This window comes from Macrobrachium nipponense, chromosome 41 (genome assembly GCF_015104395.2).
Source record: "Macrobrachium nipponense isolate FS-2020 chromosome 41, ASM1510439v2, whole genome shotgun sequence".
Lineage (NCBI taxonomy): Eukaryota > Metazoa > Arthropoda > Malacostraca > Decapoda > Palaemonidae > Macrobrachium > Macrobrachium nipponense.
In genome coordinates this window covers 16330561-16402649 of record NC_061102.1, presented here as the reverse complement: position 1 = coordinate 16402649, position 72089 = coordinate 16330561, and the positions used below count along the sequence as shown (strand labels likewise).

General features: G+C 39.0%; 1 protein-coding gene across 1 annotated transcript; it reads right to left on the bottom strand.

The window, feature by feature from the left end:
- Positions 1 to 19089: 19089 nt before the first annotated feature.
- Positions 19090 to 66056, bottom strand: LOC135212538 (E3 ubiquitin-protein ligase arih1-like). Its single transcript, XM_064246066.1, has 9 exons — positions 65701 to 66056; positions 61199 to 61348; positions 53456 to 53521; positions 52590 to 52805; positions 49826 to 50047; positions 49493 to 49623; positions 29352 to 29556; positions 28580 to 28806; positions 19090 to 26613 (listed from the first exon to the last, which is right to left on the bottom strand). The coding sequence occupies exons 1-9, from the start codon at positions 65920 to 65922 to the stop codon at positions 26529 to 26531; spliced, it is 1524 nt and encodes a 507-aa protein (XP_064102136.1). The 5' UTR covers positions 65923 to 66056; the 3' UTR covers positions 19090 to 26528.
- Positions 66057 to 72089: the final 6033 nt, after the last annotated feature.

The window sequence follows — 72089 nt, the reverse complement described above, 5'->3', positions numbered from 1 at the left end:
CCAAAAGGAAGAAAAAGGACAAGGAATGAAGTGTCATGGAAGAAAAACAGTGTTAAGTTATTGCAGGACGCCGGCCAAGAATATGTTTCTCGGCGTACATGCAAACTTGTACCTGCACGTAGTATAGGCCAACCGTGTCGTGATGGTTGCTTTAGCATGCTTGGTAGGCCTATAGCAGAGGCTTTATTCAATGGGTTTTATGGTATGGGAGATTATGATAAGCAAACTGCTTACATTTAGTCGTTGGTTACGACCAACCCAGTGAAAAGACGTCGTGTTTTGATTGCAGAGAAGCCCTCACGTAAAGAGAAAACGTTTGCTTATAGTGTCAAGTATGATAATGTTACGCATTGAGTTTGTAAGCAAGGCTTTCTTTCTATTTTTGCCATTAGTGATAAGCGAGTGATTACCGGATTGCAAAAGAAAAACAATAGTAGTGAGTGCAGTAGTATTATTTTTCTATAATTTTTTTGTGTTTGATTATTATTATGATATTGGTGATGATTAGTTTAATGGCTAAACATTATAATGATGTTTGTTTGTTTATATGGTGTTTTTACGTTGCATGGAACCAGTGGTTATTCAGCAACGGGACCAACGACTTTTCGTGACTTCCGAACCATGATGGAATGTTATCATGGTCAACATCATTATTACTAATATTACTGTATTATCATTATTATTTGCTATTATCATTAATAATATTATTATCAATACTCCTATTATTATTATTATTATTATTATTATTATTATTATTATTATTATATTATTAATTATTAATTATTATTATTATTATCATTATTATTATTATTATTATTATTATTATTATTAGTATAACATCCATGATTGTTATACCACGAAAGTATTTTCATGGTGAGTACACATTTTATTATCATTATTATTATTATTATCAACATTATTAACCAATATTGCTGTATTACCATTATTATTGATATTATTTTTATATTATACTTTTTAAATATTATTATTATTATTATTATTATTATTATTATTATTATTATTATTATTGCATCTATTGCTGTTATAACACGAATATAATAACACTTTATTATCCTTTTACACATTTAGTTATGTTTAAGCGCTGGTTATGAATAAAATATACACAAATGTGAGGGGTTAGGCGTACATTTTGAATGCTAGCGCACAAGCGCACCCCACAATTTTTTTTTATTTTCACAAAAAATTTATAAAGGGTAGGGCTTTCATATGAAACTTAGTTTAAATCAATATCTTTCTTAGAAGCAGAGTAATGAATGCTAGACTTTGAGGGCAATTTACTCATTTTTTAAAAAGTGGCGTTTACCACCTTGTGGTTTTGAGGTCCTCATATAGTACTGTGGCAACCTCTGGTGCGGCGTAAAAACCCATAAGTTCAATACCTTATATATATGCAAAATATGGGTCATGCAATGCATAATGGGTTGAAATGGGTTATGCAATGCATAATAGGTTGAATACTTGCATATACTACTGTGGCAACCTCTGGCGTTGCGTAAAAACCTTAAGTTCAGTGCCTCATACAGTACATGCAAAATATTTGATCCTGGTGTGGCAGGAGGGAAGATTCCATCTCTCTTGGCTAGCTGATGGAGCTGAGAATGGGGAAGGGTCCATCCATGGCAAAAATAAAACCCCATTCGATGACACTCCGTTGGCGAGGATGCCCCAGTGGTGAGATCGCTTGTGATCGCTAAAGGCCCATAGTTATATATATTTTTATATGTATATATATAAATCATTCGAGCTACAAATGTACTTGAATATCTAATTCGCTCTACCTCAGAATTGATATATTTTCATATATGTACCGAAGGGGAATTTTTAGTCGATAATAATTTCGTCCCCTCATGGGATCGAACCACCGTCCAGTGGACAGGAACAAAATCAGGATGGACAGTGACGTTATCAAGTCGGCCAACAGAGAGGCCATAAGTTTATATCGATACTGACCTTACAAATCACCGTCGAACTCGGTGTTTTCGTAATTAGAATTGATATGAAACCCCCTCTACCATGTTAGCCAATTCTGAGGTAGAGCGAATTAGATATTAAAGGACATTTGTAGCTCGAATGATATATATGAATCACGGTGATGTGATAATTATTCATAACAAGGCTACGTGGGTCAAACGTTCAAATTGGTTAACATGGTAGAGGGGGTTTCATATCGATTCTAATTATGAAAACATCGAGTTCGACGGTGATTTATAAGGTCAGAATCAACATAAACTTATAGCCTCTCTGTTGGCCGACTTGATAACGTCACTGTCCATCCTGATTTTGTTCCCGTCCATTGGACGCTGGTTCGATCCTGTAAGGGGACGGAATTATTATCGACTAATAATTCCCCTTCGGTACATACGTATATGAAAATATATCAGTTCCGAGGTAGTGCGAATTAGATATTAAAGGACATTTGTAGCTCGAATGATATATATGAATCACGGTGATGTGATAATTATGTATATATATAATATACATACATAAATATATTGTAGGAAGCCCACTAAAATTCGGAAAAAATTGAAAGTTTTTATTTAAGCTTTCGGAGAGTACATTCTCTCCCTCTTTCAGAAAGAGAAATAAAAGTTACATAAACTGAAAACAACGGTCAAGGTAAAAGAAATAACATACAAGCATATGGTTGTATCAGAATAACTGCCCTACGGTGGTTTGCCAATCTTGTTTAACAACTTAGCTACACTAACTACATGCTTTGTCTTAATTGCATTACAGAAAAGGTCCAGTTTAAAATTACTCTTATATATATTCATAGCGTCAACATTTTGGATTAAAATAGATTCTAAAAGTTTTCTTTTTTCAGTGTTATTAACAACCTTTATGTTTTTCATTTTGTCTAGGTTAACCATATGATTTTTACTTTGTCTATGTTGAAACAGGGCGTTGTTTTCATCACCTTTCCTTAATGAGTCACGATGTTGTCTTTTTCCTTCTGTCAAAATCAATCGTTTCACCTATATAAGTTTTATTACACTCTTGACAGGGAATTTCGTAAATGCATCCTTGTGTTTTGTCTACATTTTTAACATTATTTGTTAGGTACTTTTTAATAGTGTTTGTATTCTTATATACTGGGACAATGTTGCAAAATTTCAAATATTCGTTTAAAAGTCCAGGGTTTGCTTTGGTTTGTGGTAAGACTAAAACACTATTATTATTACCTGGGAAGCTCCTTTTCTCCCTTGCTACATAATATATTCTACGTGCCTTAAAATGCTACCCTTTGAATAAAATTTTGTATTGTAACCAAGTACAGTGAAAACATTTTTGATATGATTGATTTCATTATCTAAAAATTCAACATCACGAAAGTTTTATACGCTCTCAAGATATATTGAATAACACCTATTTTGACATCGTCTGAATGGAAAGAAAAAGCATGGATATATGACTCTGCATGGGTCGGTTTTCTATATACTGCATATTTAATCCTATTATCTTCTGAACGACATAATAAAGTGTCTAAGAAAGGTAACCTGTTATTATTCTCATTTTCTACTTTAAATTTGATACACTGCTGTAAGTTATTCAGTTGAGTTAGTAAATCTTCAACATTAATAAAATCTGGAATCAAAGCAAAAATGTCGTCAACATAGCGAAACCAAACAATTGGAAAGTTAAAAATGGTGGGTAAAACTTCAGTTTCAAAACATTCCATAAACAAATTTGCTAAAACGGGTGATAACGGCGAACCCATGGGCAAGCCGAAAATCTGTGAGTAAAATTTACTATTACATCCAAAGTGACACTGTTCAATACAAATATTTATCAGATCAATAAATACACTTTTTGGTACAGGTAGATCAATATTAAGAATATCAATTTTGCGTTCTAAACCGTATGCATTCATCTACAGGTACTTTGGTGAAAAGGGACTCCACGTCAAAACTAACCATCCTCTTTCCTTCTAACGACAGGTGCCGAGTCTTTTCAATAAAATCTGTAGTGTCCTTTAAGTGAGAGTTTGATATAGTACCCAAACACTTTGATAAATGCTTAGCTAACCAATTAGCCAGATTGTAGGTCACTGAATCAATTGTTGAGGTAATTGGCCGCATAGGGACTTCCGGTTTGTGAATCTTAGGCAGACCATACATCGAAGGAAGTGTCGGGAGGTAAGACTGAAACTTCTTAAACAGGTCCGGAAAGTCTTTCCCTAGAAGAGATTTGAGTTTCTTGTTAAAATCCTGCTGCCATCTTTTCAATGGGTCGGAGATTAGAGTCTTGTAGGTGTTCCCATCACTTAAAAGTTGATTCATTTTGCTATCATATTGTACACGATCGAGTATGACAATGTTTCCTCCTTTGTCGGCTTTTGTTATTATTATTTCCTTATTTTTCTTGAGGTCTTCTAAGGCGTTCATTAACCTCTTTGGGAGTCCTTTGTTAAAACTTATACTTTCCATGATTGTTCCTAAAACAAATCCCTTTATTGTTGACGTTTCTGTATGAATGTTTACATTCTTCTTCTCGAACTTAGCGAAATTGGTCAGTAGCTCAAGTAAACATTCGTGTGTAGGGGGCATGGCGAAAGACAATCCAAAATCAAGCACGCACTTCTGATCACTGGATAACTGGAACGACGACAAATTTTGCACTTTTACTTGTGAACTATATTTAAACCAAGGGCTATTCATGAAAATTAAATTCATTTTCATGAATAGCCCTTGGTTTAAATATAGTTCACAAGAAAAAGTGCAAAATTTTATTCAAAGGGCGCATTTTAAGGCACGTAGAATATATTATGTAGCAAGGGAGAAAAGGAGCTTCCTAGGTAATAATAATAGTGTTTTAGTCTTACCACAAACCAAAGCAAACCCTGGACTTTTAAACGAATATTTGAAATTTTGCAACATTGTCCCAGTATATAAGAATACAAACACTATTAAAAAGTACCTAACAAATAATGTTAAAAATGTAGACAAAACACAAGGATGCATTTACGAAATTCCCTGTCAAGAGTGTAATAAAACTTATATAGGTGAAACGATTGATTTTGACAGAAGAAAAAGACAACATCGTGACTCATTAAGGAAAGGTGATGAAAACAACGCCCTGTTTCAACATAGACAAAGTAAAAATCATATGGTTAACCTAGACAAAATGAAAAACATAAAGGTTGTTAATAACACTGAAAAAAGAAAACTTTTAGAATCTATTTTAATCCAAAATGTTGACGCTATGAATATATATAAGAGTAATTTTAAACTGGACCTTTTCTGTAATGCAATTATGACAAAGCATGTAGTTAGTGTAGCTAAGTTGTTAAACAAGATTGGCAAACCACCGTAGGGCAGTTATTCTGATACAACCATATGCTTGTATGTTATTTCTTTTACCTTGACCGTTGTTTTCAGTTTATGTAACTTTTATTTCTCTTTCTGAAAGAGGGAGAGAATGTACTCTCCGAAAGCTTAAATAAAAAACTTTCAATTTTTTCCGAATTTTAGTGGGCTTCCTACAACATATTAGAACACGGATACAGTGTTTAACTTTGCTACATAAATATATGTAACTATGTATATATACTTTATATATATATATATATATATATATATATATGTATATATGTATATATATGTATATATATGTATATATATATATATATATATATATATATATATATATATATATATATATTATATATATATTGTATGGCTGACTGTCTGAGTGAGTGTGTGTGTGAATGTGTACTAGAAATGGCTGTCCAGCTGTGTATCTACAATACGTATATGTGTGTGTATATACTTTATATATATATATATATATATATATATATATATATATATATATATATATATATGTTACAGTCAATATCTAAATCCAGACAATTTGAAAAGTGAGTGTTTTTTTCAGGCAGTTTGTGAATTGCCTGGTTCACCCAGTCAGTTTATAGATCAGCTAAAAATCGCAGACAATTTACAAAGTGACTAAAATTTTGATAGATTTTCTTGGCATATTGACTGAAATGATCCTGCTACGGGTTACAAATCCCCAACCCCGCCCGGCCGAGGAACGAACCCAGGTCCTTGTGTGTGTGTGTGTGTGTGTGTGTTTAACTAGCTGCTACCCTCTCAGTGTGAGCTCAGAGCTCATTATTTCCTTAAGATATTGACTTATGTGAAGTAATGAACTGACAGAAAAACAAACCGTGTTCTTGAGTAAAATTTTATTTTCTAAAACCTATGTAACGATATATCAAAATTAAAAATAAAGTATAAAATGTGACATTTTTAAATATTATACCAGTTTTTATTCTTACAATTCAAGCCAGATTGGCACCGACTATTGCACTTGTAACCTTCTTTGTAACTTTTACAGCGATTTGTTGACACTGCTTCTTGCATACAGTACAGTTGCACTTAGCATAATCTTGACCACCAAACCTAGATGATTGCTGTACTGCTGACGTAGTCCTATCTCCTTGTCTGCACTCACTTCACCAATACTATACAGTTGCTGGCTACAAATATCAAATTGGCTCTCCTACTGTAGCGCCCCATGAGTATTCCATCTCTCATGCCAAGTCGATACATGTCATTTTCGTTACGATCTAAGATAACACCGATAACATTTCGTGGATCACCTTTTCCTCGATCAACTAACGGGATGAGAATTGTCACGTTATCTCCTGGATTACGTGGGACATGTTCTACAAGACTACGTTGGACCACGCCCTCAGCTTGAGCTAACTGACCAGCTGCTGCTCTGGACCATTGAAGTGCTATGTCTTCTTGGAGCTTATGAAGTTTTCCTTGAGGATTCTGGCCATAGGGTGGACTGTCTGGATAGGCAGAGCCCTCTGATTAATAACAAAACAAAACGTTTAATAAATGGTGATAGACTTGCCGTGTGGTTTGGAACTTAACCAAATTAGTTATTGGTTACCTTTTATAATTTTGTCTGCCGACTGTACATCTCTCGGGGTGATAATAAATTTCCCCTTCAGGTTCGGTCGTGCTTGAAGTTTTGCATTTGGGTACTTTTTTTCAAGGGCTAAAACAGCTGCATAAGATGTCTAGTCTTGTTGGGATACTACTCTGAAGTTGGGAAGTGCCTGAGACGTCGTGGTAGGTGCTTCAGAAGTCGAGGGGTTAGAAAGGTTGATGATACTTGTAAGGGCTTTTTTCCGTTTCTTTTGGACTTTCTGAAAGCCTTGGTCATCAAGGGAGGGCGGGTCCACCTGCTTGGGGCCAGGAGACGTCGGCCGCTTCTCTGCCATCGTCGTAAGATGATCCTCGAAAGCCTTTGTAGACTACCGACAAAGTGAGCCGCTAAAATTCGAATATAATAATGAGAATTATGGCGCAAGGATGACGTAACGTGTCACGTCGTGGTTCGTTCATGATCAGACTTTTTGAATCACACGCACGCACACACACACACACACACTGTTGCGGGTTCGTTCATGATCAAACTTTTTGAATCACACCAACACACACACACACACACACCCTCCTGCCTCAATAAAAAAAATAAAAAAACGTCTAACTAAGCTTATGTACCAAAGGCATCTGGCATTCACTGGTGGGGGGGGGGTTCACTTTTTAGAGTAATAAGGTTTAATACTTCTTAACTTCATTTATCGAGGAGAAAGAGAGAGAGTGGGGCGGGCGACAGGCACTACTTCACAGGTCATACCAGTTCGTGGGTTACCTATCCAGATATACAATACATTAATTACTACTGCGAGTTGATAATCAGTCTGTTCTTGATCAGAGCAACGACATTTTTAAGTACATCTTTAGCTGATTATCTGCCATATTAAAAAATAAAACTTCTGATTGTTGGTTGTGAATAGAAGTAAATGAGAAAATTAAACGTAAAAAAACCGCATGAGAATGAACGAATCTTAAAATCGGAAATGAAATAAACCAGGCAATGAAATGATAAGCAAAAATATAAAAACATAAAAACAAAAACTCTGGTATTATCTACAGAAAAAAAAGAGAAAAAACAAAAAACCACGCAATGACCAACCGACGACTCAATAAATAATATTCTCAAGTGATGCCGAGGAAAATAGAAACTATATTCAGATGTTCGATTCCGACTTGTAATAAATGAAAATATTCTCGAGAGATTCCTGTTTGGGGGGAAAATGGGACGTTCGTTATTATCACGGAGACCAGGTTATTAAAGATGTGTGAGCGCAAGAAATGAGTTTTTACTCCTAGAAAAGGATTCTTTTTATTTTTTAATTTTTTAATTTCTTTGGCTGGGATCGTAAGACTTTCTGGTTCGTTATTAAGAAAATTTGGATCATGCCAAGATCAGCAATCCACAATTTTTCAAGACAATAAATTATATCACTTCGATTTATTCTGATTCCAGATGTGAAGTGAATAAATTATTATTTTCTTTATGAGAAAAGGGAATTTTCATCATACACCATTTGTCATTATATTACTTTCCGTTATTTTTGCTTACTCGGGGAGTAAGCCTACAAACTATTTTGTTGTTGTTGTTCATGTTGTGGTGGTAGGAAAGGTCTACAGAGGAGCTTAAAAAGGTCTGAAAAAGGCGTTTTGCGTTGTGTTAAAGATTCATGAATTTTAGGATAGGATATTTATGATTTATTTATTGGAATGAAAATGTAAAAATTAAATAATGCGCATGTTAAACAGTACATAAAAATTATTTCTCATAAAAATATAGAGTATTTATTTTAATTTTCATTGATAAAACAAGGCTCTATTGGACCGTAGATTTTAGGACGTTCTAATTTATGTAAAAAATTAGGAATATAATGTTTACAACTTATGCATGAGGGGAAAAAATCTGGCGCGCGCCCCCGAGTGAACTGGAAGTCGGATCACGCACTGCTTTTCTTTCTGCTCAACTTTTAATACCTCGGTTATTTTTGTGTCATTTGATATAAAGAGTCCGCGCAGTGACCCGAGGGACGCTAACTTTTATCTGAATGAGTTAGAAATGAAATATCTCTAAGTTATCTACTTTTTTCTCTCTCTCTCTTCAACTACTTGATCACTTCACAAACTTTTTCGTATTATTTTTATATATCCATCCGACAGCGGCTCTAGATGTCGGGACTTCTGACCTAAAAACATCATTGACCGATAAAAACGTGGGAGTAATCACGGGGAGAGAGAGAGAGAGAGAGAGAGAATCCTGTTACATAACTGTACAAATATTCAATTCTGCAAATAATTCTCTACATAAAACCTGTACGATTGTCTTTTTCTATCTGATTCACTTTTTAAAGATTTAATCTTGAATATTTTCGTACAGCTACATAACTGTAGATTTGTTTCTCCATTTCAAGGCTCATGTTAATATGAGCACTTTTTCATTTATAATCATATATATTTTTTACTAATAATCATCTTCGCGTATAAACTGGGATGGTTCAGTGAACGAGGGAAAACGAGATTTGTTGAGTTGAATATAGAATTTAGGCCAAAGGCCAAGAAGCACTGGGACCCATGAGGTCATTCAGCGCTGAAATGGAAACTGGCAGTAAAAGGTTAGAAAGGTGTAACGGTAGGAAAACCTCGCAGTAGTTACACAATGAATCAAGTGTTAAGAGAGGGTGGAAAGTAAGATTAAGAAAGAGAATATGAAAGGAGGTACAGTAAAAGAAACGGAAGTGGTTGGAACTAAGGGCCGAAGGCACGCTGCAAAGAACCTCAAGTAATACCTACAATGCACGGCATGAGGTCCACCAGTGGCACTGCTCCCCTACGGGGGAAACTGGTTGTTCTTTTTGCTTAATCATTTATTCCTTTCAATCCTTCTTGTTTCCAGCAAGGATGACCATTAATCTTCATTAATGTGCCCTTCATGTTTCCTATCACCCAGACTGAGACTGACAGCCAATTTCAAACTTGGTTCATAAGGACCTGAAATTCAAAGTAAAAAAATATTATACTTTTTCTTACAAAAAAAAAAAAAAAAAAAAAAAAAAAAGTCAGAATCCATGCCAGGACTTTTACATTATGTTATGAGTTAAAATTTTTTATTAATATAAGTTGGTGTTTTAAAAGTGAAAAAAATAGTATACTTTTTTCTTACACAAAACCGGTCAGAATCCATTAGACGACTTTTGCATTATATCATAAGTTAAAATTTTGATTTAATATAATTCGGTGTTTGAAAGTTATGATATGCTAAATTAATTCAGGACTAAAATGCCACGGTGGAATAGCTTACAAATCATAGGAGATGAAACCATGGAATTAAACATTAAAAATCTTCCTATCTGCTGTTGCCTCACCGATGTCTAACCAGATTTCAGATGACATAAGAATCTTACTTTAGAGACTTAAGGGGCGAGGTTTGGGGGTGTGGGGTTGGTGGGGGAGGAGGAGTTGATCCACTTGTGGCAGCAGAGCGCTTAGCCTCCCCACCCCACCCCCGCCCCCAACACCACATCTCCACCTTACAGGAACTGTGATGTTGCGTGCCAGTGAAAATCTACAGCTGTTTGAGCAAGGCCTGAACTCCGGAATGACGCAAGTGCGAGTTGCTGACTACACCACTGAGGTGCCACGATCCTAGATGAGTTTTTATAAATTCTCAACTTAGGTTTTGAATGTGTCGAAACTTTCTCCGTGAAAGTGAATTGAATTAGGATATGATAAAGACTTCCAAGGAAAGTACAATTCCCGAGGAGTTCTACAGTGCTAGTAATAATAATTAATAAATATGACGAATAAAGAATAACAATAATTAATGAATAGTTATGATGAATAAGGAAGCTTGCAATAAAAGTTTGAAACTGTCGCAAACGACAAGGTTCGTTTATTGCCTTTCGTCGTAACTCGCAGTTAGTACTGCACAAGCAATAATTGCTCACAAACAACGCCATCCCGTTTACAGATACACACAAACACACTCGCGCACATACACACAATGACTGCAAATTAACAGCAAATTTATGAATCTGTTTTCACTGCCAAACTGGATTGTTAAGTAGTGCTCGAAAGATATTAGCTTCAGTCGATTTCTTATTATTTCTTTATATCAAAGTGCAGGGCAACTCCCAAACGAAAATGGATATAGTATATTTACTTTATATATGTAGTAGGGGGGAAGGTATGATAATGCGTGCTACCTTGGCTTGTTATTTAGGCGTCACCTACTCCGGGGTGCTAGTACTAAACACGACGGAGGCTCCTTAGGACGCCGTGTTTAGTACTAACCCCTTGTAATAAAAATATACACCAATTACTATGCTACGTCGTCGACAAGTTATATTGTATGGCAACTCCCAAACGATAATGAATATATATTTTGCTTTAAATAGTAGGGGGGAAGGAATGATAATGGATGTTGCCTTGGCTTGTTATCTACGCGTCACCGAGGTGCTAGTACTATACTATAAACACGACGGAGGCTCCTGAGGACGCCGTGTTTAGTAGTAATAGCCCCTCACGGATCAAAGTATTATATACATCCATTTCTATATTGTGTGGTCAACGAATTATATTAAATAAACCATATCCGTCTGCGGCCGTCTGCTTTACATCTACCGTACGGCGTTTAGTACTAGCACGGACCGTGAGTACTAGCATCCCAGAGTAGTAGGTGACGCGTAGATACTAAGCCAAAGTAGCACCAGAAGAGAACGAAGCTTTAGAACGTATTGACGACTCCCTGATTACAATTCCTGATCTTAAACGACCGAGTTCAGCCATGGAGTCATATAAATATGTCCTAAAAACTGGATAAAGGAGAAGGGCTGAGCGGAATGTCATCACCTTATTTACAGATAGAACAATCGATACCGGAACTTGCAACAGATATTTCTGGGTCAGGCTCAAGCGAGTGTGTCACAATGAGGCCGCGGAGACAGAAAAAAAAAAAGTTACTACACAAACTAGAGTATATTCCCTCTGGGTTTATTTATTTATTCATTTATTTTTATTCTGTTAAGGCAAATATGAGTCAGGCAAATGAACGCTTATTGTGACTGGCCGTGTTCAACCCAGGTCCAGCCTCTTGCACCACTGAACCCTAGGCCTAGAAAATTAAGCAGTATGGAGGTTCCTTTGTCCTGGCTTCGAGTGTAAGTGTAATTCCACGATCCTCTTTTATATTACAATATGTTTTTACTGTTTGGGAGCGCTAGTAATAATATACTTAATTTCACTTACAATATTCGTAACAAAACATGTCCTTTTACATTTTAAATCCAGAGTTATTTTAACAAAAATTTGATGAGTACTGGTGGCTCTTATGGAACAATGTATGGTTTACCCAAGGTGCATAAGGACGGTCCCTATTAGACTAATTCTTGCTTCCTACGAAACCCCTAATTATAAAATGGCTAAGTTTTTAGTGCCCTTATTAAAAGAAATTTCTATGAATAATTATTCAGTCAAAAATTCGAAACAATTTAGGGACAACGTTCTTATGCAGGATTCTGATTTATTATGGTAAGCTTGGACGTATTTTTTTTTTCCAATGTCCCTGTGGAAGAGACAATACAAATAATCTTAGACAAAATTTTTACCCAACGAGATATTTTATTTCACGGTTTTAATTATGATGATGTTAAGTAAATATTGCAACTGGCAGTGCAGGACACTGCCTTTATTTTTTAATAAAACAACTTACTCTCAGGTTGAAGGTATGGCCATGGCCAGTCCTCTTGGCCCAGTTTTTTCTAACATCTTTATGTGCCATCTAGAGGAACAACTGCTGGACAACTGTCCCCTCTCTTTTCTGCCGTTATTTTACAAACGATACGTAGACGGCACCTTCTTTCTTTTTAGAAATAAAGAGCAAGCCGACCAGTTTCTTGAATACGCCAATCTGGCCCATCCCAACATTAAGTTCAAGATTGATTAAGAAGAAAACAATAAACTTGCATTTTTGGATATACTTGTGTCCCGTAACGAGCAGGGCTTCTATACTTCTATTTTTAGAAAGCAAACATTAACTGGCTTAGGTAAAAAATTTTATAGCAGTTGTCCTTTTAATTTTAAATTGAATTCCTCAAATACGCTCTTCCACAGGGCCTATACTTTATCCTCCCCTTGGTTTGGTTTCCACCAAGAAATCTCATTTCTCCAGAAGTATTTTTTTTTTTTTAGAAAATTTACCCATCCAAGCTTTTTTTAAAACAATTGTATAATTTTTTAAATCGTAAGTTTGTTCCTGTTTTTAATATTCCTACTGTACCCAAGTGGGCATTTTACTTCAGTATCCCTTTTATTCATGATAAGTTCTTCTATTCACCGACACCTTCCGGCAGTTAACAGTAGTTATACTCAAGAACCCGTTAACCATTGCTTCTTTTTTTTAAACAAAGACAATAGTTCCGGAAACCGTATAATAAATATTCTATAATATAAGAAATATAGCGAATTGAATACTTCCTATAAGTAGCCTAGATGGTTGTGAGAGGTGGAGCCAAGAGGCCCATCACACTCAAATACCGGTAATTCAACAAAGTTATGCCATAAATACAAATCTGTAGTACTACTATGAGATTCAGGGCCTCTGCAACACGGTTTTTTCGCAATAACTTTTTATCTATGCATTTCATAAATATAACGCTTATTCAGAATACATATTATATCAACACATAAATTTTGAGTGTATTCTTCACTACGTAGGTTGAATAAATTTGGTACTTATATTGTAAAAGTGACCTTTTTTGAAGACGGGCCAACTTACTCAGAGAAAAGGTTTCGAACGCACTCGTTACGTAACTTATGACATCATTTCTTCCCTCTTTCTCAATAGATGATTGGCTATACGTAACGAAGGCTAAACCTCTGGCAACAATGACATACAAATTTAAATACAAGCAAAGCAGTACACCTTTATGAACTCTGGAACCTCCCCACTGATAATTGCCATAATGAACAATCCAACAAAATATGTTAATAAATACAAAAACACATCGATTATTAGTCTAACTCCCAAAATAAGTTCCAAAGAAATTACAGTCTACTTTATAGGTCACAATCAGATTGACAAGATGTAGGGAATAGTTGGTAATTACCAAAAACATAGTAGACAAGCTTGATTTGATAACTGCTATATCCAATGTCAAGCAAATTTTATTTATTGGCTATCTACCTATTTACTGAAAAAAAAAATCCGGTACCGTATATTGGCTTTAAACCTTCACCAATAATTATCGTCATAATGGTGACTTCATGAGGCTCCACCCACTTTCGCCTCGTTATAATTCAGGATAACACTGAAGGCTACGCATTGTTGGATTAGAAAATTTAACGTCTGGCTATAAAAACTAATTTCTCGAGTAGTTGTAAGAAGTGCTAAATGATCCTCAAGGATCCCAGCAGTTGGCCTAAACGTTTAATTCATGTATATTACTGCTATACTGTTGCGGCACTACTGCTACAGTAGCATTACTACGCTAGCACTGATATCCCACCCACATCTATGTATCGTTCCGCCATTCATAAAGTCTTTGGGTTTCAGAGCCGATGGCATTTCTGTCTGGTGGATGGGCGGGGCAACATTTAGTCAAAAGGTGTTTGTTTTTCTACTCTTGGCTCGTAATCATTGGCCATGGCGTCGGCTAAATCATTTTTACTCTATAAACATTAAAACTATCGGGTTTAGGTTATTAATAATGCTGACAAAATTTGTGTGGTTGTAAAATATACATATGTCAACTTTCAGCTACATCCGATGCTTTGACAAGGAACAAAGTCCTAAAAACCGTGTTACAGAGACCCTGAATCTCATAGTAGATTAGCATATCCAGTAATATGTTCTAAGCATAGATTAATTAATAAAATAATATCCTTGCAAAGTAGATGCTTTGATGACTTATACAACCCACAGCTACAAAACCTGGTGTGTAACATCTTTGTGAACAGATTCGAATATCATTGGTAATACAGGTAATTATAGCCCAGTCAATCTGGGGCACAAATAGATACAACATAGCAAAAGTTGGTAGAGTAGCCATTTACGGTTTTGTGATCCCTGGCCACATCCAAATAGCATATCAATCATCTACCATTATTTAAATAGTCAATCCAGGCGATACAAGACGGAGGACAGAATGAGAGAGAGAGAGAGAGAGAGAGAGAGAGAGAGAGAGAGAGAGAGAGAGAGAGAGAGAGAGATGCGTGCTTATAGTATAATTAAAAAGGATATCTTCGTCTGAATAATATTAATATGAATAGTCAGTTCCAACAATATTTAAGGCAATTTTTATTTAGAAAATGTGATAACGATTAAAAACAATACGATGTGATAAGATTTCATAATCATTTTCCAAAAAATATATGGTAACATGTTTCTTAAAAAAGAAGGTCTTAAGTATATCTCAGATTAATAACTAAACAGGAATGAAAGCTCTCTCTCTCTCTCTCTCTCTGCCCATATATATTTAGTTCAATATTGCATTTCTTTGCGTGATTACCGTAATTTCCCTCCTCCTCCCTTTCGAACCATTCTAACTATGTACTGGTTGTTTGAAGTGGGCCACTTTCAGGGCAAGAAGGGCATGATCTCACCGAGCCAGGCCTGGCGGGGCGAAACCGCTTTTGTAACTGGCTGTACATACAGGCAGTCCCCAGTTATTGGAGGACGTGGTTAATGGCAATCCGGTTTTATGGTGCTTGTCTAGTACCATAAAATCGGTGATTTATGGCGTCATAACACGCAGAATTCCAGTTATCAGAGCCATAAGGTGCCAGTACGTAATAGTTATGACGCCGTAACACACTTAAAGGATATTCCATTAACCGGTTATTGGCGCCATTAACTATACTCTGTTTTTTTTTTCATCTGTCCATCCGCCTGTGGTATTTTTGTATGGTAACACTGCGTCCTGGGCTTTAGATAGTTACGCTATTTGTAAGTTTTAGGTAAATAAAAGGATATTTGGGTGTACATTTGCAACTGAAAAGTGTTTTAATAATTTACTGTATGCGAATTACACCGTTAATATTCGAAATAGGATATTATTATAATCGTTGAATGTAAGCTAATGTGACTATCTAAAGCCCGGGACGCAGTGTTACCATACAAAAACACCACAGGCGAATGGACAGATGGAAAAAAAAACAAGAGTATAGATATCATCACCATAAATCACCAAGTTTTGGTTAATGGCGGCTTTTGCATGTCGGCACCCTGCCAAGATGTCTTTTTGTAAATTTGCTCATAAATATACCAAGGGCTTGCCGTTGGCTTTAGTTCTTATCTTTTATGATAGTATGTCTGTTATAGATGCAATTTTGCAAAGAAATATTAGAAAAAACATAAAATAAAAAAAATTTATTGCATCTTCGTTCTGTATAAATTTACATTAAATATTTTACAGCAAATATGCTCAGAATTTACTAATTTTATTTCTTACTTGTTTTGTTATTATGTGAACTACATATAATTATAATTTCACAAAGTAAAATAAATTTATTATAAAAATCATGTATAACTTATAAAATTTACGATTGTGTTGTAAGAAGCTCCACAAGGGGTTGTAAATAGTTACTTTCAACTTCTCGCATGGAAGGTAAGGAAAATTTTTATAATTTTATTTCTAAAAATTTTCACCTTGTGCATTTGCATATCTTCCTCTTTCCATCGAGGTATTTTTTTCATAAATTTTTCATAAATTGGCTGGCTGGGGTGCTGCATATTAATTTATTACCCTGTCCATTAAGGGTTAAAGCCCCAAGAACAGTCACTCTGGACTGACGTTCCCAAGAGACGGAGATTTCGACACCAAAATAATAAACAGCTCCACCTACAAAGATTGATTACCCAATCCAATAGTGTAAAGGCAAACCCTAATTTTAGTTCATTACTGTCTAATATGTAGCCAAGCCCTTAAAGATGCTACAGCTCCACAAATTAGGGTATCACTGTAAGTGAATACCCTTACAAAAGGCCAAGCTGAGCAAAAAGCAGGTCTTCGCGTCCAAAACCTCTTCATGAACTGGTAGATGATTCTAACTCAGGCAGAGTTGAGGTACTTTGAAAGTTATGAAGAATGGACACTCAAAACTACTTGTCCTTCAGTTCTCACGAAAGTAAGAAGTTCCCCGTCTCTTTGGTTGGCAATCAAATATAAACATCAAAATGACAATACCAAGGCATATCTGAAGAAGAGAAATTTGTTCGGTGTTTAAAGGACGGACACTGTTAAAAACATCGTTCTGCTCCCTGCACCCACAAGTTAGATGCTACCCTCCCTATCTTCCCCTCTTTTCAAGACCTGGCACACCAGAGGGAGAGAGTAAAAAGGGTAACAATCTATTTTCTTCAAGGGAAAAGGATAGATTTCAAGTCTGCCCAATCCCAAACAATTCTGAAGTGAGAAGTGACTTTTAATCGAATCTTGCTTGAGGAAAGAAAAGACAAATATCTGATGTGGAGAACTAAGTCCTTTCATGGTATGGGCACTTAAAACTCCCAGGGAGGAGCATCCTACACTTCAACTCCAGTCACCCTTAGTTGCTGTTTCATACAAGACAAGATGATCAATAAACTGTTAGCCAAACAACCATAGATTAAACCGCAAATATTATTGCAGTGAATGGAAACCATTCTGACATAACCTCTAAGAATGAGAGACCAGTTAACACCCCACAGCCTGGTTAAAATACTGCCAAGGACACCTCTGGTGTGAAAATGGGTGAGGAAGAAGTCTACAATTCACAAGAGACAAAGGTACTTCCCAACCTATAGAGCAGGGAATTAACCTCTATAAACACCATACACTAACTGCGCCTATGGCGGTGAGCCCAGGAAGCTCCTCTGGAGTATACCTGAACGTCAAGTTCCCTATATGAGACCAGGGTCATGAAGTAATAGTTGCCTACCTAGGATATTTTTTACATGACAAGCACAAGGCACTCGAAGCCACTCCATCATGGCCTGCAAGAAATCCAGGAAAACGATATTGTCCGGTCCCATCCAGTCCTTGGCGGCCTATATTGCTCTTCATCCAAGATACTATTCTGTACCAAACCAGATGAGTCCCTCATTGGAGAATATACAAGCTGAGATAGTCACTACCAGAACTTTGCTCTGACTTAAAGGCTGCCAACACTCCCACACCTCTCCTACTTACCACATGGATAACCATGCCCACCTAGGGTAGAAGAGGTCAAAGAACTGTCACTGGACAAGGATTAATTGGACCACAAACTCTGCTGCAGTGCAAACATCTTGAGCATAGGAACAATGCAGGTTCATTCCAAAAACCTGAGGAAGGCTCAGAAGGATAACCTTCCCCACCACCAGCACAAAACCAACCTGTAGGTTAGTAAGCAACTAGCAAATGGGCCTTGAGAACTCTAAGCTGAGCAGGTCATGCAAACCTCTCTCACCACTGAAGCCAATTAAGACTTCTTACAAGAGGTCTAGACTTCCTTATCTCAATGCTGCTGAACTGCATAGGAAGAGAGAGCAGGGCTGAGCAGGAGGTGGAGGCAAAAGACAGAAGGAAATGAAGAAAAGGAACTTTTACAGCTCTCCTATTCTTCCCACCACTCTCCTTGTTTGCCTCACACCACAAGGCTAGTCTAGTCAGGGACCTAAGACGTAACACAGCAGGACTACTGTAACCATGAGTCTACTTCATGAGTTTGTGACTGTCTTACAGACACCTCTAATGCAATATTATTGGTAATGTGTATATAAATCAGGAACCCTTCATCAGAAGCTGCTATGTTCCCGGCAAAAATTATTACAAGGTTGATCATGAACTGCGATGTAGATGCTCTAGTTAGCTCTCCATTGAGGCAAGAACAAACAAAATGCACTGAAAAAATACCACAAGCACTTTCAGCCACGAAAAGGCACTAGTACATAAGAAAGCACTCAAGATTGATAAATCACAAAATGGCAAAGGTTCACAAAAAGGAATCGAGCAGCACACAAAATTACTGAATGCAAGGAGCATGTCTGAAACCTATAGCTGCCAGGATACCGAGTAAAGTCGTCTGAGTGAGAAAGGGCAACCTCAGAGCTGTGGATAGGCAGGGGTCGACTGTAGTACAAGTTTTTAGGAATAAACCCTTCAAACCAGCCTTAGGGATGTTTGGAGTTTAATCCAGTACTAATGAAACACAAAAAGAAAAGAAATTATTTTATTATAACACCTTGAATATTAATACAAGAATACAGTAGAAAAAAAAATTGCAGATGGCTGAACTTGAACAAAGGCCGGATCACCCAAAGATAAAAACTGATGCTAATTTTTTCACTATGAACTTGCACACCACTGTGGAATAAAGACGTAACCATATAGGTTAAAGACAAAACTACACTGATTCAGATCACATTTAACAAGACACTTGAATGTAACACCACGCAATTTGGTAAACGAAGTTTTTTAATGAAACATAAAACCTGTGGTTCACCAAACTAAATACAGTACCATCAAACCTTATTTCTACTAGAAGTTGCACCAGAAAAAAAAAGTGTAAATGACCAATGCAGTAACTACATTAGCTGTAGTTGCAACATTTAAGATAACTATTATACAATTAAAACACTGATTTACATTCATCCCCTGCAATCTTCCCTTATATAGAAAAGACAATAATCATTCAAGAGATTACACTTCAACAACACTGACCTTTTTCACACTTGAATGTTCACACTGCTGAAAAACACCCATGCTTTGCAACTACCAAAGATACATTTAACCACCTCACAAATGGTACAATATATCAAAGTCTCAAACAAAATTATATCACATCTAAAAAGTTAAAAAGAGCCATCATGATTACGTCCTTATATCCAGACTAATTATCAGGACTAGTATCAGTTTCAATGTAGACAGCAGCCATACTTGGTTACAGCTCAGTCATTCAGACTGAAACATTTCTTAGAAATTCCTTGGATAGGCACTTGCAGTGGCAAGAACATTGTTTAAGATCACTGAATTTTGAGTGAGACATCAAACTAATATTTTTCCCTTTTTTACCATTAGCTAAGGTTTAATAGATTTTGAATAAGGACCTATTATCACTGCATATACTTATTGCATGATTTAAACTTTATGTTTGTGACCACAAGACTACATCCAGGGAACCTCTGATGAACGGCACTATTAGTGCGGCCCTGAGTTGTTAATCGATGGAGAGACTGCAACCCTTAATACAATAATAATAATAACAATGCTGATGATAATTTTCTGTAATAACAAAATTAAAATGAATGCAGTTAAGATGCCTTATCATACTATCACACTTCCTTATTTCAGGTGAACCAGCCTTTTTGCTTTTCAATAACATCTAGTAACATAATTAACCAGAGAAATGTATATAAATATATAAATGTATCAGTACATATTAGCATCTCCAAGAAAAACCACATCTTCATCAAAAGTCTATCAATTACATCTAATATGATATGCAACTACAAATTCCCTTTATGATGGAACAAAGTATTCTAACACTGGAAATAACCAGAATGGCAAGTGTTGAACTAAATAATAATCATAACAATTATAATTTAACCATTTAGCCATTCTGTTTAGCCATACCACTTTTAACAATCTCGAATCTCCCAAGTATGGCAAAATGTGAACACCTATAGGTCCTGGCATAATTATAAAAAACAAAAATTTTGCTCATTTGGATCAGTCCTTTGGTAAGTCAATAAAAAGTAATTCCTTTCTCTTATTAATCCATACTAAAGAGATGTCACCACACACCTGTAATCAGACTCAAAATGCTGAAAGTAAGTGAATATCCACACCACACATTTCCAGCACTTATCATGAGTAAACTACACTACAGATAGTAAATTTCAGAAATGACAAAATTAGGTTATGTATTACTGTAAAAGAAAATATTAAAAAAAATTACCGCAATTCTTTCTAATAATGTAATAATGATACAGAAATACATGTCAATCTGATTACTTCATGAAAAGTGTCTTTCGGGATAACATAATTGCCCAATTGTAAACATCCAATATTCAAATTATATCCATTTTACCTTTTCTAAAGGCCTGTCCAGACGAGCAGACGGGATCGCCGGGGAGTGCAGTAGGTGGGCAAATTCTGCCTTGCTTACCAGTGAATGTTGTCCACACGGCAGAGCTGACGAATGGGTGGGTGTGCCCGGAGACTCGTACGAAAAACAATGTGGCTAGTACTGCTTAGAAAAAGAAACTTGTGCTGCGTAACAATCTGCATATGTATAAAGAAAAAGACGAGTATGTGGTGCAAAGACTGGCTAAATAGATGTTTACAGGATCCATGAAATAATAGTACATAACTACAATATGGCTATGAACATGATAATATAAACTATGTGAGAATGAGCATAAGCACATTCATGGCCATTGATTCCGAACAAAACTAGCAAAAGTAAAGCTATACATCCAAAAACAAGATACAAACACGACACAGCAAAACGAGAGAGAGAGAGAGAGAGAGAGAGAGAGAGAGAGAGAGAGAGAGAGAGAGAGAGAGAGCGCTACTAAGAATAGTTCAGTTGTGTCAATATAGAGAGCCACGACTGCATATGCATGTATGAGTGTATGTATTTATATAATCCAAATTTTTGTAATTCAGTTAAACATGTATAGTACATATATGTATATGTTTTTATAGTACAAAGTATGTATACGTATGTACTTTGTATTTATATATTAATATTAATAAGGCATTTGCTTATGTTAACTTGTTTATTTTTGCAAGATCATGTTACCTAATCTATTGGATTTTCTTTATTTACTTTTATACTAAATGCCAAGTCATGCTCTAGTTAAAAAGATCAATGATAAAACAGTCCTTTTATTTTTCATTTTATGGGTTCCCTATGATAACGTAAGTCTGGCAATCATACCGGCCCATCTGGACATACCTCAACAGTGTACATAAGAACACTTAGATTTTTGTTTAACAAAAATTCTCATGTATTACGTTACTCAAATTACGGAAAAACATATTCGATAGCTGCTGTATCAAAGTACCTCCCATTATCAGAGATGCTAGAATAATAGTGGTCAATGTAATTACTTAATTCCCAGTATCCCAGTACAGAATAGGTGATGATATATCATTTGCTAAAAATGTTTTCAATGCCTTTAATATTCAGATCATATGAAGTACTAATGTCAGGCATGAAGTTAAAAACTCATCTTGAGTGGCAAGCTGCACAGCAAAACCAATTTGAAAGGGTGTTCATATTTTCAGTCTTCAATACAACTAAAGAAGTAAATTGGTTTATCGAGGCCAGAGTCACATTTCTGGTCTCGTAGAATGTGCCCAAGGGATTTGTTCTTCTGAGGTGAAAAAAAAAAATTGGACAGCCAAGTCAAGAACGTAGGCAATATACTGGAACCACAATGGCACCCCAAAGATCCTTCAGTACCATTTACAACGTGTCACATGGTTAATCCATACAAAAGTATGCTTGTTTCAAATCAGGGTTAATCCATACAAAAGCAAGCTTGTTTCAAATTAATCATTCAAGCCATTTAACAAAATCATAGCATAACACAAATTAACAGATCATTTGTTAATTCTGTGTCCAATAAAGTGAGATACTAATTTGCTCTTTAGTCACACAAACATAATTTGTCCTATTCACAAGGTAACCTAATTTCAAATCAGGAATAATGTGTCTTCAAATAAGGGCATAGAAAAAAAGACAACATGAAATATTTCTGACCTTGATAAGGTTAGTTAGACTAAATTTTATATTTTATCAAGTTGAAAATGGGAATGATTAAAGGGATACAAAGAACGGAAGGAAAAATAATTCAAACATCTTTCAGTGAATTATTCAAATTAGGATTTTTAATGAAAACTTGAATATGGGAGAATATTACCAAATTTTAAAGGATTGAAAATGAATTAAATGAACTGTATCCATCAACATTAAATAAACCATGTATTAAAGTTATGGATACTAGAAATGATAAAATAAATTCCCACAGTTCCTTCTGCTTCTTTCAAAGATATAGTAGTCTGAACATCTACAATACTGTTAAAATACTATACTACGCACTACAATGGAGATGGTAATTACGTTTTTTGCTAAGTTCCTTCACCCTATGCTGCAATGCTTTCTGACTTATTTTTCATCTATACATTTTGATCTCTTCCCACCTAGTGGTCAAACTTCTTAAACTTCTCCCAGCTCCAATTTTCACCACTTAATAAAGAGGAAGTTCTTCTCGGGAACCATAGGAGTGGAAATGTGACACAGTGGTTCTATTAAACTAATTTAAAATAATTACAATATGTATTAAAAAAAAATACTTGTTTTAGACATCAAATATATATATATACACAATATTACATCTAGTTTCTGCTGATCCATAAAATATATTAATACATTCTCAAATATCAACATAATATTTACCTTTATCATCTAAAATATAAACAATCTTACATTTAAACATTAGCAGACAAAGGAAACAGGTGGAATTAATGTTTTTCCTACATTTAAGGAAATTGAATAACTGTTAACAACCAAATCTTAAGATTTTTCACAAGAAAACTCAATAGTTGCTTCACCAACTAAGTTATAAAAAATTTTATAACAAAAAAATGAGCATGAAAAAATTAGATTTTCAATGACTACCATTTTACTACTGCATTTCAATGCCCATCAAATTTCACATAACCAAGTCTTCATGTCTGTTTTGCCCTTTTTTTTTATTTTATTTATTTTTATTTTTTTTGTAAGATCTGCCGCCAAATTAAGCACTTATTTCCATCCTACTGGAAAGCAACTCTAAAACCCTTCTACATCATACATGTAAATATGAATAAAAACTACTGATGGAGATGTGGTGTTCCTGGCTTACGCTCTTGCTTCAAAACCGACTGTATACAATTCTCATCGTTTCGCAATCTTTGAAAACCAACAAACTGCATGGCACCTAAAACTCATCCGGCATTAATTTAGGCTGCGAGCAAAATATAATAGCTGATGTTTGCATTTTGGCAATGTTTGCATGTCTGCATTAACCCCTTGCATGCACCATGGAAGGGAATCCAGTGTACTACACGGTACTAATTCGGAGATTAGCAAAAGAGGATGCTTTAGTCAGTCAACGGAAGAATCAACAGGTATGCAAAATTTATAGTTATTTGGTTAAAGAGAGAGACAGAGAGAGACTCGTACTTCAAAAATAACATTAAATTAATTTACTTTCCATTTAACAAAGTCATCCTATTTGCTTATCCCATTTCCATTATTCTATACAGTCTATATACATGTTTCAGATAAGGCATATATCTAAGTAACACAATGTACAGGCTGTTGCACTGATGAGCCAATGTTGTCAAAACACAATCCCCTCTCCTGATTGCAATCACAATCTCATTCCTCTTTCCTCTGAGGAGCACAAGTAGTTCTTTACTAGTTCACTCTCCTTGTTCTTACTCTTTATGGTTATTATCTTTGTCATTCCTTTGGCAACCCTCAAACACCTACAATACTGGCCATCATGCTTGCAATATCACAGGTTTTTCAGTTAGATTCGAAAGTGATGGAAGTTACAACTTTTCATGTCTTCGAAAGCAGTTAACAGAAAAAATGGACAAGAAATAAAATGTGTACACTGTTATGGTCCATTAAAGGTTGTACCAGACATCATTTATCAATAAAATTGCTAGTTTAATTAACTAGATACCACTGATATAGCAAAGCTTCCTTTTGTGTCTCACTAAAATTAAAAATAATGAAAAAGGGTCCCTACCATAAAAATAAGATTCACAGTTATCTTAGACTGGGTGAAATATATGTGAAAAGCTGAATTAACCCTTGTTAAGATTTATTTATAAAAAAAAATAAAGCAGTATAGTTTGAACCACTATCAACAATAAAATGTTTTATCCTAGAAATGACTTAGAATGATGAAAAACCTCGCCTGGCTTTTTTTCTCCAATCTCAATCTCACATACATCTTAGCTGCACAGAAACTACCTGATTCTTTAACACCATGACTTATGGGTGAGCAAATTTCCTTCCAGTTAGATGGAATATTATAAAAAAAACCATTATCATTGTCTAGAACAACAGAGTGAAGTAAACTAAGAAAATGTAAATGTACTTCCATCACCATCTGAATTCAGCCAAATAAACCTTTCATCATTACTCCAGACCTTTCACTGACAACATAATATAAAGCCATTTACCAGTTCTGCCTAAGTTGGTTGCATTTTAGCTTGGTAATCTGAATCACCTACATAAAAATAAAATCATAGGCAACTCAGCAAGGATGAAACCCATCAACACTAGCTTTATTTACTACTTTCATACATCAGATCATACTATGCGAATGATATCCATTCTATTTATATAACTCAACCCCATACTGTATATCATAACTTTTTCCAGAAATTTCCAGTATACATAAAAAAAATAAAAAAAAAACAAAAAAAAGTTATTTGCAGTTCTGGTGGTTGACTGGATTCATCCATAATACAGTATCTAGTAATATAATACAATGTTCTTTGAAGCAAAGGAAAAGAAAAACGAATGAGAGACCAAAGATTCCACATTCTTTTACACTGCCTTGCATTATAAACTTCAAAGTACGTATTTTCCTTTTAAAATAAGCTTCAGAATTGTATGGCTTTTGAAGATGTTTCATGGAATAAATTTCAAGTTACCAAGTTAACGTCCAATCTCTCCTAAAATGTTGTACCTATCTATGTACTTTGAATGTGGATGCCAAATGCAATTTTCAGTACCACCCTTTCATTTCCATAGGGCTGTCTAATTCACTGGTTAAAAGTTGGCAATAAAACGAGAACACTTTATGCTTAAATGACTTCAATGTCACAGTGTGCAACAGTGTCTATGCAGTAAATGCATTTCCCCAAACACTATGGGGAAAATCTTTCCAGAACTATACTGAAAGATAGAATATTTGTTTTGCCACATATACAACTGCTTGCAATCAGACCAGCTTGTTAAAGGCCAAATATTCACATTTTCCACTAAAACCACAAATAGCATAAAGAGCAGGATTCATTCTGGACACATTAACTTCTGGAAATGTATTCTGTATAATTCTCGTCAGTTCTATTAAAAATATTTCAAGTTAAATGAATATAGCATTCAGCTTCTGCTGACCACAAAAAGGCATTATGCTGAACACGGAAGCAAGTACAGTATGTCTTTCCAAAAGCATAATTTTAATCCCTAACTTCAACTTGTCTAAACTTCCTTTGGAAAAAGAACTAACAAGGTTCACCATTATATGTTAAACTTTTAGGATTCAATCGTGCTCATTAATGCATAGACTTTGAATGGTAATCCAATGTGGTGACCAGGATGTAAGGATGGAAGGGATAGCTAATCAAGCTTTGCCAATGCAATGCAAGAAATGCTTGGCATTTCCCAGCACCACATAATTATAACAACACATACTGAAGTAAGCCATTTCTCTTTTCAAATTGGTCTCTTGCATAACTAACACAGCCCTGTGTCATGACATCCTTGCCTCTGGTGGCAATATTTCAGTCTACATCACATCATATAACAATTCAATGACTGATGAAAACTATAAATACTTTAATTCATCTTTCTTAACTAGATTTCAGTGTAATCCCACCAGTCCTTCTCATATCCTTCATGTACATGTTCAAGTAATTTTCTACGTCGTTGATCACAGTACCTGGAAATAAAAACACGTTTGACAGCTTTAGGTACATATGAAGAATTTACCTGTGCAAAGTGTCAACAATAGTTTTTCCTTGCAATCCTAAAACCACCATTCCTTAAAGGTTAACAATATGAAATAACCAAGTTATAATGTAATAGCTAGTCACTTCAAAAAATTAAGTTTAAAATGACAAATTTTTAATTAATTTGTAGTCTTCATAGCTAACAAACCCTCAGTCTTAACAATAGTAGAAATCTGGTACAGCTGAAAACCAGTTAAAAATATTAAAAAATTGTACACGAAAGGAATCTATCGCATCTGGCATCTAAAGCGCAGATGAGGTGGAAGCTGGTCAGCGACCATGCTTGAACCCCGTGATGCATTTCATCTTTCTTTGCTCTCCTCCTCCAAAGCCAGTTTTTTTTCACTAAGCCTGCAATTCCTTTCCTCCATCAGATCTAAGTGGCAATTGCATCAACGCTTGTGTCCCGGCCTTTCAGGGTTTCCATGCTCACACTTCCTAGCTTCCACTTTGAATGAACCCCCTACAACTTGCAGTAGGTGTCATTCTAATTTTTGTAATATAACCAATCCATGCCTGGAGTGTTGCTCCTGGCCTCTTTTCCCATTTCATGTCTGCATGCCTTCCGGCAGTGGGTCCCCTAGCAGTCCTCCCCTCCTGGCCTCCACTACTTTGGGTCGCATGTGCTGCCACCAGCAGGACACTATCACTGCGCCTCATCCTGTGTCACCTTTTCCCTTTCCATCAGTGAGTCCATTGACTCTGGCACAGAGTCCGATGCACCCTGTGACATCACTCCCAGCGTCATCTCTCCCTGTGACATCAGTACTAGTGATGTTACATCCCACCTGTTGCCATGAGGTCACATCCCATTATCTTAGCATAGTTTTTTCATATAAATCCATCAATCTCATACAAGTCCCAACCCTAACAATCTTTTCTTAAACAAGCAGAAGAAGGATGGCAGTGTCGTAATGCATGTGCCCAACCAATTATATCATTATCAAAATGACAACTGAGGTGGGAGGAGGGCCAAGCAGCTTAATATTCCAAGACCATTTACATATACCTGTAGGATTCAAGATTGTGTAGCACAAGTCACTTGTAATTGTTTAGTACTTTCTGGGTTGGAGCATGAGGATACTTGCCAATTATGTAATACATAAGAGACTAGCAAATCCAAACGTCTTCATTTCTAGGATACTAACATGAATAATAGAGAGAAGTTACGAAGTAGATGATGACGACTCCCAACACACTTCCCAAAGGTAAAACCTAACCTTCCACTGATGCCTCTTCAAACTCATACAAATTCAACAAAATGATATTTAAACCCCTCCGTTAAATCCTACTAGATATGGATTGGTACTGCCAATATCTGCACTTGAAACAACAGACACATCCACGTATTAAAGCAACATGATTGAAGAAGGTTCTGATTTTGCAGAATGGCACTCAATTACTGCACTTTACAATCTGTTAATTATAAGTCTTCAGGGCATACTAAGGCCTACTTTTTGCACTGACTTGTTGAGAAAGCTGGGCATAGCCACCCCTAGAGCTGGATAGCCCTTATTAGATCAAATAGATCCTTCTTGCTGCTTGTGAAAAAAGCAAAAGAAAGGATGGTAAAGGGTGCTGTGGAACTGTACTCACAACTGTAGTTTGGGTTTCTACTTTTTCATACAAATCCATTAATCATGTCTCCCCCTCCTACCAGACATATCTCACTACCTCTCACAGCTTCCATAAAAATAAAGATGTCAATTAATAAATACCTGAGGTCCAGGGGCACTTGTGCACTAACACTATCCTCTTCTGTCTGACAAAAATGTCATGATCCTGGGAGAATCTCAGGAACACAAATAAATAAATGATAAATGGGTTTTAATGAAAAACACTTGCATTACAACCACACAAATGAGTAAAACAAAATGAACAGGATTACCAGCTTACCTATATTTATCCTGGACTTTCTGCTTAATATCAGCTAGATTCTCCTGGGTAATGTCTCGTTCCAAATACTCACTAAGTGTTTCTGTTGCACTTTCCACATCTTTCTGGTTGTCCTCAAAAATAACTGATTGGTTATTTTTTCGAAGATAGTATGCAAATACATAGGTAAACATTAAAGTCTGCCTGCATTCACACAGAATATCCACAGCTTTCTTTAAAAACTGAACCTGAAAAATAAAAACTTTTATAATATGTAATACTATTCTCCTCAGTATTTTTATCAATAACTAGTGTTATTTCTAAAATAAAGTGACATTTTACACAAGTTTTACATAAACTTTATTGATAATACTTTACACTGGTAATTTTCCAATCAAGATGCCAATGTGTCCACTTTCATGCTGATTAAACAAAACACTCCACATGTGAGGAATGAGTTATGAAAATTTAATTTTTACTTTTCTAGTAACTTTGGTGGCTTATCAAAACTATATATATATGGAAATCTACAGTATACCCTAAAAAAATATATGGGTTTTTGTACTGTAATTCGTATAAAATAAAGAAATACAGCTGTGACCATAAATTCAAAAGAATGAGGGGAACATACATCATTGAACCTGTTAAACTTGCAAATATTTGTACAAAATATTCAAGGAAAACAATATAGACTACACAATACTACTTTTCTGGCCAACAATATATTTCTCTCTCTCTCTCACACACGCAAAGAATAACTTCCTCTATGACATGAAGTGAACAACAGTCTTACCTCAATCCAAGACATGTTATGCTGCTGCATTTCCTCCATCTTTTCTTTGACAGCAGAATACAGCTTGTTTTCAAACTTCAAAGACTGCATGTGGTTCATGTATCGGTTGCAATAAAAAAGGTAACGCTGTAAAGCAGCTCTTGATTTTTCTTGAGCATCACGTGCTTGTTTAGCCTCAAACTCGTCGTATCGATTGCAAGAGTACCTAATAAAGAAATTGGATTTACTAAGTGACCATGAAAAAATTCTACAAAACAGAATGGAGGCATATTTTTCGGCCTCTATTTGTTTAAAGTATATTCTCATCTTACTTTACGTAACTGATGCTCCTAAATATTCAAATGGCTTATCAATGGTTCTTCATACATATTTATTAACAAAAAACATTTTTTTTTTTTTCAAAATCAATGTTACAAGTTTACTAAAACCAAAATTAACTTTTACACTGTACTGATAATAAGCCCACACTCTTGGTCCTCACAAATCCTAAACATAATACCCGTATGAGCCTCAAGGATCCTAACATCCAATGAAACAAAAAGCTTCATCTTTCATCTTTGATAGAATTAGCTTCCAGGAAAATGGGATTACGAGGGAAGACTTTGATCATAAATAATCACTTGTTAAAAATTAATTCTGCTTCTAAAAACTACATCTGCTTCACCATAAACCCATAATTCATAACTGGCACAAACTGCAATTTGGGTGGGAATAAATTAAGCTGCTAACCAATGTGAGAGCTCTGGGCACTGAGACAAGCAACCAAATCCATGGCTTAGAAAAGAAACTGGGGATTGTATTGGGAGACAAAAAACCATGATTTTTAAGATGCATCCCTATTAACTGTGTGTGTGTGTGTTATCCAAGCAAAACAACAAATCGACTGCAAATAACACAACAATGAAGGAGGTAACATCTACATCATCAGCAGCACTCTTGGCACTAAGACTACAAGTATAGTGCTTGGGAATGGAATGGAATGGAATATGGGATTTAGGCCATAGACCAAGCATTGGAACCGCCCAGCTTGGGAATCAAATCTCTTCATATCAGACATTCAGTGTGCAAAAGGTGAGGTTTCTAGTCAAGTCTGGACATGTAAACATGCCAAGGTTTAAAAGCAAAGATGAGAAAGAAGCCTAAGAAAGGCAACGAGATCATATTTTCTTTAATCTTACCCTTGAATCTAACATAAACCAGTATACATACAAATATCAAACAGCAGAACTTCTGCTATATATAACTGACAAATTAACAATGGATGCAAAGGATAATACATTAAAGAAAATAAAGATTAATGCACTGAGCTTCACAATTACCGTATATACTCGCATAACATGCAATCTCGCATATCATGCGACCCCCAAATTTTCACCCTCAAAAATTATTTTATTACGTATCTCACGTATCATGCGAGTTAAATTTACGAGACTAAATTTAACAATAGGCTAACCTCTTTTCCTCCTCTTATCTATTCCATTTTTTAGTTAGGCTAACCCCTTTTCCTCCATCTCTTAATCTATCCCATCTTCTAATTGAGTTTAAAAAAGTAAAAGAGAATGCAAAAATTATCGGTAGTAACGACATACTTGTTTGGAAAATGCATACTACAGCCAGAAGCAGCTTTGATTTGCTATGAACAACCAGTCTGATAAAAACAGCCTTTTTGCTTGCATTTCAACCATTGTACAATAATAAAAAATTACCATGGTTATGTTACAAATGATGTTACTGAGAATAAGATTGATATATTTTTATATTACAGGTAGTAGTCGACTTACTACCGCAATTGGTTACGAACAACCAGTCATAAATCGATTTGGACGTAAGTTGGCCCATGTTAATTTACTGTAAGAATATTATACTAGCGTAGCCTACACTAGGGTAATCAGTACCATCTTTACATATAGGGTAGCCTAGCCTATACTACACAGCATACTTTATACATATATGGCATACTAATTATTAATTTCAGCTAATTCTCTAGGTTCAATGCACATTGGCTTATGATGATTCAGTACAAAGAGAAATTGAATAACATTTAACAAGTTAGCCTCGCCTATACGATGATGATGATATCGTGGTACATATATCGTATATATACGAATACAGTAACCTAGCCTTCAGTATACTGTATACTATACGATATAACTTAGCAATTTATTAATAATAGCCAATTTTGGAGTTTCAATGCAATCTGACTGACATATCAGTGGGAAAAAACAAAAACAAAAAAAAAACTAAAAAAATATGGACATGAAACGGGAATCACACTCGGACTGACATAGGTACGTTATACCTAATTGAGCGAAGTCAGGCTGCTGACGGCTACGTATATTTACCAAATAAATACACAATGAACATGCATCTTTTCTGATTCTTTAAAAAAGTTATACATTATTACAGTATCCAATAATATTGTATGTATTCTCATATTAGAATTGTACATAAAATACTAATGAAGCGGTCAGTGTTTTGATTTGGAAATCAGCTGATGGCAAATACGAGTTTATTTCTACATATTTAACTCAATTGAGAGCGAATTGCCTTTCTTCTAGTTAGTTTAAAATATCTAGATACTCTACTTATATGAGACAAAGTCATTTGTCATTATACGACGTGTTTTTAAGTCGAAATATGAATTTAATATGTCTCGTGAACTAGAGTATTTTTTTCATTAACAGATTGTGTTGTGGGCATGTTTATTGTTTGCTATTTTCACTTCATTTCATCGTAGTACGAACTTTACCGTTACGTTACTTATCTTTTATCGGCGTGAAAACAACAGTAAAATGTGTTCTTTCAAGACCTGAAGTTTTGATTAAAATCATTTTCTCTCAATTTTATTTACGGTTGTGTTTGATGGCATAAGTTTACCAGAGTTATAGCCTTACTCGCTATGGATAAAAGATCGACAAGGGCATATACTGCTAAATTTAATCTGTAAGTTTTAGCTGAAGTTGAGGAAAGAATGTTGATAGGCTAACGACTATTATCTTGCATCGGCAACATGGATGAAACTTTCGCAAACTTTGGTATAGTACCATGAAACTAAACTGTAAACAAAATTTGAGAGAAATGTGTTTTAATCAAAATTATTGGGCATGAAAAGAACACATTTTACTGTTTTCACTCCAATAAAAGATAAATACATAAAGCTTGCAGTATTCTGATGAGATAAAGTGAAAATATCGAAAGGAATGTTGATTTTTGTTTACGCTATAAACATGCCCTCAGCGACATCTACTAACGAAAAAATAACTAAACTTTGTTCACAAACGATACGTTTTCAAGTGATATTTACGCTTGAAAACATATAAATGGAGTATCTTGATATTCATTTGCGCCAACTAGAGGCAAGAAAGTCGCTCTGATTTGAGTTCAACACAGCAAAACAAACCTACTTCGCAATCGCCCTCAGCTGATTTCCAAAACAAAAAAATTGATTGCTATGTTTGTATTTCATAATACGTACAAACAAATAGTAATATGAAAATACATATAATATTATTGGATACAGTGAAGTAAAACAAAACTTTTTAAAATATCCATGGAAAAGATCCATATCTATTATGTTTGTATTTTATCATATGACACTTATGTATGATTATTACATACTCAAATTTTATATCTCGTGTAAGATGCGACCCCCTTAAAATCAGCTCCAAAATTAGGGCTTCAAAAGTCGCATGATACGCTAGTATATACGGTATATATGCTTTTAACAACATTGTCACTGAAGCTGTTTCTCTTTACTTAAATCATGTTACAATAGTTGCAGGACTGTGATACTGTTAAGAGTGGCAAGAACGCTTCATTACAAGGAAGGTTTTTACTTGAGGTTCATACCCTTTAGCACTTGCACTTGTAAAAACTCCTACAAAATATTCAAGTATCTAAACCCATGGCTTTGCCATCTCTTTGGCATCATCATGTACATTAGTAAGTAATCCTTCCCCACCAGTATTTAAGATATTTCCAACTTCTGCATCAATTATAGGGAAGCCTTTGAAAATCACTGACTATCTCACCCCACAATACTGTCTCAGCTTTCTTAAATCCAGTATTTCCAAGCACTTTATCACAAATCTAAAGTCTTTAAGGAGCAGAAGCTCGAGATCTTACCCAAATTTCAGGCCATTCCAGCAATGGAAAGCAGTCTCCCAAAGATTTAAGTTTTTTAATTTTCATAACTTATCCATTTTCTAAGGAGCCTTTTTTAAGTAAGAAAAAAAAAAAACTATAAAACACAAGCAGCAAAAGAATGAGAATTGGAGTGTTGATATTGCCCCACAAATGCTGGACAAAGGCTAATGTTGCTGGCTCTTGTGGGACATGATGAAGAATAAGCCTACAAGGTACTATGATGAATATGGCAAATTTGTAACTAAATTGTATTTTTCATAACTAACAAACCTGGGGTCTTAGCATTAGGATAATACTAGCACTAAGCTGGAAACCAGTAGAATTAAAATTAAACTTGTGAGATCCAGAGACTATTGGCATCTATACCAGGTCACAGGGCATGTATTACCCAGAATGCTCTTGGCGTCCCGTGACCCATCAGTTACACTTCCAACCCAGTTTAGACTGCTTGAGGGGTGGTTCGAGGTGGGCCTTTAACAGTTAAGACCTCAAGTTTGTTAATTATGAAAAATACAAATTAGTTACAAATTTGTTATTGGTTCATATACGAAACAAACCTTCGTTCTTAACATTAGGATAGACTTACTTATTGGTGGGAGGCAAGTCTCTATAACTGACTGGGAGTTTACCACCTTTATCCATTTCCAAATATTAGGAGTATTCCAATTCCAAGACAATGGACTATTAACCCTTGAACCAAAGATATAAGAGAATCTATTGGTTTCCCTCACTGGGTGCTCGTACCATGCCATGGTTTATTACACTATGGAAGATGGAGAACACTCCATGCCCCTAAACCACTCTTGTCCCTTGTATCTGGATCTATTATCACCCCTCTCTTCCCTATTACTGAGAGGAGTGTGTTGCTACTGAAAAGTATACAATACTCTAGAATATCTTTACAGTATGGCTGACTACCTCACTTGCATCTAGTCCGTTCCAGCTTATGATGGTACTCTCCATCATACTGCCCTTAGGTAAAGGAGTAAAAAGAAAGTAGTAAAGAAGACCAGTCATCCCATTCATTCTACTTTCATACCTTCATCTTAGACTAAACACAAACTGACCCGCCAGGGGTACTGGATGAGCTATACCACTTGCTGGGTTGCCACCACTGGACCCACGGAAAAAGTGTCCAAGGATCTATGGGCAACATCTTTTAAATAAAAGGAAGTGAAAGTTGTTTGGCATTTCCAAATACCAGCTTTCAGAATTCTCTCCACAGACATATTCTTCTTGAATGCCAAAGAAGCGCTCAAGCCCCTGATGTCATGAGCTCTAGCCCTCTCCTGGCTATTTGACCCCGTCTTCTGTCAAGTGCATTCCTGATCGTTTCTCATAGCCAAAACAATATTGTATTCCTGGAAACTTCCTTTTTGTTCCATCCTGTACTTACAAACAGCCTCCGGCACCCCGGCCTGAGGTGCCATGTCCTTCTTAAGTACTCTCTTCTTACCCTGATGGGACACAGAAGCATCTCTTCTTTGTCATTGTCTACGAATTCTGCCAGAGAAGGTATGGAAAAGGAGTCGAATCTGCCATCTGCTATTGATGGGTTTTGAGTTTTGGCCACGAATTTTGGAACAAACTCGAATACCATTGACTTCCAACCTCTCGAATGCTTTACGATATATGACAAGCCATGTAGTTCCCCCCACCCTTTTGGTTGAGGCTAGGGCCAATAAGAAGACTGTCTTCAGGGTCAGGCTCCTATCTGTGGACTGCCTTAGTGGTTCATAGGGGGGTTTTGTAAGACTACTCGGTACCATGGTCAAATCCCTATCTGGGGCTTTTAGTTCCTTTGGCAAACAGGACTGCTCAAAACTCTTCATCAACATAGCCATCTCCCATGAAGACAAAATGTCCACACCTTCCATGAGTAAGACCGAGGCTAGAGCAGCCCTGTACCCCTTCACAGCAGATACAGACATATGCCTTTCTGTCCTGACATACATCAGAAATTCTGCTAATTGCTGAATAGTGGTTCCGAGTGGAGTCAAGTTCCCTCTATGACACCAATCACAGTATGCTGACCATTTTCCTTGGTAAACCACTGCAGATGACTTTCTGATATTTCCTGCCATCTGCGTTGCTGCTTTTTGAGAAAACCCTCTCACTCGCAGGAGATACTTGACAGTCTCCATCCATGAAGTGATAGGGACTTCACCGCCACTGCTGTTGACCAAAGATCTAACCAAGAAGCAGTCTGAGAGACAGAAGCAGTTGCTTCTAACGTAGCAGCCTCTTGGTAAGTCATCGAAGGGCATTCCATCTTAACTTCATCTAAGGTTAATCCAGGCCTTAACCTTACCACACTTGGGTTAATCTGTCTAGATAGCAAAGGAACCATAGGTATCGTATAATATTTCCTATGTTTCATCATTGGGGGTGGGATAAACTTAACGATCTATTCGATCTTAAGGAATTATACCTTCCCGAATCCGTGCATTTACGTGCTGTAAAACGGACTCCGCATGACTTGAACAAGGCAATTCATAAAATACCTTCGTATAATTTTTTCAATCCAAACACCATGTCAATCCCTAAAGGAAGCATACTGACAGGTGTCTCCGTGCTCCCCGAAAGGTTATTGAATTGACGAATCAAATCAATCACCTCCGCATACAAAGCCAGAAACTCTTGGTTTTCGCCTTCCTCCGGTTCTAATGTACAGTGTTCAGCCACAGGAGACGCTATCTCACTCCTATCCACTGACAAATGTCCAGGTGCTTCCTGGCCATCTGCCCCTACGGCCACGGCCTCCTTGATCTCTGATGGCCACTGACGGCTCGATCCCAAATAGTCAGCAGGAGAACGAGACCGCCTAACTCCTTCTCTGCTCGCAGATCTAAAGCAAGAATCTCGCCTATACCTCCAAGATGAAGGCTCTCTCAAAACCGAGCTAATTTCCTCTCTATGACTATTGATATCGTCTCCAACGACTGTCGGAGAATTCGGCCTTGATCCCTCATCTAGGCGAACAATGCCTTCCACCAATGTATCAGACGAGGTTACCAACTCTCTATTATTCAACCTTTTAATGAGAGCTCTTTCATCCTTTCTCCGTATTTTAAAAGGTCTTACAGGCAAAACTAGTATCTATGCTTTATTCTTTGTTGTACTCTCCGCACCCATCGTTGATCTTACCAATGGCATTGTAGTCTCTCTTATTAGACTCTTTATAGTCTCTGCTGGCATCTCCGCGTCAGCCGCTAGCCCAGCGACCATCGACGCTTTCGCTCGTTCAGACTCTCATAAATGGCTTTGTCCGTTAGCTTTAAGCTTTCTTGCTGACCGGGATGTGACAGTCCTGGCTCGAAGATGGAGAAGAATTCACTCTTCTCCTCTTGGCCCGAGGATTAGTCACAAAATCCCGTATCCTCCAACGCTTGACTGGTACATGCAGTGACATCATTGAACTTAACGATGATGCCAAGCTAGAGGAAGAAGACGAAGAAGAAGACTTAACTATTTTCTCCTTTAGATCTTGTAATTTCTTCATGACTGTGTACCAACGAGTCAGAAATCGTATTTGGCTCAGGAGGCAGTGAAGTAGATCGAGAAGCAGTAGGCTGTGACGTCATCGCGTCTACCATGTCGGTGTGTGACGCCGGTTGTGGCGTCACCAATCTTGTAGGGAGAGACTGGGAGGCTGCTGCTGGCATTCCTGTGTTTGCAGCAAAACTACCTCCAACATTCTGCATTGCTGGAAACATTGAAGTTGTTGACGTAGCCGCGGCATTAGTTCCCATAAAGTGCAGGCCAGGGGGATGAGGAACATTCAGCGCTGCCGGACTCTGCTGGAATCGCGACGCCATATAATGAGACAGCAAACCCTCCAAGGTTGGTACGCCTGGTAGGCCTAAAGCTGTCCACGTACCTTCCATTCTCTGCACATCGGGAGCCAGCACCTGGAACAAAGATGGCGATGCTCCCCCCCTCCTTGCCGGGAACAACAGAGCGTAATTATGCATAAAATTACCCAAAACCCCTCCTGAAGTTTCCGATCGCGAATCGCTAGAAGAAACTGAAGGAGTATGGGAAAAATCAAAAGCAGGCGACGATACGTATGGAGCAGTCTGGTGTATTGCCGATACAAAAGAAGCCGGCGACACTTGGTCATCCAAAGATGGCGTCATCTCCTTTCTTTTGTGCTGGCTTTTCTCATAAAACTTCCTCCACTGCTCCACCGACCAACCGCGACAAACTGAACAAGGATTAGTAATTGTACATACATTTTCTCTGCACCTACTACACGTCGGATGAGGATCTGTTGACAACAAAGTTAGAAATTTTGAACAAGGAAACCCACTCACTCCAGGGCATTTCCTTTGTCTCTTCCGCGAATCGGAAGAAGTTCCCATTGGTAAAGCAAAAATCTCTATCTCACAACGTACACACTCTTACAGATCACACCCCCATTACCTGGTATAGATGCCAATAGTCCCTGGATCTCACAAGTTTAATTTTAATTCTACCGGTTTCCAGCTTGGCGCTAGTATTATCCTATTGTTAAAGGGGCCAGCCGGAACCCTTATATATGGGGTATATAGGGCGAAAAATGCAAATTCATGAAAAAATTCATGGAGCTTCATATGGCAATTGAGAATACGCATACGAAATATTTCGTCAAAATTCCTCTTACTTTCGTAGTTACAGGGTAATTAATTAACGTAATTCAATAAGCCTAAAACATTGATACGTACAAGAAAATGCAATATTTCTTCTATTATCGTAAATTTTTATAATTATTGTCAAAGAAATTGGGAGACTTCAGTTCAGTCAGCTACCAAGTCCAAGTTCAATGTGAGCACAAACGTCAAGTAGTCTACATGTTCGAGTTTTACCTCTGACATTCGCTTGCTTTTACGTATATGTTTCGGCAAGAATTTCATCATGCCAATGAAGAAAAGACAAGGAAAACATCTTGCTAACATACAGACGAAGAAAAATCGCTCAAGTATTATTACAGAATATCATAATACACGCGTAGTTAGTGAAGAGAGAGGGGAGGGTTGCGTAGTAACGGCCCCGTCTTGCCTGACAGCACACGTCACACTGTGCCCAAGGCTACGATCTTTGAGCAAAGAGATCTTCATTTATGATAAATAACATAGTTTTGGTTTTTTAATACCCAAAATGGAAAAATTCATAATAATCATGATTTATTAACATTGTCTTCGTAAAAAGAGAGTACACCTTCGAGTTTCACCTCTGACATTCTCTTGCATTTACGTTTATCTTTGCTTCGGCAAGAATTCATCATGCCAAAGAGGAAAATACAAGGAAAACATCTAGCTAACATACAGAAGAAGAAAATTTGTTGTAATAAGCCGAGTTAGTGAAGGGGAGAGAGAGAGTTGCGTAGGAAGGAGTGCCCCATCTTGCCTCAAGCAGTGCCCCAGGCTAAGATATATGAGCAAAGGGATCATCATTTATGATTAAACTATGATAAATAAAATAGTTTTGGTTTATTAATACACAAAAAAGAAATATACATTCATAATAATCATTATTTATTAACATTGTCTTTATAGAAATACGAAGGAAAACTTTGAAATCCCGTATCTCAAAACTATACTTATTGACCTTCAAAATCTATCTTCTCACTTAAGTTTTAAAGCTATAACATTGGAATTTGGTATATAACTCAAATGGAGCCCTTTTTTTCCAATTTTTGTTTCGTCTTTTTTTCATAAATTTGTTTCTCCTGATTTATAGGGTTTATTGTTTTACCATATTGAAAAATTCATATCTAGCAAAAAAATTACTTTTAGAAAAAAACTCCTCATTCGATTGGAGGTCTACATCAGGTCTATATATGGTAGTAATCCTAGGTCATAACCCTCTTACGCCGATTGGACATGTTAAACGTTGAGTCAAAATGTCTCCCGTATGCAGATTGGACGTATTATACGTTGACTCAAAAAAGATTTTTTCTAAATTCACGGAAAAATACTTATAGGCCTACCAGCCGAAAACTTTTGAATCACGCGCCTTGGGGGATGCTGGGAGTTCACGGATCAAGGCATTGTTTTGTTTACAATCGTTACGCAGGCGGGCAAGCGCGAATTTCTTTCTTATCGCACTAAAAAGTATCAGTTACACATCTCAAAAATTATTATGTCACTTTGACATAATTTTTGCACCATTTTAAATTATCCGTTACATGGAGTATTATAAATGAAAATGTGCGCAATTTCATGTAGAATACAACAAAAAATACTCATGATTGTAGCTCTTATCAATTTTGAAATATTTTCATATAAATAACGATAAGTGCCAAATTTCAACCTTCGATCAACTTTGACTCTACCAAAATGGTCAAAAAACGCAATTGTAAGCTAAAACTCTTATACTAGTTTCAATCATTTGCCTTCATTTTGCAACAAATTGGATGTCTCTAGCACAATATTTTGATTTATGGTGAATTTATGAAAAAACTTTCTCCTTATGTCCGCGCAGTGACTCTTCCGATAAATTTTTTCGTGCGATTGTCGTAATGTTTGCACCATTTTACATTTGCCGTTACATAAAGTTTTATATATGGAAATGTGTGCAATTTCATGCACAATACAACTAAAAACAACCCATGGTTGTAGCTTTTATCAGTTTTGAAATATTTTCATATAAATAACGATAAGTGCAAAAATTTCAACCTTCAGTCAACTTTGACTCTACCGAAATGGTCGAAACACGCAATTGTAAGCTAAAACTCTTATATTCTAGTAATATTCAATCATTTACCTTCATTTTGCAACGAATTGGAAGTCTCTAGCACAATATTTTGATTTATGGTAAATTTATAAAAAAAAAGAAAAAAAAATTTCCTTACGTCCGCGCGGTAACTTCCGAAAAAAATAAGAAATTTTTTTGTGCGATTGTCGAAATGTTTGCAATATTTAAAATTAGCCGTTACATAAAGTTTTATATATGAAAATGTGCGCAATTTCATGTAGAATACAAAAAAATTATTGAAGGTTGTAACTTTTCTCTTTTTTGAAACATTTGCATATAAATCACGATAAATAGAAAAAAAAACCCTGTTCGGTCAACTTTGACTCTACCAAAAGTCGAAAAACGCAATTGTAAGCTAAAACTCTTACAATCTAGTAATATACAGTCATTTATCTTCATTTTTAAACAAATTCGAAGTGTCTAGCATAATATTTAGATTTATGGTGAATTTAAAAAAAAAAAAACTTTCTTTCCCTCCGTGCGCCAATTCGCGGCCGCAAATCTCCGAAATGCGTACGTCGCATTCTCCTAATATTTGCTCCTTTTCATATTAGGCGTTTTTAGTTTCATATATGAAAATGTGCGCAAATTCATGAAGAATACAATAGAAAATATTTGAAGGTTGTAGCTTTTCTCATTTTTGCAATATTTGCATATAAAAAATATATATATGATTAAAAAAATTTGACATTCGGTCAACTTTAACTCGTCCAAAATGGTTGAAAACTGCAATTCTAAGCTAAAACTCTTACAGTATCGTAATATTCAATCAGTTGTCTTCATTTGAAACAAATTGGAAGTCTCTAGAACAATATGACAATTTGTCGAAAATTGCATTTTTCCTAACTATACAAAACCTGAGGTCCTTTAACAATAGGAAGTAGCTAGCGGCAGCTGGAACGGTCGTAAGCTTCGAACAAGGGGAGACGGTAGTTTAACTGCTTGTCCGACAGTCGCGCAGGAGGTAAACAAATCACTTTTGCTTTTGGCCCATGCAAAATACGCAGTGAGGGGTGGCATGAGGAGGGACTATATGTAAAGGACCTCAGGTTTGTATAGTTAGGAAAAATGCAATTTTCGACAAATTGTCATTTGTTCCGATACGTAATACAAACCATCGGTCCTTTAACAATAGGAAGACTCACTTCTTGGTGGGAGGAATCTGAGTCTTTTGATGAACAGACTGGTGTTCGTCCATCCCTGGAATGCCTCCCTGGTCGTAAGAGCGAGGGAGGGATCCAAGCCTCTGTCCGATTGATCGGGGTGTGCACCGCAGGATCAATGGTCAGACCTCTGGGCCGAGTACTAAGAGAGAGGCAAGCGTATCTCTTCGTACCAGCAAGCAAGAACTTGTTCCTGTTTGCAAGAGGCAACATAAAGTATGGGTTGTCTCAAGCTGGCATCCACTTCCTCCCCCTTGTTGGAGGAAGTGGTGGATATACGCTCCTATCCCTAGTGAAAGGGATAGGATGGGTGGGGGCTCTGTTGAGTAGTCACCTGCATCTTGTCCTTATCCAGCAGGGTGACGACCGTGTCCCTCTAACCACAGGTAGAGGGGAAGAAAAAGATGAGGAGCCAGTCACACTCTCATTCACTCATCCATTCTTATGGTCACACCAGGACTCGATGCTGTTCAGCCTGCGAGGGTCTGGGTTCGCTACACAACGTGTTGAGCAGCCACCACGGGTCCCGTGGAAAAAGATCCAAGGACCTGTGGGCAATATCCCGAAGGTAGAAGGAAGGGCATGTGGTCTGGTTGGACCAGACCCCTGCCTTCAGTACCTGCGCCACGGAGAAGTTCTTGCGGACAAGGCAGCATCTCCTTCGCATCGAAGGCGGTGAAGTCCATTAGGGAGGGGATTGTGAACGACTCGAACCAATCGTCAGGGACCGAAGGGTTCTGAGTCTTCGCTACGAAGTTCGGTACGAAATCGAGCGTCACGGATCCCCATCCCCTGGATGCTTGACTTCGCAGGAGAAGTCATGCAGTTCCTCAGAGGAAAAGAAGGAAATAGTCGCATGACCTATCCCTCTTCTCTACTTCGGTGATGTCCAGTACCCATACTGGTCTGTCCGTTTGCCACGAAAAGTTCTCTCGCATCCTCCTATCCCCATGCAGCGAAGTTCTCGGTAGTGGATAGGACACCGACACTCCATGGGTGTCAATGGTATGGGTACTGTGACAAGCTATTAAAACGAAGTAATGATTGCTCTGTAACAACCGAACTAAGTCAACAGCGTAGTTCGTAACTGACTCGGCCGCTCTGACAGCTGCCGGACTGACTGCGTCGGTAGGAGGCAAGTTGTCAAAAGCATCCGAGTAAGTCACGTGACCTTCGCCTTTAATAGGGTTATGCCGAGAGACCAACAAATAATGTATTTGTTGTCACCAATGCCGGACAGCGAGGTGATGATTCTCTTAAGGCATGTGCCCAACAGGCGAAAGTCAATTGCCTTCTAGAGACCGAGGTCCCTGAAGGTAAAACATCTCATGGTTGTTGAATCTCAGCTAAGGAGAAACAACACTATGTACCGTTGAAGACGAAGGTAGATATTGAATGCAACCTACGTCTTCACAGATGAATCGAGAGAAGGATTCTCAAGATTCATAACCTGTGCTTACAAATGACTGAAAACGCTAACCGCTATTTCATTGCTGTCCGGTGAGAAGTCGTAGTTGCAATGAAAGCGGGGCATTCTTCAGTAATGAAAACACAGGGGAAAGCCGCCTGAAGAACTGCTTCTCATGGGCTGAACATTTGGAAGTAGAGCTGTCAGGTCGGAGAGTAGGTCGATGTCTTCTGACACATCTCGTAATTCGGGTTGAACAATGAACAATTGTACACCTACGAATACGAGATATTTTGAAGACAAACTCAGATGTCTGCAAAATCATTCGCATTATCGCAGTGCGATGCAGCGGGAGACTTGTACAGCTTCTGTTACCGTGCGGTAAACGAAAGATGAAAGAGTCCAAGAGATATCTCTGTTGAAAATTCTCGCAATGTCGAAGGCGATGGAATCTAGCGTCACAGCAGTAGATGGTCCTTTATTATTGCGAGAATCCCCGTTAATCAGGAGACCTAAGTCCATGATTGTTGGGCAGAGATACGGTCGGTAGTCAATCAAAGCAGGGGAGAGAGAGACATACATGACCGTGCATATCGGAGGCCCAGCTGATACTGAGCTGCTATCAAGCAGTTCAATACGCAGTAGTTGAGCCTGAGCTCTCGCTGACTTCGTCATCCTGAGTTGGCCAGGTAATCCATTATTCCACGAAGGAATGCGTTCGGCTAGAACTACCGAGCATAAAAGATATGCTCGTGCAATTATATTTAGGCGAAACGAATTTCGGTAAATATAAAAGTTGAAATGGTGTTGTCGTGACAAAACCATAAGTATATAAAAGTTGAAATGGTGTTGTCGTGACAAAACCATAAGTATATAAAATTGAAACTGAAAACTCCTGGGAGGTTGCAGGCAACCCCGAGTTGCAGTTCAATTAGAATACTTCTCTTATAAGTCGCAATCCGTAGATTAACTAGGATATGCGCCTACCCCTCGGACAATTCAACTGCTTAGTAGAATCATGTCGCAAGGTTAATATACGTAGTATATTTGTAGGATTCTGAACAACGATCTCCATCCTAAATTCTTTCCTTCAAGAAACAAAATAAGGATTGGAGATCGACCACCTTCGATCTCTATCAAGAGAGTGAAGGAGAAGTCTTCCTCGAAGGAAAGCTTCAATGGTGAACAGAATACTAAGACGATAGTTCAAGCCAAACTGGATATTCCCGTCCGATCTTCTCTATTCCAGGTTGGTCGGCCACTGTGAGATAGTTTCTTTCAGCAGCAGTCTTCTTCCCAATGCTAGAAATTCCAGGAAATTAGAGCATAGGCGGGAGGTACCCGATTATCGTGTATATCGGGGATTCTCGTCTCGCTCACTTTGGACCGTGGTCTCGCGTAAGGGTTGTTTGGAGATCGTAAAAAACTCGAACACTGAATGCGCTAGAAATTCCGTAGAATTCTAAGCAGTCTGCGAAACCCCCACCGAATTCGTCAAACGATATCGGCTGGTGGTCCTCTCGATTCCCGTAGAAATCGAGAATGGGGCAGGATCCCTCCTCAACGACCGGGCCTTACGTCAGGTAGGACCCGAAGGTCCCCCCGGTAGCGCAGTCCCGAACGTGGGATCTACAGAGAAATCTCTGTAGGATCCCTCCCCTTTCCCTCGTAGCCGTAAGGAGAGAGGGAATGGGGAGGAATTGGATACTTGCTCGCCTTCCCAGTGGAACTAGCAGTAGGAGAAGAGTAGGAGCAGCCATCGCCTTGCGGCGATGGCCTCTCAGAGTCTGGGAAAACGTATCGTCAGGAGAAAACGTTTTCCCGCGGAGGGTTACGAACTCTCACTGTAGGTAAGGGTCTGCCGCCACTGTGAACGTCGTCTGGGTGGGGCTGATCGACACCTGACGGGAGAGCCGATACCGTCCTCCGACTCATTCCAGTCCTCGTCGTAGGTCAAAAACCTCTCAGGAGGACCGAAGGAGTATTTAAATACGGTGTCCGAAGACACGTAGAAACGAAACGCGTGTCGCAGTAGAGGAGGTGGAAGTTGCTTGATCGACCGGCCAGAACTGAGAGAGCCTTCTTGTCCGGAGACGAGAGACTCTGGTTCGAGACAGAATCGGCAAGCTCCGATCGCGGCAGACCCACCGTCGGTTTGGTTTCCCTCTCGGGCCCCAAAACGACTCGAGCAGAGACGTGGCTCTGCTGGTGGGAGCGGCAATCCTTCCGCAAGGTCATTATGCTGACGAATCAGCTTACTGACTTCTGCAAATTCCTCTGTATCTCGGGAGTAAACGCTTGTTCTTGCGGAGTAGGACCGTCCAGTCCCTCCAACAAGAACAGATCCCGAGATACTCCTCCTTCAGAAGGAGGAACAGCGGCAGACCCCTGACGGTCGCCTCCAGCTACTTGCGCGTATGTCCTGGTCGGTCCTAGAACCGTGCCTGGTCCATACGGTGTCATAGCGGGATCGCGAGCGGCGCACCTCTCGCGATCCCTCATAGGTACCTCGCTCCTCCCGGTGTAGCCCGAGGAGGTTGAAGGTACAGGAGAGGCAGACCTGACGCTCCCCCCATAGCTCGCTGGCAGGACCAGCGTGCTTGGAGGGCTGCTGCTGATCGTCCACCCGCGGTGGCGATCGAGCAGCAGGCCTAGCCTTGCCACTCGCCTGGGGCGAGAGGCTCGGCTGAGAAACGTCGACGCTGATCTCTAGTGTCAGGCGAGCTGTTTGCTGGTTACCGTCTCCGCCCGGTACCGATGGGAGCGGCGTCAGGTGACCTGCTAGGCTCGTTGTCGCGGTGAGACCGGCGAGGCGTCCTCTCGGTTCGTGTCGAGCCGCTGGTACCAGCCGTGGCTGGTACCGACGACCGCGGGGACCCCTTCCTCGCCTCAACCCGTGGCTGGTCAGCGACCGTCCACGTCAACCCGAGCAGCCAGCTGGTCGCTGCGAGAGCGTCCACTGGCCTAGCGAGAGTCGTCTGCACGACACTCGCCAGTCTTCTGCTCCGCGCGCTTCGGTCTTGGCGGCGAGCGAGCTCGGGTGTCAAGACTTTGGCTGGACGGTCTCCCGCGGGAGACCGTTCCACTCGGTACTTCTCGCTAACGAGAAGCCGAGGCGGATCCTGGTTTAGCGGCAGAACCGCTAGAACCAGGCGAGGAAGTGCCAGCCGAAGCTGGTACTCCTCTGGTCCCCGTCTTCTTCTCCTTGGTAGAAGAAAAGACGGGCCCTGTTCCCAAGGGAGCAGGAGGACCAGCAGAAGAGCTCCCCGAATCGCCGGAGCGAGACGGGCCCTTAGAAGGTCCCGAAGGAGCCTTCTTAGGGGGGAAAACCCGGGTTACCAGCTGGTCGCTGCAAGAGCGGCCGCTGGCCTGGCAAGATTGTCACCTGAGCGTCTCTCACCAGCCTTCTGCTCCGTGCCGTGTCTTGGCGCCGAGCGAACTCTGGCGCCGAAACTTGGCGTACGGTCTCCCGCGGGAGAACGTACACTCGGGTATCTCTCGCGAACGAGAGACCGAGCCGGAACCTGGCGTAGCGGCATCGCCGCTAGCACCAGGCGAGGAAGTACCAGAGCTAACCGATACTCCTCTGGTCCCCATCTATCTCTTCCTTACGGAAGGGGAGACGGGCCCCGCTCCCGAAGGAGCAGGAGGACCAGCAGAAGGACCCCCCGTCCCACCGGGGTGGGTGGGACGGGCCCTTAGAAGTTCCCGAAGGAGACTTCTTAGGGGGGAAGGCAGCCTTCTTCTTCTTCGGCTTATGGGCCTTAGAAGTCGAAGGGGAAGAGGCAGCAGCAGACGATGAAGACGAAGATGACAGCTTCCTCTTCTCTCTTCCTCGTCAGCTCACGCAGGGACAGTCGTCAGGTCCTCCATCCAGGCCGGAGCCGGGGCGGGCTATTGCCGAAGCAACATGGCCCGACTGCACCTGTCTGGAAGGACCTGGGACTGGGAAGACACACCGTGGGCAGGACCAGCATGGACAGGCTCAGGAACCAGGAGCGACAGGGAACAGCAACCAGCTCAGGAGCGGCAGGAACAGCGGCAGCGGGTAGACCCAAGAAGGGACAGCCAAGCCAACAGCGGGAATCACATCAGCGGCAGGTACGGCAGGCCCAGCGATCGCCTCGTAGAATCATCGGCAGCCAGCGGAACCTGGGTCCTGGCGGCCGGTCCAGGGGCGAGCTGCTGGAACAGCGAAAGTCTGGGGCAGGCAACACGAAGAAACAGGCGGCGGCGGCAACCCCACCTCGATACGGCGGCGGCCCTAGTAGCGGCAGACGGCGTCATCGACACAGCATGGGGAGTGTAGACAGGAGGGGGGGGAGCAGCATAAGCGGCCGTGGTAGTAATGGAGACCGCTCCAGACCTCGCTAGACGCTGCAGCAGCCCGTGGAGGCTAGGCACGCCCTGCCGCCGCGGTGGTCCATACCTGTCCAAGGTCGTCTCCCACGGATGTAGCACCTGCGGTAACATAGATAGATTAGTAAGAGGGGTTCCCTCACGCACGGGGGGAAGACATGCCCCACCCCGAACGCAAGGAAGACCACCAAATACAAAATACAACGAAGAAGCTGAGCGGGGGGCAGGAAGGAAGACGAAGAATCGGATACCAAGGGAGTCGCGGGAGAGCTTTCCGACGACTTCCTGGCAGACCTTCGCTTCCCCTACCCCCGCACAGCAGTGAAAAGTAATATGAAAATGAAACAGAATACTGCCCTTGCGATTCACTTCATAGAACTTAAAGAAGGGGAAAAGATCAATTCCTGGGTAAGAACGGAAACTTGATCCAATAATATGATGCTATCATAAAATATATATGAAAATGAAACAGATACTGCACTTGCGATTTCACTTTCACATAAAAAAATCGTAAGGATCAATTCCCCGGTAAGAACGAAAATTGATCCAAATTAAATTTCATGCAAATAAATAAATGAAAATGAAAAGAATATTGCAATTGCGAATCCACTTTCATTGCATTCTATTATACAAAATTAAAAGGCTCGTGCCGAGCGCAATCACACCCTCGGTAACGAACGCACAGGGCAAAAATATAATGAAAAGAGTACTTACATTTTTCAATTACACACTTTCGCCCAAAATACATGACTCGGCGCGAGCGCGCCGCCCTCGGCACCGAGACATAATTCAAGGGTTCAATCATGAAAAGAGAGGAAATCGCCGCATCTACGGCGATAACTCCATGTTGGTTCATAATTAAGTAATGAAAATGAAAACAGTGTACTTACAGTTTCATTTTCAAGTCAAACAAACCATTAGTAGAAAACACAATATAAAACAAAGCATACGACGATGAAGCGGGCAGAGAGCGATGACGAACACGTCCTTCACACCCGCGGCCGAAAGCAAAAGTGATTTGTTTACCTCCCAGTCGCGCGGCGCGCGACTGTCGGACAAGCAGTTAACTACCGTTCTCCCCTTGTTCGAAGCTTACGACCGTTCCAGCTGCCGCTAGCTACTTCCTATTGTTAAAGGACCGATGGTTTGTATTACGTATCGGAACAAATTTAGATTTATGGTGAATTTTTGAAGAAAACATTTTTTTATGTCCGCGTGTTACGAATTCATGCATCATTTTGTGATATTTTTTCTGTGTTGCTTTGATCGATTTACTATGTGTTACATATCAAAATGATCGCACTTTAGTATGCAATACAACGAAAAAAAAGTAACTTGTTAGCTTTAACCGTTTTTCGCACAGCTCGATTTGAATATAATTATGTATGAATGTTTTTTTCGCTACCATATATCGCATTATTTATATATGATAATGATATTTTTTTCCATTTCTGATGGTTACATACTAAACTTCAGGCAATGACAAAAAAGGAGCCAAAAATGAACTCTTAATCTTGAAAACTAAGCGCGCTGTGATTTTTTGAAAAAATTATTTTTTCCGCTTCCGCGCTCACTCCAAACCCGCCTCGGCATACGGGAGACGTTTTGGTTTTTAGGGCTTAGGCGTAAGAGGGTTAATATTAAATATCAAGGGAGGAGATAGAATTTGAAAAATGGTTATTTTCGGGACAAATCGCCCTGGCGTCACAAAACCGAAGGTCAGAGGCGAAAATCATATGCGGTTTGGAGATGTCCCAAGTCACCTTATTAAGTGGTATGAATATCAAAGTCCTGTCCTTAAAAAATGGCATTAGCCGGCCGGCCCCCTTAAGACCGAAGGTTTGTTTCATATATGAACAAATAAACAATTTCATTCACATGGCCTGTACATAGTGCTTGTTGCCTCACAGAAAATTCAAATTTTTCATTTTGGAACTTCCTCTTGTCTTCTCTTTATTTGAAAAATTTCAAGTCAAATTTTCAAATCAGCAAAGGTTAATCCTGCAAGAGTGATGGGTTTATGGTAAAGTACAACTTGTTGGGTTAACTTACATGAAGGCCTACACAGAACTCACGTCTATTCATATCATAAGAAAAAAATTAACATTTCTACCCTTTATTCTTCAAAAAGAAAAAAATTCACCAAAACACAAATTTTCCAATTCAAGGAAGATTATATTTACCATTTTTATAGTGTCATGCATTTTCAAAACATCCTCATACAAAGACAAAATTAAATACCTTTAAAATTACCACACATACAGTAATGTATTGACTATGGGCTATTAGTTTCTGTCTCCTGTTACTTGAATAATATTGGAACTCACCAAGATGAACCATGTGGTTCCCACGGCCCAAGGCACACCCAACAAAAATCTGCTTTACAGCTTTGGTTCTTGCAAACCATGTGATTGCACCCACCATCCTTCTCTATGGTAACTTTACATTTTGGACACTCCTGGAAAGACAAATGTAATCAAGGAAATGCCAAATCTCATGATATTAAGCACTTGATGAGGTTCCTATTAGTTCATTAAATGCTAATCAATATAAATGTTTGTTAAATTAGTGAAGATGACCAATGAAATGTGAACCTAACATAATACCTGAAACCTTTTACACTACTTTCAAAGTCTGTTAGGACCTTCAATAAAACCAACCTTGGTATTAGCAGCAATCCAATTGGAGGTTTCAGAATCATCATCACATTTCTTGATCCAACTTTTTAACAGATGACATTTCACAGGGTCATGCCAATTTTCCCCACAGTTAAAACAAAACACATTCCTGCATTTACACATGACTCGTCGTGCCTCTGGATATTGTACCTTGATGGCATAATTACAATCTGGGTAAGGACACCAACGTAGTAGCCGATTACACTGGAAAACAGAATATTTATAAGAATATAGCTTCCACAATATAAGCTATCATACGTTACAGCTTGTAATCAATTATCCGAATATTTTCTGGGTATTCCTCATTTGGTTCCTGGATTGACTTTGGAAAAAATTTAGTTTTACACATATACTGATCTGATGATTTTAACGCTTTAAAATCTAATTAAAGCAGTAAAACACTGAAGATCACCTGCATGATGTTACATCATACATGAAACTTGAATTGGATTTAAAGCCTACTGTAACCTGGATTAATTCCTACACAAGCTTTGTAATGAACAGTAAGCAAGTTTGTGAAAGCAAGGATATTTTCTTTTTTTTATTTATTTAAAATTAGCTTAACCAGACCACCTTAAGGGTTTGCTCTTATAACATAAGTGATATTACTGTAATATATATTACTATATGGGTAAGGAAGGGTTCAAAGGCAATTATTTTAACCTAACTAGTACAGGGACTGACCTACATGAGCAACTGTTCTGCTACGTGGAAATAAGTCCAGAGTATAATCCTTGTCATAGTCATGTTTATATGACTTCCGCATTTACATCCATTGCTACCGCTAACTAGAGTTGCAAGATTTAAAAAAAATATATACCAAAATACAGAAGTGACTAAAATTAAAGCTTACCTCTGATGACAAATCTCCAAAATGACAACTGCACACTATCACTGTACTAATACCACCACCATCAATGATATGAAACAACCACACAACAATGAGAGAGAGAGAGAGAGAGAGAGAGAGAGAGAGAGAGAGAGAGAGAGAGAGAGAGAGAGTTACAAGGATTAGGATATCTCAAAGACTCGTTAGTCCATCCAAGGAGACATCGTGTGCTTGCTTATCTGTAGGAGCAGGTTTTACTGTGCATTCACAGTGCCTAATGATTTTGTCTAGCTTTCTTTTAAACTTCCACACTGTTGCTGTTTACAACTTCCGGTGGCACATATCTTGTATGTAAAGAAGTTCCCACAATGGGATGTGTTGCATCTCTTCAGTTCTAGTTTCCATCCATTATTTCCTGTCTGGCTTTTGTTTAATGTAAATAGGTTACTGTCTACTTTTGTTATGCCTTTCAGTATTTTAAATATTTCTATTAGTTGTCCTCACAACCATCATGTGTCTAAGCCAATACATGTTCAGGCTCTCTAGTCATCTTCGGTAACCTATTTGCCTGATGGATGGAATTAACTTTGTGGCTCTTGCTTGTACTCCTTCTCATCTATTTATGTTTTTTCTTAGTGTTGGTGACCAAAACTGTACTGCATATGAGAGAGAGAGAGAGAGAGAGAGAGAGAGAGAGAGAGAGAGAGAGAGAGAGAGAGAGAGAGAGAGAGAGAGAGAGAGAGAGAGAGAGAGGTTTTTATGCCAAGGATGATTAAACAGCTGTTTAGTAACCAATGCAATGTTAGCTATAAACTCTTGTACATATTTAACTGTTTGTATAAAGCAAAAACTGATCTATTATAACACGCCTTCTTTGCTGCCATGTTGAACTTCCTTGGGACAGATGCTGTTGCAGTAGATATGTCTATATCTCTGCATCGGCATCGCTTACGTTATGGGTGATAGGCTAATCCACCTCCTAAGAGAGTATTGCCCCTTCAGTTAGACAGGATCCCTTACTTTGCTTTAGTGTTTTAATTTGGAAATATGTGTACTATTGACAATTATGTTTTTATGTATCTTTCACACATGTCTGAGAACTTAGTAATGTTTTAGTCTTTCAGAATGTGTGTGTTTCAGGATGTTCAGGACAAATTTTAATGGCGGTCAATTCGATCTTCCCTTCTTCTTGCAGGGCCAGTCGTGTTTGTCTTCTCGTCTCTTTTCCTCATTTTAGTAGGATTGGGGCGTGGGCAGTATGGCTATCATCTGTCTTTCCCTCCATCTTCACATATTATAATTATTTGTACTTATAAATATGTACAGGCAGCCCCCACTTACCAGCGGCATTGGTTAACGATGGTTAGTGGTTAGCCAGATTTACAGTGGCAGTAAACTATTTTTGGCATCGGTATGTGGTTTATCATTGTTGGTGTTTTATCAACAACAATTAGAAGTTATTGGTGCCAATAAACGGTTTATAGTTTGTTTGTACAGTGTTTTTACGTTGCATGAAACCAGTGGTTATTCAGCAACGGGACCAACAGCTTTACGTGACTCCCAAACCACGTCGAGAGTGAACTTCTATCACCAGAAATACAGATCTCTAACTCCTCAGTGGAATGACCGAGAATCGAACTCGCGGCCACCGAGGTGGCAGGACAAGACCATACCGATCCCGCCACTGAGGCACTATAAATAAACAGCTCATTGGCACTTACGAATTATAAATACCATTTATTAAATAATTACTATTGCCAATTTCCGGTTATCAGCGATCTTCAGTTAGAGCCACTTGGCCAGGAATGGAACCCCCACCATTACCCAGGGGCTGCCTGTACTTCTTAAAAATAGTCAATTGACTCGTGTTTCGTAAGTGAACTATGCTACTATTACAATGAACAAAACTTCTCCTACCTCTACAAAACTCTTTGTTATAAGGTGCTGGTACTTGAGTTTGACTTTGGGATCGGTTATCAGTCGCATCACTGTCTGATCATCAACAAGTATAGAACAAGCGTGAGCTGCACAAGAAATAGTTTGTCCCATCCCTTCATCAATGATCTTTGTAGTGAGGTACTCTGTCCAACAACTGGTGCAAAAGCGATGTCCACACTCAATACCGGTCATCATCTGTAATTACAATTGCATATTCCCATTAGTATAAGGTGTTTAAGCATAGGTTAACTAAAAGAATGATGGTTTGTAATTTATCCGAGAAAACTATGACTGAAACTTTTTAAGAGCACAAAAAAAAAATATGAACAATGCTACAAATTAAGTTCACCAAAATTTTTTATGCACTGTTTAAATTGGAGTGGATCTTTTGCAGAACATGCAATCTATGCCAAATTGACTAAATTTGTTTGAAAAATGCATATGCTGACTTTGTACAACAAAAATAAAAGGCTGTTACTGCATATTCAAGTCCCATTAAATCGATACAACTACATTAGTTTAATACAGGACGAGATACTGTATATCAAATAAAGCACAAAGACTATTCCCCTTTATTTACAGAAAAATGACTTCAGGTTTAGGGGGAAAAAAATTGCCAAGGATGGGCACAATACTACTGTGCTAAAAGTATAATTTTAATCCAACATTATATAAAAAAAAAATAACTGTCAAAACACTCAAGCACCACTTCTATCACAAATATTTAAATAAATAGTACTTGTGGACCTAAAAGAAGATAGTACTAGTCTGGTATGAGATTTAAGTCTGTAGCAAATAAGCTTAACCAAAGTTAACTCTAAAGTCATCTAAGTATGTGTACTTACAGCAGAGGGCATGTTGAGAAAGCATATCTCACACTCTTCCATTCCATTGCTAGTCTTTACTGAAACCTGTGGAAAAGAAAGTAGTATACTCATCAAAATATAGTTGTAATTACTACGTATTGTCAAATAAAAACCAATGTAAATATTTTAGTAAAATCCTAACAAATATAGTCTAAATATTTTTTACTTCATAAAATATCAACAAAATGTTCTATTCCAGGTATAGTGGGTTAAGCTAATTAGAAAAACAATGTTAATGCAATATTCTGGTACACTCCCTACATTTAAAAAATCTAGTCTAAATAGTTTTGATTTTATGAAATGCTGTTAACAAAATATTGTTCGTTGCCAGGTTTAGTATAGCAAGTCAAGCTAATTAGTAAAACGCAGCAAGGCAGTTCCTTTAAGAACTGGCTCTAAAACAACTTGTGCCTTCATGTTTTACTTGGAAATGCAACACAATCTGTATCTTGTGTTAAACCAGCAAAGGAAGAGAATTTGTTTTGCAAAAACAGGGTATTACCAATTATCAAAATCTCCATTTAGTAGGCTTATAACAACATTAAAGCCCCAATTACACAGTATGATCATTTTTTCCTACATTTCAGAGATAAATTGAAAAAATTACTGCAAAAATATTTCAAATAAAAAATTTCCTATGAGAGAGAGAGAGAGAGAGAGAGAGAGAGAGAGAGAGAGAGAGAGAGAGAGAGAGAGAGAGAGAGAGAGAGAGAGAGAGAGAGAGAATGAAATTTGGGCCATATGGCCCAGTGCTGAGAACAGAAATGACATTTTTATATTAAAATAAGGATTTATAAATAATTACCAGGTAATTACATAGCTAAAAGTTTCTAGAAATGGCAGCAACAACTTTGAAATTCATGAGTGGTGCTATTCTCTAGTGGCTAGGTGACTAGCCCCGCCCACTTCCTGGGAAAGAGAGGAACAGCTAGCAAAAATGGCTTAAATTTGTTTACACCTTAGGTCCAAACAAGATGAAAATGTCAACCAAAAGAATGAATTCCAAAACAAAACTGAAGCTAACAACTGTAGTAGAGCCACCAGCCAGCAGAAACAAATTAAAGCCATTTTTGCTAGTTGTTCCTCTCTCACCGAAAGTGGGCAGGGCTGCTCACTTAGCCACTAGAAAATAGCCCAACCTGAGAATTTCCAAATTCTAGCTGCCGAATCTAGAAACTTTTAACGTAATTACTTGGTAAATAACTAACATAAAGATGATTATTATGATATAACAAAGTTTCATGTATCTTACCTGGCAGGTATATATAGCTATATTCTCTGTTCGCACTGGCAGAATTTTCAAAACATCGCGGCAACCGCTAGATCACTGTAGTTCAGGTGATCGCCACCCCGTTCCCGTGGCGCTGGTGCTCGGAATCATTCCCCATTTTCGTCAGATTTCTCTGAACCCTGTCTCCTGAGGGGAGGTGGGTGGGAATTTAATTATATATACCTGCCAGGTAAGTATACATGAAACTTTGTTATATCATAATAACATCATTTTCATGTATGACACTTACCTGGCAGGTATATATATAGCTGATTGACACATTTTGGAGGTGGGTCAAAGACAGCAACATTGTAAGTTTAAAATTTAAAATAAATCCCAAATACTCTTAGATTCCTTACCTGCTAAGGTAGCTGACTTCATAAATCCTGCCTCTTAGCCTGCTAAACCTTAGTAGCTCCCAACTAGGATATGACCTAATAGTTGATGAAGCTAAATACAAGGGTCTGGACAACTGGACGGGACCAATTCGTTGACAGGAAACCCTAGCCCTCTCTTACCACGGGCATTCATGCTAGGATAAGTTAGGACCACCTGAACCACACACAAAGCTAACATAACACACTACACTTCACAGACTGAAGAGGAAAAAAACCCTCTCAGACAACCATAAAAACAACACCACTTAATTAAAATACCTAGCATGTTAGTAAGTATGGGTTGGAAAACTCCCTTGCCCAATACTGCTCCTGAGGATCATAAGGGCCCAACGTTTGACAGTTGTCAAAGGTTGTTTTGACGTTTCTAAGGTAATGAGACGCTAACACTGAATTAGTCCTCAAAACAAAAGTCGTTTCAATGATATCTTTGAGGGCCATATTCCTTTTAAATGCCAAGGAAGTAGCTACTGCTCTCACTTCGTGCACCTTAACCTTAAGGATGCCGAAACTTTTCTTCTTGGCATAACATATGTGATTCTTTAATCAGTTCCCTGAGGAAAAAGGCAATAGCATTTTTGGTCATTGCTCTGCTAGGGTCCTCACAGAGCACCACAGTGATTCTGAAGTTCCTCAATATTATTGGTTTTCTCTATATAATAGGCGCAAAGCCCTTACTGGACAGAGAACTCTCTCTTGTTTCTGTCCTACCAAATCTGAAAGACCCATAATCTCAAAAGACCTTGGCCAGGGATGAGCTGGATTCTCGTTCTGGCCAAGAAAACCTCCTGAAAAGAGCAAACTGCCTTGTCATGCTTCCAGCCAACATGTTTGCTAATTGCTTGCAGCTCACTAACCCTTTAGCTGTGGCCAAGGCCACCAAAAAGATGGTCTTTTTCGAGATATCTCTAAACGAAGCTTGATCCATCGGTTCGAACTTATTAGTTCCTAAGAATTTTCAGACTACATCGAGATTCCAGGAAGGTGTTCTGTATCGTGTTCCTTCCTTGTTCCAAAGGACCTTATGAGGTCTCTCAGATCGAGATTATGGTAATATCTAAACCTCTGTGTCTAAATACTGAGGCCAACATACTACGATATCCTTTAATTGTTTGAGTTGACAACCCTACTTCCTTCTGTAAATATAAAAGGAAGTCGGCAATTTGGGTCACAGAGGTACTGGATGAAAGAAATCTTCGACTCTTGCACCACTTACGAAAGATTTCCCACTTCGCCTGGTACACCTTAATAGTCGAGGCTCTTCTTGCTCCGGCACAGCTCTGGCCGCCTCTCTAGAAAAACCCCCTCGCTCTGACAAGTCTTTCGATAGTCTGAAAGCAGTCAGACCCAGAGCGAGGGTGTTCTTGTGGTACCTGTTGAAGTGAGGCTGTTTGAGTAGATCTACTCTTGCTGGAAGTGTTCTTGGTACATCTACTGTCCCATTCCAGTACCTCTGTGAACCAATCTCGGGACCGGCCAGTAGGGAGCTATGAGAGTCATTTCTCGTCCCTTGACTCTCCCTGAATTCTTCAAAACCTTTCCTAATATCTTGAACGGGGGAAAGGCGTACACGTCTAGCCCCGTCCAATCTAGAAGAAAGGCGTCTACTGCGACTGCTTGACGGTCTGGGACTGGAGAGCAATAAGTCGTCAATCTCTTTGTCATTGCGGTCGCAAACAAGTCCACCACTGGAACGACCCATAATTTCCACAGACTCTGGCATACTTCTAGATGAAGAGTCCATCTGTAGACAGAAGTTGACCTTCCCTGCTCAACAGGTCCCCTCCTCACATTCTTCCTCCCCTTGAATGAACCTGGTGAGAAGGGTTACGTTTTCCTTCTCTGCCCATAGAAGGATCTCCTCCGCCAACTTGCAAAGAGAGACTGAATGCGTTCCCCCTTACTTGCGGATGTACGCCAGAGCTGTGGTATTGTCCGCGTTGACCTGCACCGCCTTGTTGCGGATCACCGCGTTGACTCTTTCAAAGCCAAGAAAATCGCCATCAGTTCCTTCCTGTTTATATGCCAAGACGCTTCCTCCTTGCTCCAGCGACCTGACACTTCTTGAGGGCAAGAGTCGCTCCCCAGCCTGCGTCCGACGCGTCTGAAAAACAATACAAGGTCTGGGTTCTTCTGCTGGAGCGACGCTCCCTCCGCTAACTTCCCCGGAGTTAGCCAACCAAACTAGTAATTCCCTCTTTGATCATTGCGAGGAATTCGAACAGGAAGGAATCCGGTTGCGATTTTCTTGGCCAGACTTGGTTCAAAAAATATTTGCAAGGGTCTCATGTGAAGCCTTCCTAGAGAAACGAACCGTTCCAGTGACGAGAGAGTCCCCAGTAAGCTCATCCACTCTCGTGCAGAACATTGTTCTTTCTCTAGAAAGGCTTGTACTTTCCGGATGCATTGAGCTTGCCTGTCGGGAGATGGAAAAGCCCGAAAAGTCGCTGAGGAAATCAGAATCCCAAATAAACTAGCTCCTGATTGGGGATCAGATTCGACTTTTCTAAGTTCACCATCAGCCCTAATTCGTTCGTTAATGCCCAACGTCATTTCTAAGTCCTCCAGACATTGTCTTCTTGATTGGCTCTTATGAGCCAAATCGTCTAGGTATAGAGACACTCTTATCCCTAGAATATGTAGCCACTTCGCCACGCTTGACATCACTCTTGTAAAAAACTTGTGGGGCTGTGCACAGTCCGAAGCAGAGGCTTTTGAACTGAAAGATCCTGTTCTGGATCACAAATCTTAAGTACTTCCTGGATCCTGCATGAATTGGGATATGAAAATACGCGTCTTGAAAGCGGTCCAGGGTAACCATCCAGCCCCTGGACGCACACCGCTGCCAGTACTGAATCGGTCGTCTCCATAGTAAATTTTGTCTTCTCACACAAATAAGTTGAGTTGACTTACGTCCAGTACTGGTCTCCCATCCCCCTCCCCCCGAGGATTTCGCTACTAAGAAAAGCCGGTTGTAAAATCCCGGGGATAGTGATCCAGAACAGGTTCTATTGCTCCTTTCCTGAGCATAGAAAGTACTTGCTCTTGAAGTGCTTCTGTTCCCTGGATCGCTGTAGTGAGCTCCAAGCTCTCTTGGCGATGTCGAAAGAGGTGGTTTCTTCAGAAAGGGATCTTGTAACCTTCCTTTGGCTACCGTGACGACCCAAGGATCTGCTCCCTTTTCTTGCCAAATCTCCCAAAACTTCTGGAGTCTGGCCCAACTGATGTCTGAAGGACTTGTTCTTCATTGTTATTACTGGGTTTCGAACCCCTCTTGGAAGGAGCTCTTCTTCCTTGACTCCTTAGGTGTCTTCTTAACCACTTTGGTGGGTAAAAATTTCCTTACCGAAGACGTTAAAAGATCCTGCGTCGCTTTCTGAGTCAGGGAAAGCGAAAATATCCTTGATAAAGAGTCCGAAGGAAATAACTGATCCGAGAGTGGGGAAAAACACCAATTCGAATTTCTGAGCGTTAGAAACGCCCTTTGCAGCAAAAGAGCACAGGAGTGACTCTTCTTTAAAACTCCTGCGGTGAAAAGCGATGCTAACTCATTCGCCCCATCCCTTAGGGCTTTGTCCATGCAGGACATAATACTGCTTGGAAGTTGCGAAGCAGTTGATTCCTTATCTTCCAAGGTTCGTCCCAGAGCCCCCAAGGACCAATCAAGAAAATTAAAAACCTCGAATGTCCGGAAAATACCTTTCAAGAGATGATCTAACTCTGATGACGTCCACCAAACTTTAGCCGAATTCAAAGCATGTCTGCGGGAACTGGTCAACCAATGTTGGAAAAAATCCCCCAAAACCCCTGGGAGGAGGGCAGGAACTCCCAGGCCGAGACTTTCCCCCCCGTCGCATACCAGATTCCGGACTTCGATGCTAATTTGGCTGGAGGGAAGGAGAAAGAAGTCTTGCCCGCTTCCCTCTTTCTTTCAACCACGTATCGATCCTTTGAAGAGCCTCTTTGCTGTAATTGAAAGCTTCATCTTCAAAAACGATGACTTCTTCGGTGTTTTTTGATTCTTGGAGAATGAGAAAGGGGTGACATCGGAGCTGAAGGCTGAAATTCCCCTTCAAAAATGACAGAAGGCAATCAGTTAACGTTCTTGTAGTCTGAAGAAGGTGCTTCACCATCTTTCTCTTCTTCAGACGCTAAGTCTTCCATCTCCTCTTCTGCCGAAGAAACATCTTGTAATCCAAGGTCTTGCTGCTGAACTCTCTCTAACCTCACGGGAAGAAGAAGGGTTAACCTCCTGCCGCCTGCGTCCTGCGTCCTTCTGAGATACGTCGACCAAACGTGAATCCGCTCCGAGATTGCGTCCTGCGTCCTGTCCGCCTGAGAGTCCGTCCGACTTAGCCGGTAACTTGCGTCCTACACGAGAATCCGAAGTGCGATGAGGAGGAGGCAAACAATCATGCGTCCTTTTGGAGGACTTGACTGGGAGAGACGCGTCCTTACGTCTTGTAGGAGGATGTTTCGTTGCTTCCCACGATTTAAACTAGATCGACTAACCTTCCTTGCATCTCTTAAGAAAGTCCTTAGTCTCTGTTTCCTGACGGGATGCCTGAGCATGCGGGGAACGAAGACGAGAAGTATTGCTACGACGAGAAACTCGAACCTGAGGTCTACGAGAAGGAGAAGATACAGGAGAAACTGCCCAGGATGCAGAAGGAGGGCTCCTATCAGGCGAAACCGCCGTCTAATTAAAATGAAGTCTTGCGTCCTGCCTTGAACGAAAAGTTCTCCTCCTTTTAACCGGAACCACGTCTTCATCGTCACTAGATGAGAAAATCTCGGGGCTACTCCACCGCTCTTGAGCGTCAAGTTCATCCTGAGATGACGTAGGTCTATGCGTCCTCTTCAGCGGACGCGATTCTTCCGCATAGCGTCGATACCTGCCTGACGCAGAACTATCGGTAGAAGAAAAAACACTTCCCAGTGTCGCCTTTTCTATGGCGCACTGCTACAGCCTGGGACGCAACAGGACTGCCTGAAGGGACGACTGATCGTAAGGGAAACCCCTCTCGCCTCCCTTCGACTGTCGACATGCCTTCTCCCTTGGGTCTGGGAGCTTGGCAGAGCCTAGGTCAGGAGCACGAGAGAGACGATCAGCCGCCCCCTCCACTACACTGACACTCTCAAAAGTACCCACTTTGTCTGTAAGACGCTGAATCTGATCGCCCATTGACGCAAGGGCGGCAAACACTTTCACTAATTAGGATCCTCAGAAAACAAGCAGCAGGCGCGAGGAGAAACCTCAGAGAAAGGATCTACAAACTTCTACTTGGGAAGGAGGGGGAGAAATAACAGAAGCATTGGGCAAGGCCTTACTAGAAGAGCCTGACCTCTCACTCCGAGACACCGATCTCCTACTCTATCCCTTTCTAGTCTCTCAACATATTTAATGAAAGTCTTCCATTCCTTCTCATTTAAACTTTCACACTCATTACATTCTATTATCCCAAGTACACACACCCTCTCTACACTTCTTACATACTGTGTGAGGGTCTACCGAGGCTTTCGGCAGTCTCACCTTGCACCCTTCTTTCACACACACTCTAAATACTAAAACCAGAATCAGACATTATAAGAAATTCCAAACGCGATTGCCAATCCAACTTTTCCAATACGATACCCAATAAATCCATCAAAGTACAGCGAAAGTCAGCTAACGAGTTCGAAATTCTAGCAGGGAACCCACAACGATGTTGCCGGTTCGGCTGGCAGAAAAAATCTGACGAAAATGGGAATGATTACCGAGCACCAGCGCCATGGGAACGGGGTGGCGATCACCTGAACTACCAGGTGATCTAGCGGTTGCCGCGAGTTTTGAAAATTCTGCCAGTGCGAACAGAGAATATAGCTATATATATACCTGCCAGGTAAGTGTCATACATGAAATTTAAAATTTTTACCTTTTAGGAAAACAATGCTGATCACAATAAATTTAATACTGCATAACAAGTTCTAAAAGGCTTTATATAGTTAAGGAAAACAACTGAAGCCATTTTTCACTTGTTGGTCAGAGTTGGAGCCAACAAAAATAGCTTACATTACCTTCTGTGCTTTACATGAGCCTTTGTACGGGCTTATAACGTGAGCCTCTAAAAATAGCTTCTCCTGGTCTCCATCATAGAAACGTTCCATGAGCTTTTCCTTGTCCCATTTGAAGTGGTTGAGCAATATTCGGGTAGTTGTGATAGGTATCTGCAAAAGAAACAATAATGCACCATATTAATTTTAAGCAGACAGCTTCAATGTCTCATCTAAAATGCTGAACAGCTTATAAACTAATTAAATTCATCAACTGCAATGGTGACCACTGCAAAAAGTGCAGCACAAAAATATTACTGAATACTAATAACCTTTGTGAAGAGATTACTTATTTCATGTCTACCTACTTAAAGAGAAAAATCTGCAGTAAAATTTTTTTTGAAGACGATACTATCTACTTTAAATTATTTTTTAGAAAACTATTTATAAAATTTCCTATACACATGTATAGCACTGCCTACTCACAGCAAATTTCCCCTACAAGGTCATATATTCTACTTAATTATTAAAATTGTCAAATTTCAAGAGAATAATGACTAAAAAGGTAACAATATTTTGATAACTAGCCTTTTAAATAAACCTGAAATTACTACTACACTTCCTTACATTTCTTTCTGAAATGAAATCTGAATTCCACGGGATAACACCATATTCATATATGTTTCCTTAACAGGGTTACACAATTGATAGGTTCACTCTGTTCTCTTATAGTGTCCATATTGTTTGGATTTGCCTGTGGTCTAGTCTTCATCTCCCAATACATATGCTATTCATGATCTGTCTTCTCAATGGTTGGCATTCTGCAGCTTTTTAAATATGGTAACTGTACCGTTTCCTTTCTCACCACACAAAAATCCCATCTTGCACTTGTATATTCCAACCTTCAAGCACCACATTTCTCTGCTATTTCATATTCTATTATAAAATCTCACAAACGTACCCTGGCCAAGAACTTCAAGAATTTTTATTCACAACTTAGTACCTGCCATCAGGGACTAAGAAGAGTGGTTGTTGTAGGGTTATGAAAAAAGGCTCTGGTTTGTATACCTAAGAAAAATACAAAATACTTTTCAAAATTTTCTATCTGCACCTACAGATATACAAACCATCAGTTTTCATATAAGAACCTCACTCCTTTGGTGGGAGGTTGTTTCGTACCTCACTGGCAAGTTAAATCTCCACCTGACTCCTGAAACCTCATATTTGGTAAGGCATTGGATGGACATACTGATAGGGCCCTGGGTCCCAGTGAAATGTGACTGAGATCTCATTTATAAAAGAAAACCTTGGAGACCCCAAGTGTGACACCTACAAGGGGTGACAGTCAAAAGGCAACTAAAATCTGGCAGAGCGCCCAGACAAGATGCTTTTCTGTCTAAGAGCAGCTTGTGTGATGACACAAAATACTCAACAGCCACCACAGATCTCAAGGAGAAGGTATTCAGGGACTTTGTGGGCAACACCCTTTGGGAACAATGAAGTAAAGGCAGTCTGACACATCCAGAACCCTGCCCTTATTAACTGTGCTGCCAGAAAGTTGTTCTGAAATGCAAGGAACAGCCCCACTCCACTTATTTCAAGACCTTCCACATGAACTGTACAACTCTAACTTGCCTAAAGTCATAACCCTGTTTGATTACAGCATAAAAAAAAGGGTGTTGTGGAGATACTATGCACATTTGGTACCAACAAGGAGTGCTGACCCCCTGGTTTGGGTCTTTTATAGGTGGTGCACATAGTTTCATGTTTGCACCAAGCATCAAAGTATCTCATTTTGATCACCAACAAAGTCCAAGAGAGAGGGAACAGATAAGGTCACATATCTCTCATTAAGAACTGACAGGTTCTGAGGTTTCACCAGAAACTTATGAACAAGAGAGAACATACACCAATTACCAATCCTTCAAGTATCTGACAAGATGATCAAGGTCATACAATTAACCAGTCAGTTTCAACAGAGTTAAGACTAGCAAGAAGACAGCCTGAGTGTGAGATCTAAGTTCTCCCATGGGATCATAAGGTGCCCGAGTTAGGCTGTGAAGGCCAATAATCATGTCCCACTCCATTAGCCTAAGCTCCCTAGGAGGGCAAGAGTGCTCAAAGCCCCTCATGACTATGGATAACTTTACTGAAACAGAAAGACCCATGGCCATCAGTCTGAAAACTTAGCATTGGGCCAAGCTAGGCCATGAAGATTAACAAGATATTGTCTTGACAAAAGAAATCTATAATCCACACAACAGGAGCTCTGATTAGACAGACCCATCTATGACATCAACCACAGAACATAGTTCACTTACACTTTACAAGTTAAATGACAAACTTTGGCGGTACCCTGACATCTGTAGACCAAAGTGGCCGGGTTCCCTGTCTGTGTTTCTCACAGAGGAGGCCTGTGCCAATGCCAAACTCAAGAGAGTGAAGCCACCTCTAAAGGATTAGCTGTAATAACCTTTGTTGACCAAAGGCAGGAAAACAGGGAAGTATCTCTTCCTCTAGACACTACCTCCTCATTTCCAAAATTTTTCCCTTGCAAAGAGAACTCGCACAAAAAAAGGGAAGTATTTCTTCCTCTAGACACTACCTCCTCATTCCCAAAAATTTTTCCATTGCAAAGAGAACCAACTCACACATTCCTCACAAGACAGGTTACCACTTCAGGTCCTACTTTACAGAGGAAAAAGTATTGGTGGGCATGAAGAACTCACAAACTCGACTTCCTTCACACCACGACTTTTCATTCATCTGAGGCACACCCATATCACCAGAAAAATGATAAAAAAAGCTTCAACTTGGCAGTCAGCAGGAGCAAAGAAAGACATTGGCCAGACACACACAGTGATGGCAGGTGAGTGGGGATTTTCTATAACTCACCCATTTACCTTACTACCTAATTAAACATATCCACAAAGGTTGACTTCAAAGTACATATATGAGATACCTTGGGGATAAATTACATAATAGCCTACATAGCATTCTTATTAATCCAATCACAAGAGAAAGAGCCTTCATGGCTAGGCTATGCAAACATGAAGCAGAAGCCCATGCTTATATATATACTTTTCCACTGATCACAAAGCCAGATAGGTTAACCTACAATTACATAAGCAACTTTTTCTTGGTTCTCAGGTTTAGAGCACATTTAACTTATACATAACCAACTTTTTCTTGGTTCTCATGTTTTGAGCACATTTAACCTATTACTCTAAGAGCTATTCAGTTATGCTTATTTTTCGGATCACCAGAAGAAACGAGACCCCAACACAAGCTGGGGTCGCTTTTCTTAAGATGAGGAATTAACAGGGGTTACAGTAGACCGTGGCGGAACGGCGTTTTGCGCCTTATCCGCATATTAAAAGATTCTTGGCAAGCTCGGTATGTTCTGGCAAGAGGTAATGTTGTGCTGCGCACGCTAGCCACAGGAGTTACAGTAGGTTTGATTATTTTTGTACTGAAATTGCAAGACAATAGCTACACTTTTAATTAACTATTGTTCGTCTAAATTTGTGTTTTTAACAAATGTTTAATAAAGTAATGAATATATATCTATATTTTTTCTCCCTTTCTCTATATTATGAGCTAAAGTGGGTCACCTGAAGATTGGAGACACCAACAAGCAGGGGTCGTTTATCTTCAGGTGGAAAATATTGGGGTCGCTTTTCTTCAGGAGGAAAATATTGGGGTCGATTTTCTTCAGGAGAGGTATTAGGGGTCACTAATCTTCAGGTGATCCTATTTTTCTTTAGCCCTATTCAACAACCCCTTCCCAACAGTGGATCCCCATAAACAAAGCTAGCCGAGACTAATTACCGATATACTAATAGTATATTACGGTGGCAGAAGCCTGAAAGGAGTGGTTTGTCCCAACAAAGAGAGCCTGTCCTAGTAAAAACACACAAAACTTGCAATATCAGCATAACAAAACACAAGTCTAATTAGCCTACATACCTATTTTCAATAATTCCACTTTTCATTTATTCTACAGAAGAACTCCAGACAGAGTTAGAGTTTCGTATCAAAATTTGGTGACTGAATATAGGAAAGGATGTACATTAATACTATGCAAGTGAAACGATTGGAGAAACTTACATCCTTTGTCTAGGGTTTTACTTTAATCGTCAGGGGGATGGTGCTTTACGAGGTGTCTGTGTCTATGGAGCTTTTAAGTGAATTATACCAATTTTTCTTGGACAAATTTAATTTGCCACACCCTAAGCCTAAGTTTACAATGGCTTAACCAAATTTAGCTAACAGTAAATCTGACTAGGTAAATCATGACACCCTCACAATGACTTGACTGAGTACCTAGGCTAAGAAATATCAACACTTCTATAAGAAATACGACATGGGAAACGACATAGTAATGTTACGCTGGGCCTCGATCTTGTCAACACTCGGACCAAGGTTAGAACAGGAAGTAGGTACTAGGTATACCTAAGACCTACCTAGTTCCTAGCCTAGGCTAGGACCTAGGGTACGTTACGAACGTTCATAAAAATGCTCACATTGACTACACTATTGACTTCTTTGATACACTCGATCATGTGAGCCGTGATATCCTCGGTCGACAGCACCTCGTAGGGGTAATCCTCCGTGTCTCGGTACTTCCCTGCCCCGACACAACTCCCTCCAGATTCTCCTTCGAGGTCGAACTCGAGACCAACATCGTCACCCGAAGATTCGTTCCCTGAATCACAATCATAAAGGTATTCCTCGTCGGACTGCATATCGCACACTCCTGGGCCTCAAGGACAACCCCTCGAAGGCAAAATTAGGAGGTAATTCCTTTTTCTCTTTCCACTATTTCTTCCTTCTTCTCTTTTCTGTTGTGGATGACGTCATTGGAAAACAAGAATCGTTCTCTTAGGTTTTTGTACAAGGCTAAGCCTTCTGATGGTAGCGTTCTCTTAGGTTAGATGTGTGACCCATATAATGGAACTCAGGTCTGTTTTCCATATTAAACAAATCACATGGTACCTAAATCTCTTTGACAGAACTTTAATCAAAATGAGCTGTTATAGAAAATATTTCAACATGTTTTCTAGGTGTAATAAGGAGGAATGAGTTTTGCTACTGGCACTTGATATCACAAAGACATTTATTTATATACATAATTAAACGGCACGATTAGCATTTAATAGTTATGAAAAATTAATATTACACAATATACGGAGCAAATATAATGAAGTATTTAAGAAAATATTACAATGAAAAGTAGATCATAAAAGACGTGCGTCGTTCTTTTAGTTTATTAGGATTGTAGCCCTTCCGCAAAGCTATTATATAAAAAGAATGCTGCTCAACTATCGTTACACAGGAGGAATGAATAACAGAAAGAATTTGGTCAGTTGAAAATTATATATGTACAGAGTACGATTAATTCGTTACAATATTATGCTACTGTTCTGTGATTCTTCATTTTATTTCAAGCAAGAATTCGACTCATGATCCAAAATCACGAGAATCACCATCAGCGTTCGGAAAGTTATATTCTCGGTTAGTGTCATAATTAAGACAGATTGGCATTCCCGACATATATCTAAGAGCAATAATGGCTGGTGTGAATGTAAGTCTAATTCTGCAACACATACATACGTTGAATAATTGCCATCTGTAACCCACAAGCTAACATTAAACATTTGTAAAGCATGCAGTTGCTTCACGAGTATAACACACTTCGAGGATGTAGAAATATGTTTACAAATTATTGGTCATTCATAGTTCTGATAGTACTAAGATAACATTGGCGTAGAAAGTCATCTTGGCTTTTTCTACCTCATTTTCAAATGCCCGAAAAAACAAAAATTTTCCAAAAAAATTCTTTTCCAAATGAAGTTATTATAGATGTATATCCTTAGGAAGTCTTACATGGTTTATGTCATACTAAGTTTTTTTTAATTTTGCCTATAAAACTGCAGCTTTTTATGAAAAAGATTATTGTCGCGGAACAAAAAGAATGGACAATGGTTTTTGTTAACACATCAGTCGGGTGTACTGAACAGGTTTTTTCATCACCGAGGCAGTAAACAGTACGCTTAAAACGTTTCCTTTTCAATTTCCTCACCTCAATAGCAAAATGGAAAGCAGGGGAATCTTATGCCTTTCTGTCATAATAATATGGAGTAGGCCTACTTCAACAGGAAATTCTCTGCTGCTAAATATTTCCTCCTTTTAATACTGTTTATTTTGTTGACATGTTCAATGTTCCGTTGCGTCTCCAACTCACCACTGCAATTGTCAGGTGATATTAACAAGTCTTATGAGGCAGAACACTTAGATTTACAGATGCAAAGCCTTGGTTGCAGGTTCACCTTTAGGAGACTGAGCCAGGCAACGCCCGTTTCAGGGCAACAAAATTGCCATATAATGAAGGGAAAACACTCTCCTCGATGCCATATAACTTGAGAATTTATCATATTTGACATTTAAACCCGATACATGTTGGTGACTCGCCTTGGTGGTCGGAAACGCTTGTCATACTTGCCGCTTTTATTATGATTTCCGAGTAAGTCTATGACTTGGAAATCATATCAAGTTTTTAATCCCCCTCGGCGTGAGTTTGTCCTTGGCTTGGGAAAGTTAAACTAACCTTTGTTTGTCATTATTTTCCTGAAGTCTCACCCTCCAGCCTATAATCTGAACGGTAGCTGAATTCTAAGAAAAACTGTCTGAGTTTCCCTTTTGTGTATGCTACAAAAACCAACAAGTCTCAACCTGAGTCTAGGGATTGGTAATTATAGACGAGTTCCCCCTTCCAGTCTATTATGATCGAAAACGGCTGATATATGTCGGTAATTTTGTCCGAGTCTTGTGTTCCTGAAACTTTAGATTATTTACAGTTGACAGATTTAGTAAAAGTTGAAAGAATTCAAGCTTGTCATGACGACAATGTCACTTTCCTGACTAACTTCACGGTACCGTAATGTCAATCGCTTCATTTAATTGCTCGTGAATTATTAGTAATTTGTCGATATCACGGTTGATCCTTAGCTTCTAATTAAATTTCTTTGTATTTATGTTAAAAATTAAAACTGAACGTTTTCTCAAATACACTAATTTGTTTATTTTACTCTCAAGGTTGATGGGACCTTTTGTGAATCGAAAATGGTGACTTTCTCGAACTTTGTGGACGATAGAACCGCACGTGAAATTATAGAAGAAAGCGATGAAATCACGTGCCAGATATACACACTGCATTTCACGTAATTAACGAGTTCAAATCCCGATCACGACTGAGTTCGTTCAATGTTTATAGTCACCACGTGCTCGATCATCAGAGACTAAAAACTCAGTGACACTCACGTTACATTGGCGTTTGAGATCACGTCCCATTCTGTTTTCACTTTTCCTTCATCAAAAGCCTCGATGATTTTCAACTTCTGCCGTACGATGCATGAGATTTTGTTTTCTTATCAGCATGTATCTAGGACATCTTTCTTGTTCGTAGGAATTCAAATTCTTTAACTGCATCTCGAACGTCTGCTATGGTGCTAACGAATCAACGATGAAGTGCTCTTCATTATCTGGCTGGAAAAGGTTCGAACAATCCACAACATCGACTTGAGTTGATTTTCTTTTGTTTTCTTTCAAAATTGACATACTGAGAGGCACCTACTTCCCTATCAGGATACTACGTTTCTTATAGATAAGTGTCCAAGCTTATTTTTCCCAAAACTAGCATGCAGCTACACCATCAAAGATTTCTATCCAAAATTTCAGAGCTAGGCCTAAGAGCGTTTTGGGTGCATGCGTTTAATTGAGCTTCATACAGCTTTATGATATATATGTCGGTAATCAGCATCAGCAGCGTTAAGTAGGATAGATTACAGGCATAGTTACCACCTAGGTTTTCTTACATCCTTCTCTCAGACTAGTGGTTTTTCTTTCTTTCTTTCTTTCTTTTTACATGATATAAACACGGACAGTTCTCCGCGGCCATATTTTTCTCGTCCATGCGGGAAAAAATCAGCTAATGAAAATCCTTTCTTCCCTATCTTCTTTTAAACCTTAATCCCATGGCCGGGTTCCACAATGTAATCCTCTCTCTCTCTCTCTCTCTCTCTCTCTCTCTCTCTCTCTCTCTCTCTCTCTCTCTCTCTCTTTCTCCCCAGATTTCCTAAGACTAAGTATTCAGCAACTCCTTTTTGAAGTCTTGGTTGGAATTAATTGAATTTTAATGGCAAATGAAGCTTACTCTCTAAGTATTTTTTTTTGGTGGGGGGGGGGGTGGATGGTTGGGTTGGGATGGGCACTGAATAACACTGATTCAACGTCATTATGAAATTACCATTGGTCTTTCTAATGTTGGATCTGTTTTATCTCCACACAACTGAGCATCTGACGTAGTTGTGTTTCCCTAACAATTGCCACCTTTTCTTAACTTTTATACTTCACTACAACTCTTTCATTTATCTCTGATGATTCTAACTGTCAATGTCGACTTTTTCCCTTATGATGGGGAACTGTGGTCGAGTGGCAACAAATAAATATGAGGGCCTCTCCAACTATTTGCCATGGAGCTTAAAGTGTCCTCGTATATGCCTACGATTTTCCTTAGCTTATGGCGAGGCCCTAGAATAAATTATGCGTTGGTTACTTTAAAGTACACCACATCAAGTTGTTAAACTCAACCATGACTGCTCCTGGATGCAAGAAAGCTTAGGTACGCCGCGTCGTTCTACTCTTAACCGTATGTAGCGGGTCACCACTCTACGGGCATCCTAGGTTGACACGGCCAAAGAGCATATTCTTGACTATTTCGGTCTTCTCTCTCTCTCTCTAATTCCAAGAACTACTATATACGTAGCTACCTCTCTCTTCAAGGTTCTCCTTTCTCTCTCTGCCTGCTTCCTTGGTTACTGACTTTGGCTTACCTCGAGATGATTTGTAAATGGTTACAGCCTTCCTTGTTGGAGCATATATTTTTTTTCTGTTCTCAATACCTTTGTTGCCCGAGTAGATAGAAATGTGTCCCCGTTTTTGTCAGAAATTTCTGTTCGCCCAAGAATTGATTTGACCGTGCACACCGCCTGACAATCCAGACTAATGACACGAGAGTATAGATGACATATCGAGCCCACTCGGATTTTTATTCCGCTCGCTGTTATGCTATGAATACAGACCTCAAAATGAGATAAATAGAACTTCATTTGTTTATGCGCCATCATGACTGTACTCCTTGTATTATCGGCAAGTATCCTGGATGCACATATCATTGCGCAGTCCCTTCATACTTTAGTACACACTTTAGTACTAACTTGATAGACTTGTCTCGAAAGCCTTTCCACCTAAGACGCATTTCAACTTTTTGCATTCTGTCAACCTATATATAACCTTGAGTGTTGCTCTCGAAATACTCTAGACTGGTTGTCACCACCTTCTCCTGACCTGTTCTGTACAGACCAGGCTCTCTGAACTCTCAGCATTCCCATAGACACCACGGGAAAGTCACAAACCTGAAACGCTAGGAGCGCAACCAGTTTGATCAGTCGCACATCCATTCATTTCTGAGAAGAATTCCTTTGCCTTTCTCTCCCCTTCTTTGATGATTCAAGCTGGTTCTTTTTAAGAAGGGAGTTAAATCAACACCTTCGTGACAATGACCCAGTTTCATAAGGCTAATCATTCCCATATCTTTCTTCTACTTTTTAAAATATAGTTTCTCAAGTACAAATACACACAGCCATTTATAATGTGATTTCAAACAAAGCAGTTGGAAGAGGGATATTCATAACCGTAGATATTCTCAACCAGTTAGCAGTAAAACGGTGCTTAAGACCCAGCAGCAAACTTTACAGATAGGAGTGGAACGTACTACGTATATGAGGAACTCACTTGAAAATTCGTTGTTGTGGAAAGCTACTTCACTCATCAAAAGTCATTGATCTCCTTTTCCCTTCAGCCTGAGGTGAATGCAGTATTTGTGACTGTCGGTAGGTTTCGCAAAAAAAAAATCTGACACCATTGTAGCCAAGGAGAAACTGACAGTTTATCGTGAAAGTTTTGAAAAAGGTATAAATCACTGATAATAAGTAACTAATCCCCTGTAATCCCTCGCCAACGCGATAACAAGGAAGCTGCCCTAGGCTCATAAACGCTAATGGCTTTATCTAGTCTTGGCGAGGTGGGATGAACATGATCTATCTGCTACGTCATTTCCTGGACGATAAAAAGGTTACCTTGAAAATGCTGGTGCCAATTTTTCGCTTTGTTTGGTAACTCAAGCAAGTCCCAGTAATTGGCAGGTGGTCTATTTGCGGGTCTTTCTTACCGCCTTTCCTTTGATGGGATTATTGAGTTATGCATTTAGATAAGATTGAAATACTCAACTAGTTTCAAGATCAAATCTTTTAATGCAAGCAACAATGAAAGGAATAAAAGGCTTCGATATCCAGGAAGTTTGGGAGCGTGTGTAAAAATGGAGGCCAATGGAGTGGTATGTAAGACGTTCGATGCTGCTGTGTTCACTTTGATCTACATATAATCAGCTTAGTATAAATACGGTATTTTATTTTCCTTGTAAAACAATAAGCTCGATGATTCCGCTCCCGACGACTGAAAAACAGAAATTAGAAAAGAAATATAAGTCCATGAATACTTCCGCGGCGTCTCCATTCTGCCAATCAAATTTAACTTTACTATTATTATTATTATTATTATTATTATTATTATTATTATTATTATTATTATTATTATTATTATTATTATTATTATTATTATTATTATTATTCAGGGGATGAAACCTATTCATATGGAACAAACCCAGGTGGCCCATTGACTTGAAATTCAAGCGTCCAAAGAATATATAGTGTTATTTAGGACGTAGTAAGAGGAGGTAAAGGAAAATACAGGAAGAAGAGATACCACTTATTAAAAAAGAAAAAAATGAATTAAT

What these genes read in the sequence shown, in the direction of transcription:
- LOC135212538 (XM_064246066.1), bottom strand. Translation starts at nt 65,922, where the DNA reads ATGCAGTCCGACGAGGAATACCTTTATGATTGTGATTCAGGGAACGAA. An exon ending in AAGTCAATAGTGTAGTCAAT is followed by an intron (nt 61,349 to 65,700) that starts GTGAGCATTTTT and finishes TTTCTTTTGCAG; the next exon opens with ATACCTATCACAACTACCCG. An exon ending in GGATTGCTGCTAATACCAAG is followed by an intron (nt 49,624 to 49,825) that starts GTTGGTTTTATT and finishes TTGTCTTTCCAG; the next exon opens with GAGTGTCCAAAATGTAAAGT.